The 72,089-nt window shown below is 34.9% G+C and overlaps 1 pseudogene; it reads left to right on the plus strand.

Annotated features, from left to right (window-relative positions):
* Positions 1-23,520: 23,520 nt before the first annotated feature.
* On the plus strand, positions 23,521-36,034 carry LOC109269842 (elongation factor 1-alpha 1-like; annotated as a pseudogene).
* Positions 36,035-72,089: the final 36,055 nt, after the last annotated feature.

A 72,089-nucleotide genomic window follows, 5' to 3' on the forward strand; every position in this document is an offset into this window, starting at 1 on the left:
CATTGTGGTTTTGATTTGTATTTACCTGATGATGAGTGATGTTGAGCATTTTTTCATGTGTCTGTTAGCCATATGGATGTCTTCTTTGGAGAAGTGTCTATTCATGTCTTTTGCCCATTTCTTCACTGGATTATTTGTTTTTCGGGTGTTGAGTCTAATAAGTTCTTTAGAGGTTTTGGATACTAACCTGTTATCTGTCATCTGCAAATATCTTCTCCCATTCCATTAAGTTGCCTTACAGTTTTGCTGATTGTTTCCTTCACTGAAGCTTTTTATCTTGAGGAGGTCCCAATAGTTCATTTTTGCTTTTGTTTCCCTTGCTTCTGGAGACATATCAAGTACAAGCTTGCTGTGACTGATGTCAAAGAGGTTGTTGCCTGTTTTCTCCTCTAGGATATTTATGGTTTCCTGTCTTACATTTAGGTCTTTCATCCATTTTGAGTTTATTTTTGTGTATCATGTAAGAAAATGGTCCAGGTCATTCTTCTGCATGTTCCCATCCAGTTTTCCAAACACCATATGCTGAATAAACTGTCTCCCCGCCACCCCCCCCCCCCCACTGGATATTCCTTCCAGCTTTGCCAAAGATTAGGCGGACATACATTTGTGGGTCCATTTCTGAGTCCTCTATTCTGTTCTATAGATCTATGTGTCTGTTTTTGTGCAAGTACCATACTGTCTTGATAATTACAGCTTTGTAATATAGCTTAAAGTCCAGAACGCTGATGTTTCCAGCTTTGGTTTTCTTTTTCAACATTGTTTTGGCTATCCAGGGTCTTTTCGGGTTCCATACAAATTTTTTAATTATTCTATCTCTGTGTAGAATGCTGGTATTATTTTGATAGGGATTACAGTGAATATGTAGATTGCTGTGGGTAGTATTGACATTTTAACAATGTTCTTTCAGTCCATGAGCATGGAATGTTTTTTCCATTTCTTTCTTTCTTCTGCAATTTCTTTTATAAGCTTTCTATAGTTTTCAGTACATAGATTTTTCAGCTCCTTGGCTAAGTTTATTCCTAGGTATTTTATGGATTTTGGTGCAATTGTAATTGGGATCAATTACTTGGTTTCTCTTTCTGCTGCTTCATTATTGGCGTAAGGAAATGCAACCAAATTCTGTATGTTGATTTTATACCCTGTGACTTTGATGAATTCATGTATCAGGTCTAGAAGTTTTTTGGTGGAGTCTTTTGGGTTTTCCACTTAGAGTATCATGTTGTTTGCAAACAGTAAAAGTTTGACATCATCCTTGCCAATTTGGATCCTTTTCTTTTTGTTGTCTGATTCCTGAAACTAATACTTCCAGTATTATGTTAAATAGCAATGTGAGAGTGGACATCTCTGTCTTGTTCCTGACCTTAGGGGGAATGCTCTCAGTTTTTCCCCACTAAGGATAATATTAGCTGTGGGTCCTTATATATGGCAGTTATGATCCCGAGCTATGTTCCTTCTCTCCCTACTTTTCTTGAGGGTTTTTATCAAGAAAGGATGATGTATTTTGTCAAATGCTTTTTCTGCATCTATTGACAGGATTTGTCCATTTCTTCCAGATTGCCCAATTTATCGGCATATAATTGCTCATAATATCCTCTTATTATTGTTTGTATTTCTGTGGTGTTGTTTGTGATCTCTCCCCTTTGTGATTTTATTTATTTGGGTCTTTCCTTTTCCTTTTTGACCAATCTGGCCAGGGGTTTCTCAATTTTGTTAAATCTTTCAAGAACCAGCTCCTAGTTTCACTGATCTGTTCTTTTTTTGTTTTTCGTTTTCCCATAGCATTGATTTCTGCTTTAATCTTTATTATTTCTCTTCTTGTATTGGCTTTAGGCTTTATTTGCTGTTCTTTTTCCAGCTCCTTTACGTGTAAGGTTAGGTTGTGTATTTGAGACCTTTCTTCCTTCTTTAGGAAGGTCTGGATTAATAAATAATTCTGTCTTATGACCGCCTTTACTGCCTTACAGAGGTTTTGGACTGTGGTGTTTTCATTTTCATTGGCTTCCATGCACTTTTTAATTTCCTCTTTAATTTCTTGATTAACCCATCCATCCTTTAGTAAGACATTCTTTAATCTCCAAGTATTCATTGTCTTTTCAAATGTTTTCTTGTGGTTGATTTCAAGTTTCATAACATTGTGTTTTGAAAATATGCATGGTGTTTAATCAATCTTTTTGCAGTTGTTGAGGGCTGACTTGTGAACCAGTATGTGATTCATTCTGGACAATGTTCCATGTGTACTCAACAAGAATGCTTATTCTGATGCTTTAGGAAGAAATGTTCTGAATATATCTGGTAAGTCAATCTGGTCCAGGGTGTCATTCAAAGCCATTGTTTCCTTGTTGATTTTCTGCTTACATGATCTGCCCATTGCTATAAGTGGGATGTTAAAGTCCCCTACTATTATGGTATTATCAAAGAGTTTCGTTATATTTGTGATTAAGTGATTTATATATTTGTGTGCTTTCAAGTTGGGGGCATAAATATTTATAATTGATAGATCTTCTTGGTGGATAGACCCCTAATTATGATATAATGCCCTTCTTCATCTCTTATTACAGTCTTTATTTATTTACTTTTATTTATTTTTAACTCTTTATTTTAAAATATAGGGGTGCTTGGGTGCCTCAGTTGGTTAAGTGTCATGATCTCGCAACTTATGAATTTGAGCCCTGCATTGGGATCTCCACCCTCAGCATAGCGCCTGCTTCAGATCCTTGATCCTCCGTCTCCCTCTCTCTCTCTCTGCCCATCCCCTGCTTATGCAAGCACTCTCTCTGTGTCTCAAAAATAAACATTAATAAATAAATAAGACAAATAAATAAAATAAAACATCCAGTTTTTCTGATATAAGTATGGCTACCCCAGCTTTCTCTTGAGGATCATTAATGTGATAGATGGTTCTCCATCCCCTTACTTCCAATCTGCAGGTGTCTTTAGGTCTAAAATGAGTTTCTTATAGGCGGCATATAGATGGGTCATGTTTTCTTATCCATTCTGATACCATATGTAGCATATTTTTTATCTCAAATATTTTTGTTTTCTTATCTAGGAGTTTACTTGGGCCATTTTATTTCTCCCATATCTCTACTTGATATACAATCCTCTCTCAGCCTTTGTGAGTATAGAGAATATATTTATATAACATTTAGTCCCCTTGTTTGCTAGTTCTATTATGAATGCTCTCACAAAGATTATTAATATTGATTTTTCCCCATTATGGGTCAAACTTTCCTGCATCTTTGTATTCCTGATATTTTTCTTATTTGAATGCCTGATATGAAGAATTTTATCTTGTTGGAAGCTAGATATGTTGTATTTTTATAATTACTCTTTAACTTTGCCTTGGAATTAAGTTAAATTGCTTGGAAATCCTTTTCTGGTTTTATTGTTAAAATTTCTTAGATAAGAAATTAGTCTTTGGCTAATTTTAGGTAAAATTCTCCAATTATTCCATCCGATGTCCTATGAATAATGATGTTTTCCACTCTAGTTAGTGGGAAATGAAGTTTTCCCAGCTCTGTTTGAGCTTTGGGATTGTTCTCTGTTTCTTTTGCCCACTTCTTTTCCCAGCCTCAGACAGTTTTCTAACTTACATCCATTGATACCTAAATAAAAACTAAGGGACCTTACAAGTCTCTGGAATTCTCTTTCTGAGGTTTCTCCTCTCAGGTATTCTGCTTGCAATCTCTAACTGCCATGGTCACTGTATTCCCAATGATTACCTTAACTCAAGTAGTTCTGGATTCTGACAGATTTTCCTGTCTCTATAATGTAATTTAGGAACACCTTCCAATCAGGAAGCCTGAACAACCCTAAAGATGCAAAAAAAAAAAAAAAAAAACAAAAAAAAAAAAACAAAACTTTTTTCTGGTGAAGGTACAACTAATTCAATTTCATACATTTCACCACCCTGGAAGAAGTCAAATTTGTATCTAATACAAATTTATTTCAGTAATTGCCACTGTCCATGCATGTGTCTGTTCCCTGGATTCTCCCCTGAATTATTTTTTAACACCTTACTGTATCCTTTACTTATAGGTCAAATAATTAGCACTTGTTCATTTTATATTTGAGAAGTAACAATTCTACCTATTTTAAAATTATCTTTTTAAAAAGTATAGGTGTAATATTCCATGAGGTGGAATTTTCTTAACTCCCAACTGATGGATATTTGGATATTTTTCATTTTTGCTATTATAAATTTATCAATTCATTCCATATATATGGCTTATTTTTTTTTTTCTATTTAAAACTCTTATTCAGGGAAAATCCAAAGTATACACAGATATGCCAAGAAGACTATCATTTTTAAAGACCATGGCACAGATTGCTTAATTGGGACATTAGTTCTGACTACTCACCTACAGGTATGCCTGCCCATATCTAATTAAATTGTTAGTTGCAGAAATTTTGGCTGTAAAGATATTGTGCTTCAGCATTCAATAACTTTGTTATTGGCTTTGAGATAAAACTTGAAGATGCACAGTGGGATTTTAATTATATTTTTGTTAATAAAAGCTGATAGTAAGTACAAGAATGAAGTTCAAGTTTCCTAGTTTAATATGTTTACAGTTGGGGCTTCTGTAGACCCTACTAGCACTAATTTATAGTTTCCTGCTGCAGCCACTTTCTTTCTTTATGGCCTCATTTAAGATGATGTAAAGTCACCAAGGGCATGTATGGCATAAAGACTCATTTCTGAGGTTAAAAATAAATAGTAAGTACTGCCAAGAGAGTCCCTGTGCATATATGTTTGAGTGTGTGTGCATTTTTCATTTAGTAATGTTTCTTTAAATAAGAAACAATTCTTTAACTTTTATTCCTAATAGTAGGTCAGAGAAGTTCATGAGAAAAAATTATCTTCAGTGACTTTCATTTCACACCAATCGCCTACTGATGTGAAATAATAGAATTCAGAACCTAATTCCTTCTCACAATATTTTAACTGTACCTTAACTGATATTCCTACCAATGTGTCTAGGTCTAATTGAAGCCTCATGATTGCAGTACTGTTATTTCTTATTAGACTGAAATCCAAATCAAGTCAAGCAGAATTGACAATCCAGGATCTTAATACAAACTTTAAAAACTGGTCCTTGAACTTTACCAAAATTTACAATTGGGAAGCATAACACTGGATTGTCCTCTAATGCTCAAAAATAAATTACTGTACTTATAACCTTGTGAAGGGACAGTTAAATTATACATCTATTTGTTTATTCTTATATTTATATACTCTTATCTAAACAATTATTGGGTATCTGTTTTGTGTCAGGCTAAATATTGGTATGTGGAAATAAAAATAAAAGTGCTATTTTGTCCCTGCATTGAAGACATGTTAGAAATGCTGTGTAAAAAGGTCCCACAAAATCAGAAAATTGCGGGGGGATGGGGCAATCCAACACTCTGGAAGCATCAGAGGAAGAACTGTATGTAAGCACATATTTTAGTCTAAACCATGGGTAGATTAGTATTTCTGAAGTGACAGAATAAATGCCAGGCACAAGAAACATGCACAAGTGGAAAAATTTACCCTATGGTTAGAGAAGAATTCCAGGCACAGTTTATATGAGTTTTGTGGAGACATAAAGCTAAAGGTGATAGAATTTATGTAGGGGAATCAGGTTATACTTAAATAATGCAAGATTCGTGTAGATAATATAGTGTTTTGACCTTTTCAAATTGGGGAATTTTAGAATGTTCAAGGAAATAATTATATTTGCAGGACTGAGTACAAGGAGAAACTGAAGCACGTAGATCACAATTAGGAGGCTCTTATAATAATCTTGATAAAAATTGCAGTAGTTAGAATTAAGATGACCAGATGGCTCAAAGAACCTTCACAGATGGAATTTTTAGAGTGAAATGGGGAGAATAATTTTCCAAAGGTTGGGTCCTGATTTTAATATTATTTTATTAAGTATACCATTAAAATATTTTAATTCCAACACTAATAATAATAATAATAATAATAATAATAATTATAATTTAGTATTGTGATAGACAAGACTATTTTAAGAATAATTTCAACCTTTCTATTTTGAAAGTTCAAAATGTCTTTAATTTTTTTTAATGTTTGTTTATTTTTGAGAGAGAGAGAGACAGAGAGAGAGAGAGAGAGAGAGACAAGACAGAGCGTGAGCAGGGAAGGGGTCAAGAGAGAGGGAGACACAGAATCTGAAGCAGGCTCCAGGATCTGAGCTGTCAGCACAGAGCCCAACACAGGGCTCGAACTCAGGAACCATGAGATCATGACCTGAGCCAAAGTCAGACGCTTAACTGACTGAGTCATCCAGGTGCCCCAAAGGTTCAAAATACTTTTAGTAGCTAATTTTAGACATTTAAATGATCTCTTTCAAATTCTAGTATAGCATCCAGTTGGGATTTTAGAAAATTAAAAACCACATTTCCCAGATTCCCTTGCAACTACAAATCTGAATATTTCCTAATAGAAGAACTCTTTTGAGACTTACAAAGAAATAAGAAAAAAAAACAGCCTTGGATCTATTCCCCAGAGTTAGTAGCGTCCTTAAATCTCAGAATCTGTTTGTTATGGGAATCATATGGAAAGCCTAGAGTATAATTTGATTCTATAATCATTCCAATGATTTTAAAATATCTAGAATGGTGTTTCTGCTGTTTATGCTCAACTCTAACAATCAGGTTTATGTTAGAGAACATACAAATAGTTTCAAATTCACATTCTTGAAAAATTACAATGTATACACCCCCTAAACTAGTACTATGTGTAGATTTTAAACATTATAATTGAGATACAATTAGTATATCATCAAATCATGTAAACATGTTAATGCATGTTAGTAAGTACAGTTTTTTGTTTTGTTTTGTTTTGTTTTTTAGTATATTTACACTGTTGCATAACCATCACCACTCATTCCAAAACACTTTCATCACCCCAAAGAGGAACCCTGGGGTTCCTCTATGATGAAACGTTAAAGAATATTTTTTTGCTACAATATTAAATATGTAATACATTTTGAGATAAGTATAAATAAAACCTTTCTAGATAAATGGGTAGTTGGTAAAAGTAGCCATGATGCATGATGACTGGATGTTTGCTACAAGCTTTTGTTCTAAAGCTCATGTTATATCCAATATTTCTTTTTTTTCTTCAAGTAGTCATTTGGATGTAAAGTGTAATACTCCCTATTTACAAACTGGGCCGCTATTTAGAAACTGGATATTAAATAAAAATACATTAACATCCAAATCATAGCTTTTAAGTGCCAAAGCTAGGATTTAGTGTTCTTTGATTCCAATGTCCATGTTCTTAAAAGTATTAAATAAAACAATTATATCTACCTCTAGGTCGTGCTATTAAGAGAAATGTTAACATTTTGAAAGAAGATACTGTGAAATTTCTATAGTGAAGTGATAGTTAATAGAGATAAAGGGATCATAAAAAAATGTATAACTGATTTTCATTTCTTCTATGTGTATGGTTATTTCTGAAATCCTTGAAGTGTCATGAAAATATATCATAAATGTTTTGATAGTGCTTAGACTATAATTTTTACTCATTGAAAAAATAGATTTTTCTCAAATTATCTTTGGTTTTGGAAAATATGCTCATCAAATTGACAGGCAATCTTAAACTTCCTTAAACACAATTTAGTTTGTCTGTATAACATTCTCTATTTGGAAAATAATTTACTTAAATATATAAATGATGGTATGCTCTTAACTTATAGCCCTCAAAATTATTACATAACAAATATTTCTTAATTTTTCTTCATATTTTTGAGTATTTTCTAAAAAAGAGGAATTCATTAAAAATCTATTTGTCTTGAAGTATATGGATACATTCAATGCTCTTCACATATATCACCAAATTTAAACATACATATTTTAAACAATCATTTTCAAATTAATTAATAGACTTTATATTTAGAACCATTTTAAACTTACAGAAAAGTTCAGCAGATAATACAGAGATTGCCGTATACTGTCCTTCCTTCATACACCTTTCACCTAGTAATAACATCTTGCACTCGATTAGCCCACCTTGTATTAACATCTTACATATTTGATACAATTAATGAACGACTATTATTTTAATCTTACTAACTACAGCTCACTTCTATTATTGATATATTGATTATAATGTTTGAAAATAAGCAAAAAAAATCTACAGATACAGCTTTGGTTGTATATCTACCTATGCAGGGATGTATTTTAGGCTCACTCTGACATGGAACAATAATCTCATTCTTAAGATATTCATAATACAATCAGTGGCCATTCATTAAAGCATAGATACAAACCACAGCATTTGTAATAATGGTAATTTAAAAAATAACAATAGAGCTAATAATAACTATGCTTAACTTTTTCGAGAACTTACTTATCAAATGCTCGTGCTTTATATGCATTGCTTCATTTGAATCTCTTAATATCATAAAGATCTAGTATTTGTTACTGTATTTTATAAAGAAAGTGATACTTACAGGGATTAAATAAATAGCTTGAGCATCACGTAGCTAGTATACTGCAGAAGTGGGATTTGAAACAAAACCCAATCTGAAGACCATTATACCATAGCTACAAATTTACAGTCGCTATTTCCCTGGTGCCAACTCCCTAAAAACTTTCCAAATTAGACTTCTAAAAAGAAACAAAGTTAACCAAAAGTTTACTTTTTATGACCTGTAAAAGTAATAGGATATTGAGTAATAAAGGCTTTAAAAGAGCAAAATGAATTCTGAATATGATCCAGTGACTACTAAATACTGCATGATAATTCTATATTAATGGAATTTAAGAGACAGAGTAGTTCAAGCAGGTAATCCCTAGTCCCAGTTTACTGTGAATTTATCTTTTTTATTTTTTTAATGCACTTAAAACTGTTTATAAAATTATAGTGGATGTGTACCTGTGCTAGAAAGGATGAAATCTTCCACAACTGAAAACAACATTTATTTACATACAGGTCATTTTTTCCAGGTGCCCAGACATTACTGCTTGTACTGTTTCTCTGTAAACAACTGGAAATAATTCATCAATCTGAGAAAAAGTGGATAATCTTTACTAATCAGTGATGGGTTTCTGCAACGTGATAAATCGCCTTTTCTTACCATGTGTCTATAAATAATTAAAACCATCCTTTAACAACATAAGGAGAAAAATAATTTTTTTTTTAATTTGTAGGTTAGCAAACGAGTCTGGAGAGCATTAAAAAATACTTTAGGGAAAACTTTTTCAGTCACAAAAATAAGAATATGTAAGATTTTCAAATCTTTATCTAATAAAAACAATTCCTGTAATTGATAAAATAAAAAAAAAAACAGCTTCATTAGGAGATAATATGAATGTAATTGTCAAAAGAAACATCTCAGGTATATAAATGAAATGTTGATTCTTCAATAAGGTACAGGGGCGCCTGGGTGGCTCAGTCGGTTAAGAGTCTGACTCTTGATTTTGGCTCAGGTCGCGATCTCATGTTTCTTAGGTTTGAACTCTGCACTATCAGTGCGGAACCTGACTGGATATTCTCTCTCTCTTTCTGCCCCTCCCGTGTGCTCACTCTCTCTCTCAAAACAAAGAAATAAATCTTTTAAAAAATGATGTACACAAACATATGGAACACATGGTAGAGGGCAACTGCATTCATAAAAGCATCTCAGTTTCAGTTCTACATTGTTTGGTATTTAATTTAAAAAAAAGTCCTTGAAATAATTCCAAACATATTTTAAAACTAGATTTTTTTATTTTATTTTTTTTTTTTAACGTTTTTTTTTTTTTTTTTTTTTTTTGTTTTTTTTTTATTTTTGGGACAGAGAGAGACAGAGCATGAACGGGGGAGGGGCAGAGAGAGAGGGAGACACAGAATCGGAAACAGGCTCCAGGCTCCGAGCCATCAGCCCAGAGCCTGACGCCGGGCTCGAACTCACGGACCGCGAGATCGTGACCTGGCTGAAGTCGGACGCTTAACCGACTGCGCCACCCAGGCGCCCCTAAAACTAGATTTTAATAGATAAGTAAATAATTTGTAGATTACACCAATCTATATCTTAAAGGCTCTGAGACATAACAGTGGCTATTATTTATTAAGAAGATATTTCAGTGTTTATACCACTAAGGACTTTGGCTACTTAAGAATGAATAATGTAAATCCTCACTCTTTAGAAAGAGAACCAGAGAAAATAAAATATAAGATATAACGACATGTTATTGCCTACATAAACAATGCAGAGTCACTGAAGGATTCATAGCAGAGTTCATGTCTGGGAGAAGTCTTGATGGATAAGAATTTGGGAATATGGCAAGAACATTCTGTGGATAAGAAAAAAAGAAGCATTGTGTATATATGCAGGAGCATAGGAGTACTTGAACATTACTGAAGAAATGGTTAGAAAGAAGACAACTAAGAAGTTATTTTCAAAACATGAAAGGCTGGTATTCTTTGGCAAAAAAATAACACAAAATTATAATCATTCATTCCTTCATTGAAAAAAAATAGATGTTTCAGTAAGTGCCAGCCATTGAAGTTATCAAGCAAATTACAGTCTATTGGGAAATGTATACTAATAAACAGACCATTAAATTACACTCTGGTAAATCCTATATTAAGGGTAAGTTATTTGAGAGGACACAGGAACACAAAGGAGAGTCACCACTGTAAGGTACCCAGAAGTTAAGTAAGTTAAGACTAAGGTCATAAATCACTGGGGAAACAGTATTCAAAAGAGCAGAAAGAGCAGTTGCAAACCATAGAAACTAACCACCATCATGCTGCAGTCAAGTCCTTCTATATGCCCAGACAACTGAAAATAAGGACTATAGAACTTTTTTTTTTTTCAAAGAAAATTAAGTTCATGGACTTTGAGATTTAATAGATCATGGTTCCAGTCCAAAGACTTCATAATTAATTGTTAAGCCTTAGTTAATAGACTTCTCTTAAGTAAAGTTTTTTTCCTCTGTAAAATGTAGAAAATAATAGTGGCTTTCTCGTGGGGCACTGCAGGAATTATAGGGAATTACATAATTTATGCTCAGCTTCTTTCTCAGCGTAAGTGCTAGATGAGTAAAAATGGTGGTGGTTGTTATGACATACCTAGTTAGTTCTTAGAACAGTACCTGACACATAATAAGGTACTAATTTATGTTCCTGAATGCATCAACATTGAATTATCACAGAATCCAAAGGAAAAGCTTTTGGTACAGAGGTAGGCTAAGACTTAATTGCACCCACATAAGAACAACCATGAAATATTATTTTCTTCAGTTATGAAACAAAGAAGTCACTAGTAATTTCTATTATCAATTCAGCAATAGGTGAGTAGGAATTAATGATAAATTAAGAAATATAGAGACGAGTATAAAAACATTTTTCAAGCAATTACCATAAATAAGGAGGATGGAAATAGGACTGTGGTTGAAGGAAGGGATAGAGAATTTTCTTTTTTTTTTTTTTTTTCCAAATTGGGTTTGGGAAGAGGTAGCAAAGAAAGTTAAATTTTAGTTAATATACAGTGTAAAAATGTAAATAATAAAAAAAGGACACCCTGCCATATGTAACATGGACGCATCTGGAGGACATTATGAATAAACCAGCCACAGAAGGACAAATACTGCATGATTACACTTGAATGGAGTATCTAAAATAATCAGACTGCATAGAAACAGAGCAGAATGTTGGTTTCCAAGGACTGGGGGGGAAGGGGTAGTATGATGTTATTGTTCAACAGGTATCAACTTTTGGTTATACCAGATGAGTGAGTTCTACACATGTGCTGTGCAACATTGTGTCCACAGTTAGTAACACTGTATCGTACACTGAAGACTTTGTTAAGGGTACAGATGCCATATAAAGTGTTCTTTATATGGCAATAATAATAGCAATAACAATAACAATAAAAAAGACATTTTAAAAATCTAAAAAAAAGGGAAAGTTAAAGAAACAGAGATATCATGGATGAATGAAGTCTGTGATGAGATAAAAAGAAGAGAGAATACAGATGGGGAATTAGGTTACAACTCCAGCATCACTTCCACTATACCATAAGGAAGACGACTCAGATGAACAGGAGAGTGGACTCAGGAGGCCTGGATTACTCAATATTTGAACATTCAAAACCTAGACTATCCTTTGGCCAGTCATAGGAGATGATCTTTGAGGTCTTGAATTATTCTGCTTGATAATTGTTTCTATATGCTTGAGGGCTTGAGACACACTGTTACTGTTTGATCAAATAAGTTTATTCACTAATATAATTTATGAAACCTCCCATATCCTCCATATAACACTTCCATTTTGTCATGACCACAACCAAGAAAGCTGGGGAATAAAGTCTTTACTCAAGGTAAGTATATGTCTAGTTACAGAATTACACAAATTCATAATGGAATTCAAATTATGAATTTGTGTAATTCTGTAACTAGAGAAGAAGAATTGAAATGGGATAACTGGCCAACAAGGAAGTTGCTATACATGGGTTTTACATAGACTCTGTCATCTAATTTACACCACAGTCTTATGAAAAAGAGTCCTAGGTAGATTAAATAGATTTCCTAAACTCACACAGGTAGTAAATGCCAGGTCCAGGAAACAAATCTAGCTACATATGATCTCCAAGTCCATATAATTTTCACTAGAAAAATGATTTTTAAATATGTAGGCATTTTCAAGATGACTTGAGAATCTCAAAAAGTCCATAGAAAAACATACTGATAAGACTTCTTTAAACTTCTGAGGGCAGAGCCTGTGAAGCCAAAAAGAGTACATCACAGCAGTAATTCTTAACAACACTATGAAGGGTTATTTCTTAGAACCTGATCAGAATTTGTATTAGCAGCAGAAAGATGGATATAAATATGCACAATAAATATATGACCTGCATCTTTAGTTATTCCTAGGCTACTGGTTTACAGTAGCAAGGCCCCAGAAGACACAGGGCCTATTAAGAACTATCAAGACACCCTGAAACACACCTTGTTCCTCAAAATTTTCTCAGATGCAAAGAATTTAAGAATAGAACTGCAAGGGCTCTGGATGGTTCAGCAGTTTAAGCACTTGACTCTTGATTTTAGCTCAGGTCTAGAGCTCATGGTTGTGAGATCAAGTTCCATGTCAGGCTCTGCGTGGTGCCTGCTTAAGATTCTCTTTCCCTCACCCTCTGCCCCTGCCTCTTTCTCTCTCTTTCTCTTTCTCTCTCTCTCTCTCTCTCTCTCTTCCTTCCTTCCTCACTCCCTCCCTCCCTCCTTCCTTCCTTCCTTCCTTTCCTCTCTCAAAAAACAAAAACACAAAAAAACAAGCAAACAGAATTTCAGATTTTAATGTACCTGTTTTTGTTTTTAGGCAATTTTTAAAATTGTACAAAAAAAAACCCTCTATTTTGGGTGTGTGTGTGCCTGGCTATATGGAGTATAAAAGAACACCTACCTCTCTAACCTTCAAACATTTCTAAGAATTTTAAAGATTCCAATTATGATTCTTCTTGTTTTTTTTAAAGATTCATAAACTGAAGAAGGTATGGGTGGGAAGAAACAGCTTTCCTCAGATCTCAGAAGCAAATGAACCAATACCACTACGACAAATACTTTTTATATTAAAAGCAGGTCAAATCCTCAATTGTTGCACTTTCCCCAAGTAAGAAATTACTTATGTAGATGGCATTCAAAAAAGTGTGTAAATAGTTAACATTAGTGAACTATCTTAGAAAAAAGAACTGTAAAATGCAAATAAGATATTTAGAAAGAACATTGATTATAAATACTGTAATTATCTTCATAGCATTCTATTATATCCATTTTAAAACTGGGTCATAGTTTTTCATGAAGGCGTAAAAGCATTACTTCCTTTCCCTTCCTTTAAGATACCTATTAGTTCAGTCATCATTTTATGACATTGCACTTACCCAGAGAAAATTATGGGGAATTAAATGTAAAAGCTTTCCTGTCCACCCACTGGCTGCCCCATCCCCTGGAGTTCCTCCTTTTCAGAGAAAATCATATAGAATTAAATAACGCTGGAGTTGTAAGGAGCCTTAGAGGTTACCCACTTAAACCACCTTTCTGAAGCATGAATTGGATACTTGATTGTAAGGTGTGACAATCACAGTGAATGTAATTTCATGGAGAAATAGTTAAAGCTCTAGGATATGTCCTGTATACAACAATAAAAGTAGAGAAACTTTCTCAAAAACTTTTAATCTGTGGAGGCCAGGACAGGACTACAGCATTCCTCTCACACTTAAAACTACAGACAGATGTTGGTACACAGATATGGAAATGATAAAAAGAGAAAGCCAAAAATCCTTGAGAAGCAGCCGCCACCCAAGTAAGAGGGAATGATTTGAAAACCTCAGAGAATATCTATGTTACACAGGTTGCTCCCATGGGTGACTTCTATATATTGTTCATTTACTTATTTTTGGAGTGGTGGTGCTGACAGTAGGGGAGAAACTACAAGGGAATGAAAATCAGGGCACTGACAAAAGAGAAACCAGGGAAGGTAGATAAGGACGTTTGTGCTGAAATAGGAGGTCAGTTTTCTCATTCTTGCAGAGAATTAAATCCTGTAATTAAATCTTGTAATAGCATAGCCCCCCATCAATGTCCCAGAGATATTTAAATGAGAAGTAAGTATGTTTAGAGGGTGTGAAAATATACTTATTAAAAGCAGAGGGCATGCAAGTTTGTTATTATTCCCTGTCCACATAGTACCTGCCTTCTGTATAAAGTACAGCTGTACATCTTGAACAGAGTAAATATCACATTACTCTGAAAGAATTATCTGACAATCCTTATAGTTTCAAGGATAAAATTCATAATTTTTAAAATTCTTATGGTGCACTATCCAAATTTATGGTGCTTCTGTGTTTGTATACTAGTCAGTTGTGTCTGAGTTTGTATCCTTCAATGCATCAGTGAATATAGGGACCTCATTTCATACGATGAGGCACCATCCTCTCAGCATAATGCATAAAGAGCACAGCAGTATATTGAATGAAACAAGCACTAAAAAACTTCTGAAGAAATACATGAAATTTGATAAGACACTTTGACAGACATAGAGGAGTGATAGTTACAGAAGTAGCAAGGATTTTATTGCACTAATTTTCTGACACCAAACTTTTATTTGATCCATCCCTCCCATTAGATATCCCATCTTAACAAGTCAAGGCATCCCAAAGTTTTAGACATACGTTTGTTAATATTGAGTGTATTAATTATTTAGTCTATTTCCTATCAGTTCCATGCTTATATGAGTAACACAGTCAAGTTATCTAAGTTTGAACAAACAAAGTGTTTGGTATTACATTCTTCTATCTTTCCTTCACTGTCCAATTATCTCCTAACTGGTGACTCATGCAGGTGTCTACAACCTGAATGTATACTCATTCTCAGTTAATCCTGTCTGGAATTGATTGTGTTGCATTCTTCCTGCTACTTGGGCAAAAAATTTGATATCTTTTAATACCATCTATATAATATAATACCATCTATATAGCAAGGTTGTCATGAAGGTTAAATTACATTTTCTTATACAAATACATAGCCAAGTTCTTGGAATATATATATAAAAAAACACCTCCAATGAAAGTAAGCTATTATTTTTCTATCAGTGTTGCTGCTATTGCTGCTGCTACTACAACTACTGCTAGTAGTAGTAATTTCTTTTTTCTGGGTTTTTTCTGCTTTCTGGGCTTTTTACACCATACACAAAATAAATTCAAAATGATTTAAAGACCCAAGTATGAGACCTGAAACCATAAAACTCCAAGAACAGAACACAGGTAATAATCTGTTTGACATCAGTCTTAGTAACACTTTTCTAGATACGTCTTCTAGGACAAAGAAAAGAAAAAGCAAAAATTAACTATTGGGAGTACAACAACATAAAAAGCATTTGCACAGTGAAAGAAGCCATCAACAAAGTGAAAAAAAAAAAACAACCTAATGAATAGGAGGAGACATTTGCAAATGATATACCCAACAAGTGGTCCAAAAATATAAAGAACTTCTACAACTCAATATATATATTAAAAAAAAAAAAACACACAAATAATCCAACTTAAAAAAATGGACCTGAAAAGACCTTTTTTGCAAAGAAGACATACAGATGGCCAACAGACACATGAAGATGCTCAATATTACTTATCATCAGGGAAATGAATATCAAAATCACAGTGAGATATCATCTTACACTTGTCAGAATGGCTAGGACAAAAAGACAAGAAATAACAAGTGTCAACAAAGGATGTAGAGAAAAAGGAACCTTTGTGCACTGTTGGTGGGAATGCAAACTGGTGCAGCCACTGTGGAAAACATTATGAAGGCTCTTAATTTTTTTTTAATACCATACAATCCAATAATTCCATTACTGGGTATTTACCCAAAGCACATGAAAACACTAATTTGAAGAGATACATGCACCTCTATGTTTAATGCAGCATTAATCACCATAGCAAAGATATCATAGCAATCTAATGTCCATCCACAGATGAATGGATAAAGAAGATATGGTACACACACACACACACACACACACACACACACACACACACACAAATACTGTACAGCCATAAGAAAGGATGAGCTCTTCCCATTTGTGACATAAATGCCTGGAGGGCATTATACAACATAAAACAAGTCAGAGAAAGACAAATACCGTATAATTTCACTTATATGTATAATCTCAAAAACAAAACAAACAAAAGCAGAAACAGACGCATAAATAGAGGGACAAACTGCTGGTTACCAGAGAGAGGGGAAATAGGGGGATGGGAAAAAAGTGTGAAGGAGAGTGAGAATTATAGACTTCCAGTTATAAAATGAATAAGTCACAATGTTGAAAGGCACAGCATAAGAAATGTAGTCAATGGTCCCGTAATAACATTGTACGGTAACAGATGGTAGCTACAGTTGTGGTGAGCATAGTGTAACTACAGAGTTGTCAAATCGGTATGTTTTACACCTGAAATTAATCTAACAGTGTGTGTCACGTATACTTCAATTAAAAGGGAAAAAAATAGCAGTGATGTCCTACCTGAGTTACTTTTCAACCTTGAATCTTTCCCTTCAAGAAACAAAACAAAACAAAACAGAACAAAAACAGTACTGTTTGGTCTTCTCAAAAGATTTTCAGATTCCAGCCAGAAGACCTCTCTCAGAAATGTCTCTTTCACTAGTGCACAGACATGAGTCTGGAATCCCACCTTCAAGTACAGCCAAGAAAAGTGAGATGATGTATGGCTATAATGACCACCACATAAAACTTTCAGTGCATTCATTTGCACAAATCTCTATTGCATGTTCTAATTACTGCAAAAGGTGATTTCAAAATTATTGACTCAGCAGATAAGCTCTAAAGATTAATATGTGGGAATCGAAAGCAAATTATTACTACAATGAGCCCAAATTGTCTGACGTGATTGATGCTCTACTCAAATAACTACATAATGCACAAAACAAGTTCTGGAAGCATACAATAATTCCTAAAAACTCATAAATTAGAGAGTAAGATTTTTAATAATTTTCTATCCTCAAGAAGTTTTGCTCCAAAAGTCTGACTGAATATATACTTTTAAAACCATCCTCAATGTTCACTGGCATGTTTCAGATCTCAGACATTCTTGAGAATCTTAGGTGACTTTTGAAATGAAATTCATGGCTTTATTCAGGCATACAAAATTCCCTATACAGCACCCAACATCTGAACATCCTGTGAATTAAGTGGAAGAATATTTCTAACGGTAGCTATTGATCTTAAGGGAATACAATCAGAATTTTAGAATATATATATAAAATGTCAACTGTGAGTTATCGTTGAAGAGCATGAATCACAAAGCCAGCCCTTGCTTTAAACCACAACTTTGGGTCATAAATATTTGTTTACTCATTCAACAAATATGTCCTACCTATGAGCACTTTGCTGCAAAACTACAGGCAGATGGCTTCACTTCTGTAAGCTTTGTTTCATTAATTAATATGGTTAACATTATGTATCTTCACAATAACTGTGAAGCCTATATTAATACTTAGTAAAAGGGCAAACAAAGTGAATATATGATCCCTGCTTCTCTTTAAACATGTGATCAAATGTCTAAATTTCAGATAAGAAACAGCATACTCCTCTCTAAAAATCATGGCAGTGAAGAATTTAAAATTATTTCACATTAGCAGATTTCTTCTATAAACTGAAGAGCAACAGAACTCCAGCAAAATGAATAGCCTTATAGGAAAATGGTTAGATCACTCCCGATCTTTTCACACTTGTTGCAGAAGTACCTCATATTTGTGCTTCTTTTTGTTTTATTTTGAGCTCTATCATTTTACCCTAATAAACTGGTGAGTTTTCCAGACATATGAGCACACACAAAAATGATTTTGTGGAGCAACTTTGAGCCTTAGTCACAGGCTGGTCAGAACACTCCACTCCAACAGTTCTCAGTCTCTAATGTGGAGTAAACAGATCAGTCTGGACTCCCAAACCCCACATTGTAATTACTACTGATGAACAAAGGGACCTTCCCGTCTCCTTCTCCTTCTTTTTTAAACCAGTGGAAATTCTTTCAAAAAGAGCATAAACCACTTGAGAAATGGAAAAAGTAACTGCTTGTATCTTTTCCTTTTAAGTTTCTGGACCCCAAAATAATTTTGACTACATGTTCCCTAAGCAACTTCTCTGTACACTACTGGCCTATCTTTATGAAATAAGCACTTATTCATATACACTTAAGAAGTGAGAATGCCTATCTCTCCTACATTTCATAACTAAGCAGAGGCACTTAACTCTTCCTGGAACAAAAATGTTTCCTTGAAAGGTAATTTTTAAACTGAATATACAGAGTTAGAGACAATATAGTGGAATTTAAGAAAGAGAAGAAAAGAGAGGTGTCTGGGTGGCTCAGTCGGATAAGCATCTGACTGGATTTCAGCTCAGGTCACAATCTCGCAGTCTGTTAGTTCGAGCCTCACGTAGGCTCGGCTCTGTGCTGACAGCTCAGAGCCTGGAGCCTGCTTCCGATTATGTGTCTCCCTCACTCTCTGCCCCTCCCCATCTCGTGCTCACTTGCGCTCTCTCTCTCTCAAAAATGAATATTAAAAAAATTTTTTAAAGAAACAGAATAAGCAGAGGGAAAAAGAGAGAGAGAGAGAGAGAGAGAGAGAGAGAGAGAGAGAGGCAAAGCAAGAAATAAACTCTTAACTATAGAGAACTGATAGTTACCAGAAGGGAGGCAGGTGGGAGAATGGGGTAAATAGGTGATGGAGATTATAGAGGGCATTTGTGATGAGTACCAGAGTTGTATAAAAGTGTTGAATCACTAAATTATATACCTGAAACTAATGTGCAGTATGTAATCTAACTGGAATTTAAAGAAAAGCTTTTAAAAAATCAAAAAAATAAAGTGGATAGAAATCCCAAATCACCTAAGTTTTGGCCACTCATAATTAACAAATGTTGGGGTGTTATCACACGTGCTTCATACCACACCCTTCCCCACCCCCACAGATATAATTAAAACCTCCTGCGTTCTACTTTACTTTATTTCCATCTCTTTGAGTAATTTTCTTGTTTATATTTCTATTTTTCCATGAAATATGTATTAAGGAAAATGTATACATATACTGTAACATTTTAAGGATATTGATATATCATTTTCCAACATGCTTTAGTCACTTGCTACATATTATGTAATACATTCTAACTTCATGCAATGTTCCATTTGTAAAAATTCCACAATATCTTTATTCAATTACCTATTGATGGCATATATAGGCGAATTCAGTTCTGGAATGAATCCTGCTGCATGTGCATAGCACTTTCTTTAGGGTATCTAACTAGAAGTCAGTTTATTGAGTCTTAAGTAATTTACACCTTCACCTTCATAACACATTGTTAAATGCTCTTCAGCATGATTTTTCCAACGTAGACACTCAAAGGAATTGTTTTTTTCCTTCTTTGATATTTGCCAAACTTTCTGATTGTTGCCCTCTGATAAATTTGAAAGAGTAGCTTATTGTAGAGTTTTTCTTCTACTTATTTCATGCAAAGTTGAGTATTTTTGAAATGTTTATTTACTTTTCTGGTCTCCTGTTTCTCAGTAATTCTTGTAAGTTTCCCTTTTCTGTTAGTTTATTATTTATCATGTAGTTTCAAAAAACTATTTTGAATATATATCCTCTCCAGTCATACATATGATAATGTAGATATATTATCATTTCTCCACTCTATGACTTGTCCTTTAACATTGTTATAATATTACAATATTATAATATATACGATATATATAAAATATATTACAATATATACACAATATATATGTATATATATACATATAAATATGTACATATTGTATATATATACATATATTGTATATATGTATATATATATATAAATATGTACATATTGTATATATATACATATATTGTATATATGTACAATATATACAATATGTTACAATATATACAATATATATTATACACAATATATAATATATTGAACATATTACAATATTACATATTGTATCTTTCACCCAACAGAAATTGTTTCGACACAGTAAAATATATCAATATTTTATTTTTTAAATCATGCTTTTTCATAAAATATCTCTAAAATTAAGTTTTCCACTTTAAGGTATTTATATTCTCTTACAGTTTTACAATGAAGTATTATTTTACATTTAGGTCTTTAACCAGCTGGAAAATTAGGGTGAATTTCAATATCCACCTGGTTAAAGAAGAAACTGGAAGCTTTCTCACTAAATAAAATTCTGCCATGTACTAGGTGCCCGGATAAAGAAAATACTGGGACATCTTATTACTGGGTTAGTTAAAAGTAAATCTTACATTAAGACTATATTCTAAAATAAACACACAAAGCAATAACCACTTACTGTCAAATCTGTTATTAAAAATTCCTTAAGAATGCACAAAGGACTTCAAAATACTACCTTTCTATCATGTAATTAAGACATTTCCCCTTCCACTGTTGGGCCAAATTATGTTTATTTACTGAGTCCAACTATGGGGGTGACATGCTGTTTTACTTGCTGGAATTCTGGTCACTACATTGAGACACACTTTTGGGATATAATGAAGGACTAAGACATACTGTAGAAAATTCTTCCATCTCTGTAGCATCTGTGTCATATGATTATTGAATACAATTTCTACTACTTTGATATTAAAGGGCAAAAGATTTTTGGAGACACCTACATAGATCTTGGCCCTAGTAGAAGTCATTGCTTATTAAATGAATGATTATCACATATGGTAAACAATAGTTCACTCAACTGAACATACGCAATTATTTCTTATACAGCTTCTTATGTAAAACTTTTCAATAACAGACATCCACTGAAGAAATCAGTGTAAAGAAGGGGACACTGACTTTAGACCACATCAGCAGAGTGGACCAAGGGTGACTGAATGATGATCAATGACCTAATATGCAGCCTAGAATAAAACGCAATGCCCAGCTAATACTTACAAATGAAATACATTCTCTGGTATTTGAATTGGAGTATAGCTAGGACTTGATTGTTGACAGCATGCCAGATAGAAGCAAACAAAGTCTGGCTGAATGATGTCAATAGCAGAACACAAGAATGAAGATCGTCAAACTACAGTTGAAATCTCTAGAGCCACTTCTGACTTCAGAATCATCAATACTGAGAGCATGGAATAAAATAACAAAACACTACCAATTACACCATAAAAGAGAGGACGTTAGCAATAAAAAGCATATGTAACATACTTTCATATGTTGTTCATAGTGTGTTTCTATAAAACCATCCATGATGGGCTGAATGTAACTCACAGTTATCAGGGATAAACAAAATACACCCTAAGGGAGGACTTCTGGATTATGCTGACTGCCCTTTTGAAAGGTAGTGCAAAATTTATTCACCAAAAAGGCTAAAAGAAACTTGGCTTTATAATTCATGAAAGATCTTAGAAACTACCAGGAATTCCCAGATGGAAACAGTAGTTTCCCCAAGATTCTAAAGATACAATTTTTATCGTAACATCAGGTTGGTTAATCTGAAACTTTTCTAGATTGGTATAGTGAGGCAGATTTCACTATTAGAATGCTCTTCTTCCCTTTAACTTGAAATCTGTCTCCTTCTTACTATTTCTCCATACGTGGCTCAGTCAGTTAAGTGTCTGACTCTTGATTTCACAGTTTGTGAGATCAAGCCCTGCATAGGGTTCAGCGGTGACAGTGTTAAGCCGGCTTGGAATTCTCTCTCCCTATCTCTCTGCCCCTCCAATGCTCACATTTATTCATTCTCCCTCTTTCTCTCTCTCTCTCTCAAAATAAAAAAAGAAACATTAAAAAAAGAGAAGGAATTTTTTAAAAGGAAGGTAACTTTGTTCTACCTGAAAAGACAAGATTTATTGTTTATATTTGAACTTTTCAGTATTAAATGGTGATAAAAATAGAAAACAGAATGTGATGTCATTTTGGCACAGTATAATAAATGAAAAATTACCCAATGAAATAAAGATATAATATTAGGTTGGAAACTTTTTCTGACTTTCCAGTTATATATATGTATAGGTCTCATAATACATAGTATAGTTTTACATATATATGCATATACATATATGCATAATATACATATACTATACATACATGCAACTATATTTCACATACTAGTTTTTAGTAGCCAGAAGCAAAACTTATAATTTAGATTGCTTTGAATCCACCCATACTAACACAGAAATAAAATATGCTAATTGCAGATAAGAAATCTGAGGTTCTGAGAGATAAGACATTTTGTACAAAGACACACAACGGGTAGACCCAAAGCTAGACTTTAAAAAAAAAATTTTTTTTAATGTTTAATCTTTAGTTTTGAGACAGAACATGAGCAGGAGAAGGGCAGAGAGAGAGGGAGACACAGAATCCTTAGCAGGCTCCAAGCTCTGAGCTGTCAGCACAGAGCTCGACTGCGGCTCGAACTCACAAACTATGAGATCATGACCTAAGCTGAAGTCAGACACTTAACTGACTGAGCCACTCAGGCAGCCCCCCAAAGCTAGACTTTGAATTCAGATTCTTTTGTCCCTAATGCCACAGAAGTTTCTATTTTCAATTGTATTTATTAAATTGAGTTTTATAAAATTTGAATGGAAAACTGTTTGACATTCATGAAATTTAGAGCAGTACTTTTCATCATGATGATAGTATGTTAACAAATATTGGACCTTTGGTCATAGTAAAGTTTTACAAATATTTGCCAAAGAAATCAAGATTTTATGTCTTGACTGAGAATGAAATATTGAGTAAGTAAGAATTCACTTACCTATTATGGAAAACACACACTATAGTGGTACCCATGATTCTTACACCCTAGTACCCATGCCAAACTCTCCTTGAGTTTGGGTAGGACATCTAACTTTAAGTTATTTAAAATGGAGATTGACCTTTGTAAGCCTGACCTAATTAGAGAAACCCTTCAAAACATCTTGTAGAGATCAGACACTCAAATAAGCAGAGATAAACACTCTTTTTATTTGTTGCTGGCTTAGAATACATAAGTGTCAATGCATCAGACAATTGAAAAGAAATGGGTTCTGCCTGTAATCTTAGGATGCCTAGAAGTAGATCATTTCCTGCGCAAGATTCCAGATGAGTACGTAGCCTGGTTTCAGCCTCATGATATCCTTAGCAGAGAACCCGTGTAAGTCTGTACCCAGACTTCTAACCCACACAAATTGTGAAATAATAAATGGTATCATTTCAAGCTCCTAAATTTGTGATAATTTTTTTACATAGTCATAGATAATGAATGCACCTAGTGAATAAATAATAATGAAGAAAAAGGCAAGACAGAAAGAAGATTTTAGTAATTTTAAGGATTTTAAATTATAAGTTTTATGTTTATAAAATGTATAGATGAATATGCTAGGTTAAACAATGAAAGCTTTATTTTGTTAACATCCCCAAATCCTCTCATTTAAAAGTCAGACGTAAAAAAAAAAACAAAACAAAACAAAACAAAAAGAGAGGAAAGTTTAACTTCTGATTTCCAAGTCACATAAGAAGTGAAGAAAGTGAGACAGTAGCACCTTTACTGAACCTTAGTGCAGTAAAACAACCATTTGTTATACTTATGAATACTACGGGTCTACAGTTTCAGCTGGGTGCAGGGGAAATGACTTGATTCTGCTTCAGAATGTTTGGAGAGTCAAACAAAAGACCCAAAGAGTAGGAGCTAGAATAATGTGAGGAGAATTCCCTTAAATGACTGGAGGATGATGTTAGATATGAGATGGGTACCTCGGTTCTTCTAAATATGGGTTTTTCCATGTTGTCTTTCCACATGATACAGCATGGGCTTCTTAAGGATCTGATGGCCAAGTGAGTTCCAAGTGTATCACGAAACTATGAGTGCAGAGGGCAAGCAAGAATACAACCTTGCCAGGAAGAAGCCATATGTGGTTTTCTTTATAAAACGTAGCCTCATAAATCATGTAACATAATGTCCACCATACTCCATTGTGGGGAAGAATCACAAGCCTACCCAATACATAGGGAAGGAAAAGTAGACCCAATCTATTGATGGAGGACTGGCATTGCTCCGTAAGGGTAAGTAGGAACATAAATATTTCTACAGCGATTTTTGAAAAATATAATCTCTCACCTGTGTATTTCCTATTCCCTCTAATTTATACTTGGATCTAGATTTATTTGACAAATAAGAAGGGGTTACAGTCTTATATGTTACACAATTCATTAAAATGTTAATTTTAGCTGTTCTGCATATTTTCAATTTAGAAAATAATCTGCAAAAATATATGTATCTTTAAACCAGGTACCTTCAAATCCTTATGAATTACAGGGACTCTCTTGTCTGCTCTTTCCTTTATAAATTCATTATGGCTTCCCAGAAATTTATGCTCCTAAGCTACAGTTATCTTTAGCTCTCAAGAATTGATATACCTTCTTTAAAAGCTGTTTCCCAAAGGATAATTTGCATGTTTAAAATCTGAAACCGGGACGCCTGGGTGGCTCAGTCGGTTAAGCGTCCGACTTTGGCTCAGGTCATGATTACGCGGTCCATGGGTTCGAGCCCCATGTCGGGCTCTGTGCTGAAAGCTTGAAGCCTGGAGCCTGCTTCGCATTCTGTGTCTCCCTCTCTCTCTGCCCCTCCCCCGTTCATGATCTGTCTCTCTCTGTCTCAAAAATAAATAAACGTTAAAAAAAAATTAAAAAAAAATTTTAAATCTGAAACCTAATCAAAGATTTCCTTTCTTTTCTTTCTTTTTTTTTTTTTTTTTGAGAAAGTTCTCCATACTTCACTGGATTATTCTTTCAAACTTGGCCTTGTCTGACTTCCTTATGTTTGCAAATGCATTTAAGTAGTGTTCTCTAAACATAAGGCAAACTTGTCTCCTTAACTTCCCTTGTTCTAATCTCCCTTTATGAAAAAACTTTCATTTTAGTATCCACAATACTATTCACCATATTTTAGTTCCCATGTCATTTACACTTTCCCACATAGTATTCATTTTTCCCATATTTAGAGCAGAGATGAGATCTCACTTATATCTCCAGCACTTATTATGGTATAATATATTATAACATAGCAATTAAAATTCTAGGTAGTTATCTGTTTAATTATCTGGCCACAGCCTGACTCTCCCTAAAGACCTGAGATCTTCTATAGCAGATGTACCCAGGGATTAGAATTAACTTTTTTTCTTAATCAGATTTGGTGGTAATTGAAATAACTCCGTATCAAGTGTTCGTGTGCAGACAGACATGTGCACATGTACATACACACTGCATTGGAAGTAGTTATAATGCATAAATCTTTTGCTCAATCCTTTCAACATTTTAAACAATTAACAGCAGTAAATGTTGTCTAATTGAGGCTTGCAAAATATAAGCAGAATCTGTGCAGTCACTGAGTTTCAGTGGCTTAACATCCCATACATGTACACAGAAATTCATTATTTCTAACAAAACCTTACTGGGAAAATAACCAGGTTTTGGACTACCCACATCCATGCTTTAATTCAGGCATCTATGTTGACAGACTGCCATCTTCAATGCACAGATTTCAAGATTAACCTACAGGGTACACTGAAGTTGGCCAGAAAGAGAAAAACCATTGCAGAATGAAAAGGATTTTATTTTTCCAGAACCATAACTGATGCACATTACCACTGTTTCTATTCCATTCACTATAACTCAGGCACATGAAAATTTCTAAGTACAAGAGAGATAGAACATGAACAGCTATCCAGTAACAGCACTGTATGATGGCAGGGTGGACAGACTTCTGGTGGACAGTCAGCCCTATCATATGATCAATCACGTATTCCTGGGTAAAAGTTGGAGCTAAGTAAGGTCCAAATTCTGCTAAATTATTTTATTTGAAGCACTACTATGCATTAAGTCAAAGTGTCTTATGCATTCTATACGTTTAAATGCATATGATGATGTAGAAATGATGAAAAAATACAAATAACTCCATATTATATTTTTCCACAGTGCCTAGTTCCATACTACTCTAAATTGACTTAAAAATGGTTAAATAACCCCACTAAATTCATTTATACACTGTCGGTTTCTACAGACACTAGTATATTCTGAATTGTAAAATAAACTGACACCTCAAAAATATGTTAAATTTTTTTTTCTAACGTTTACTTATTTTTGAGGGGGGGGGGAGGGTAGAGAAAACGGGAGACACAGAATGTGAAGCAGGCTCCAGACTCAGAGCTGTCAACACAGATCAGGGCTTGAACTTGTGAATCATGAGATCATGACCTGGGCCAAAGTCAGAGACTTAACCGACTGAGCCACCCAGGCATCTCGTTTATTTTATACATTTTTACCACAAATTAGAGACTTTACCACAAGTTAAATATCCACAAGTTGTATTTTCTAAGGTAGCCTTAGCTTTAGTAGTAAGCCAAAGATTTCATTGTTGTAAATGAAAAATGCTTTAAATGTTAAAAAATGTATCTACAGTAAGTATTAGTTTTTTTGAATTTTTCACACTTGCCTACCACAACAGATGATTCTGTGTACACCTATATGTATGGCTGTACATTCAAGAACAATTCATTTAGATAATTATGTAAGAACACATCAACAAACTTTATATTGAGTATTTGTTTCTCCCAAATTTATATGTTGAAAACCTAATTCCCAAGATGATGGCACTGGGGGATGGAGCCTTTAGGAGGTGATTAAATCATGAAGGTAGAAACCTCATAAATGAGAACCATGGCCTTATAAAAGAGGTCTGAGAATTCTCTCACCAACTTCCACCATGTAAAGATACAAAGAAGTCAGCAATCTGCAACCTGTAAGAAAGTCCTCCCTAGAATCTGACCATGCCAGCACCTTGATCTTAGACTTTCCACCTCCAGAATGGTAAGCAATAAATTTCTGCTATGTATAAGCCACCCAGTCTATAGTATTTTGGTATAGCAGCCCTAATCTCCCTAAAACACTACTGTTAATACATTAATACTAATTGCTCATTTGCCTCTAAAATAAGCAATTATGCTAATAAACAGTGTTAAACTTGTTCATATAAACTAACCCTGCATAACGGAAGCTGTATTGTTAATAAATTATTTCAGTGTGTACTTCTTTATTGAAACAATGTAAGAAAAAATGGTAGAAAAACCTCACCCACTATGTAATAAGAATAACAGATTGCCTTATGAATCTGATTTATGACCACTAACTAAATATGGTAACCTTGAGAACAGGGTAAAAAACAAATTGAAATGCCAGATAATCTAAATTCAGCAGACTTTAGGTGATGTTTTCCTATAAATCATGGCTTGTTTCCTTCAAAATCTAACACTTCACAACACTGTTAGGTAATTTTCCTAAGTGAAACATATACACTAATTAATAGGATTCAAGATCTAAGGTTTTAAAAATATTTTAGTCCATGCTATGCCTATGGAAAATATGTACATTACATACCAAGAGCACAGCTTTTCCTTTTCTCTTACAGCCTTGTCAGTCTCTAACAACAACCTGGACCAAGTCTTATACCATCAGTTTTCCTGGTTCTCAGCCCTTCAGACCCAGACTGGTATCAATATCATTGGTTCTTCAGCTTGCTGACTTCAGATCTTAGGACTTTTGGGCCTCCATAATCATGTGAGTCAATTCCTTACAATAATTCAACAAATATAACAGGTATATATAGCTCCTGTTGGTTTTGTTTCTCTGGAGAACCCAGACTAATATATCACTACGTTACAAACATTTACTAGAGTTTCTTCTAGTTATGACTTCAACTTTTTTTGTCTAGTACATGTAAAGAATTTTTGGTATATGAATATTTTTGTAGCATTTCAAAGTGATCTGAATCAAGTTGAAATTTTTGAGCCTTTTTAAACCACTATTAATTTTTAGAAGATTTCCATATTGAAATCATATTATATATGCTATATTATATCATGCTTTAACTGCACTTCATATAAAGGATTATTCTGTTTCTTTAGAAATATGTCATGATTTAAGTACAGAGGGCTGTTTATTACTTCAGAGTGTAAGAACTTTGATTTCTTCTTTTCTTGCTACTCATTTAGAATGTTGCCAATAATTTATCACTTATTATATGTTAGACACTGTGCTTTTTTCATATTCATTATCATATTTAATTCCACAATTATTTCTTCTTTACAGATGAGAAAATGGAAGCATATAGAGGTTAAGAAATCTATACAAGATAAACAGAAAATAAATGGCCAATCGAAGATTTGAATCCAGGCTATCATCCTATACAAACCATGTTCATATACATACCATATTCGGTCTTGTTCTCTGTCTAAATAATTATTTTTTATTTGCTGGTATAAGGTAACAAATTTCCTTTCAGGAAAATAATGTTGTTTGTATTTACTATGATTATATTGTTCAGTACAATACACTTCCTGTCCTTATCAGCATTAGTTATGTTATTTTTTATATTTGGTAATTTAAAACACCAAATAAAATTTCTATTTAATTTTAACTTCTTACATTACTAGTTTAAAAAATACTAAATTATCAATATAGACTGATTTTGATACACAAGAATGGCAATTTAATACGGTTCAAGTAATTATAAATGAGGTTGAAATATTTTTTCCATTTTTAATATTTTAAAATCTCTTGTGAATTTTCTATCACACTTGCTTTTTCTTACATTGCCAAAGTATTTTTCTTATCAATCTGTATGAGCTTTGCACACACAACATCAACTTTTTGATCTAGTAACTTGATGAATAAACAAGGGTATTAAAACATAACCAGATAATGCTCAATGTTCCAATATAAAAGATTAATGTTGTAGGGTAATTTTGATATTATCTAGAGACAAAAACCCAAAACTCACAGATATTTAAATATTATTAAGGTAAACAGAGATAACTGATAATTTTGCTTTTTAAACAAAAATACCACTTAAATAAAACAGGTGCATATAGAAAGCAAAAGTACCTACATTTATTATTCTTTTTTTAATTTTTTTAACGTTTATTCATTTTTTTTTAAATTTTTTTTAATGTTTATTTATTTCTAAGACTGAGAGAGACAGAGCATGAATGGGGGAGGGGCAGAGAGAGAGGGAGACACAGAATCGGAAGCAGGCTCCAGGCTCTGAGCCACCAGCCCAGAGCCCGACGTGGGGCTCGAACTCACGGACCGTGAGATCGTGACCTGAGCTGAAGTCGGACGCCCAACCGACTGAGCCACCCAGGCGCCCCTAACGTTTATTCATTTTTGAGAGACAGGGAGAAACAGAGTATGAGCGGGGAAAGGGCAGAGAGAGGAAGACACAGAATCAGAAGCAGACTCCAGGCTCTGAGCAGTCAGCACAGACCCCAATATGGGGCTAGAATTCACAAACTGCAAGATCGTGACCTGAGCCAAAGTCGGTTACTCAACCGACTGGGCCACACAGGCACCCCCATACACTTATTATTCTTTAGCATTATCTTAACTTAAAATAACTCTGGTGCAAAATTGAAGTAACTGAACTAGTAACTTCATTTACTATATCCAGTCACATCCAGAAGTACATCAAGATTCTGTGGGATAAGGAAGAAAGGTGGTGGAGGGGGGAAATGGAGTTACCTGATTGCCAACTAGTATTCAGGATAGACATTACATATTTTTAACATTTAATCTCACAAGTACAGAACCTAAAGAATTAAATATTTGCAAATGTATATTTATACATTCACAAAGAATTGTTTTAGAAATTATGTACTTATGTATACAAAACTGAAGTATCAACTTTTTCTTAATAATTTCCACAGAGGTCTTTCTTGACTTCATCTTTAAAATATACTCATTGTGTACATTTATTTTTGGTAGTAATTCAAAGCTTTTGATTGCTGTAGTTTTTCTTGACTCTTTCAAAAGGCAGTGAATGAAATCATTGATACTAATTACATATATGAAGAAAAGATTTATTTTTACTAAATCAAATATGTGAAATACTTAAATATATGCTTTGCATATTTTTATAAGTTTAATCCTCATAACAGCATTATAATTTTATTAGCTTTAAACTAAAAAAACTAAACTAAAAAAAAAAATCTCAAAGGTTGCTAAAGAACAATTAGGCACTGTATGGTGGCTTTGTAAAGCGTCAGCTTTACTAGGCTGAACTGTATTTCCCAAAATGCCTTTTCTTGTATGTTTCCATCTATGGGAGGTTTTTGTGGAAGACAGAAGTGAAGTGGCAGCTATTTAGTAGCTCACACACATTGTCACTTACCTGCTGGCTCATCATTTTGGCTGGAGGTATTCGCAAAGTCTTCCTCTGGATTCTCCTTCTGTTCTCTGACCCCAGCTATAGATTCAGCTCCAAGAGGAAGGTCCTGGTTCCTACAAGACAGCCATACCATCAAGGTCAGAGGCAACAAGAATCCGTATGGATTTTCACTCATAGTCGTGGACTCTGGCTTGTGTTTGGAGGTCCAGATTCTTCTAGTTCTACTTCTCTGATAGAATCCTGACTAATACAAGTACAAAATGATCAAAGAGTAGATGACAATCCCTGTGCCACAATGGTGCTTACTTGGTGAATATAAGCTCAGGATTTGGCCAATGTTTGAACCTGGTGTTTTGTAACACAACTATTCCGTCTCTTTTCGCTGCCAACATAGTGATTTAATATATTAAAGTACTTTGAGAATTTGTGGGGTATTATACAAATTTAGGTGTTTATTGCTATTACTAGTATCAACATTATTATTAAATTTTGCCTGCTGAATAGGCAAAGCATGCTTTCAAATACAAACTTTATTAGAGGTATACTAATACTAAATGTTAAAATTTGGTTACAGATGATACAGGTTTCCATTTTTATTGGACCTTGAAATCCTCTCAAAGGCATTAGGTTGTTTAATTACTGAGCTAAGAAACGGCTGAAAAAGTCAAGAAGTCAAACAATCTTTTAATTGAACCCACTGGTTCAACACAGAATCTCAATGTACTTAGTCCCTTTTACTGTTGACATCTGTTATACAGCTACCAGCTACCAGCTATTGCCCTCATTTCTGCCATAATTGAACTCAATGAATATATAGAGATACACAGTTGACCCTTGGACAACATGGGTTTGAACTGTGTGGGTCCACTTATACACAGATTTTTTTCACTAAAGTAAAGCGCTCTAAATATATTTACCTTATGAATTTCTTAACATCTTCCTTTCTCTAGCTTACTTTATTGTAAGAACACACTATATAATACGTGTAACATACAAAATATGTATCGATCAACTGTTATTGGTAAGCTGGCCGAAAGTAGGCTACCAGCAGTTAAATTCTGTGGGGGAAGTGGGTTAAAAGTTACACACAAATTTTAGACTTAGAGTGATGTCAGTGCCCATAACCTCTGTATTTTTCATGGTCAACTGTACATTACATGTATAACAAATACATATACTTTAGAAAATGAAAGACAGGTTTCCCACTGATGGAAGAAGCCAGAAGTCACCAAATAGAGAATGATATAATAAATCCCAAAGTGTTGGATTAGATTTGGAGTTACCAGTTATTTGGAGTTATTAGTTATTTTGAGTTTGGTATGATTTCACACATTTTAGAAATATGTGTGTATATAAAAGAAATATAGGAGTGTGAAGCATTTCCTGTCTGTATCCAACGAGAGAACCTAGAGCAGTGATATTGAGGTAGCAGCTAGTACAACTAGTGAACCAGTGCACAGACCTTAGTTTCTAAATACCATCCCCCAATAAAAGGGACTGGGGACTCTTGGAAGTAGTTGATTCTAAGGCAAAGATAAAGAAAATAAACATAAACCAGGAGTATCTTAATATTGCCAAGAGATAAAGAACTGATAAAAGAAGAGGACAATGATGACAGCATGTCAAAGGGACACAGAAGCCAATATGAAAGAGCTCTCAGTGGCCAAATCTAGAACAATTTGAGAAACAAGTATTGATAGTTTTGTATAATAACCCAGAGATTAAAGCAAATATCCACGGGTCCATGGCAGTATAAATAGAACTCTTCATTAAATTTTCAATTTTATAAATGTAATGAAGGAAGACCAGAACCCCACAGTAATAATAGTTGTAGCTCAACATTAGTGAATAAAATTACAAAGAGAAATAGAATTTTGGATAACCTCAAATGATTCTCCCTCTGATACTGCTTAATTACCTGAGGTAAAATTGTAACTATACAGATGGAGAAACTAGGTAGACATCACCTTAACCAAAAGATCAAAGTTAATATCAGCATAATAAGCATACTGACATCATGCAACTGTTGATGTGATCCATTCATATTAGCAGGGCCCATCTCTTCTATTTTTTTTACCAAAATTCAAAACTTCAACATAATCATGAGAAAACATCAGCCAGACATCAGACTCAAACTGAATGACATTCTATAAAATACTTTCAAAAGTGTCAAATGCTCTTCAGAAATGTCAATGTCATGGAAGACAAAAGACTGAGGAACTGTCACAAACCAGAGGCAACTAAGAAGAGAGGACAACTAACTGCAAGGTAGGGTTCTGGATTAGATCTTGGAATAAAAAAAAAATAGAGGAAAGATAGCAAAATCCAAATAAATTTTGTATTTTAGTTAATAGTATTTTACCAGTGTTTATAGTATCATCCCACTTATCTTAATTTTGAGAACAGTACCATGACTATAACTGATGTTAACTCTGAAGGTGGGTAACGGGTATCCAAGAACTTTATTTTAGGGCAGAATTGATATGAGGTTAAGAAAACACTGGCACTGATGCTGGCATTGATATTTGGTAAAATGAGGTGTTGAATTTTGAAGCTGTCTTCAGTCTTGATTAGAAATCAGAACAACAAGGGGAGCCTGGGCAGCTCAGTCGGTTAAGAGTCTGACTTCAGCTGAGGTCATGATATCATGGTTTGGGAGTTCAAGCCTCATGTCGGGCTCTGTGCTGACAGCTCAGAGCCTGGAGCCTGCTTCAGATTCTGTGTCTCCCTCTCTCTCTGTCTCTCCCATGACCATGCTGTCTCTCTCTCAAAAATAAATAAATATTAAAAAAAATCAGAATAACAAAAGTGCTTCTAAAAATTATGTGGAATCTGATCCTCACACTGTGCTGTACTTAGTCATGCAGCTATCATTGAGCATATAAATGATTCAGTCAGAAAGAGTTAACACTATTAGAATATACAATTTTTTTCAAATATTAAAGCAGTTTTAAGCTATTAACATTACACAAATTACATGTGGTCTTCAGAAGCATTTATTTATAAATATTACCCAAAAACTATGTATTAAAATATAAGTATGAATCTAATGTTATGCTTTCATTTATGATCTACCTTGTTCTATCAGGATTTAAAGTAGATATGCCCTAATAAACCTATTAGTAATAATGGGCCAGAAAAATTTTTCATAATTTTCCCATAGATCTGGGAAAACTTCTTAGATAAGGGAGAGGTAAAATTGAACTATCTACAGAGGTATTAATAACTGACAAATCAGCTAATTTGGGTCATAAGCTAACAATTGTAAGGAATAGTACAGGAAATCATTTAGTAGATACAAGTAGCCATTTAAATTTTGCAAAAGAATGAATTTATCATTTTAGATCAGATGGTTTTGATTCCAATTATACTGATATATTAGTACTATATAAAACCTGAGAAGACCATAGCCAGACCAATCATTTCACTTTTTAAAAAATTTTTTTTAATGTTTTATTTTTGACAGAAAGAGCGAGCGAGCACACACGCATGAGTGGGGGAGGGGCAGAGAGAGGGAGACAGAATCCAAAGCAGGTTCCAGGCTCCGAGCTGTCAGCACAGAGCCCCACACAGGGCTCGAACTCACTGACCACGAGATCATGACCTGAGCCAAAGTTGGATGCTCAACTGAGCCACCCGGGTGCCCCCCCATCATTTCACTCTTTGAGTGAAGAAACTAAAGCCATTTATGGGTTCTCTATTAGAATACTGAACTTCACTTTTGCACAACAGATTTGCTGCCAGAATTCAGGTGTTGTGAAAACCATCACTAAACCTAAACCTAAACCAAAATGGGAAAAGACTCGTGTCAACATCATCGTCATTGGACACATTGATTCTCCAACTCTAGTACCACAGGTCACCTGACCTACAAATGTGGTAGAATCAACAAACTATCAAAAAATTTGAGAAGGAGTCTGCTGAGATGGGGAAGGGCTCCTTTAGGTATGCCTGGGTCTTGGATAAACTGAAAGCTGAACATGACCGTGGTATCACCATTGCTATTTTCCTGTGGAAATTTGAGATCAGCAAATATCACTGATGCCCCAGAACACAGAGACTTTATAAAAAACATGATTATAGACACATCTCAGGCTGGCTCTGCTATTCTGATTGTTGCTGATCGTGTTGGCGAATCTAAAGCAGGTCAGATCTGTGAACATGCCCTTTTGCCTTATGCACTGGGTCGGAAACAACTAATTGTTGGTGTTAACAAAATGGCTTCTACTGGGCTATTCTATAGCCAGAAGAGATACAAGGAAATCATTAAGGAAGCCAGCACCTACATTAAAATAACTGGTGGGGTGCCTGGTGGGTCAGTCAGTTAAGCGTCTGACTCTGGATTTCTGCTCAGGTCATGCTATCGTGGTTCATGGAATCGAGTCCCATGTCAGTCTCTGCACTGGCAACAAGGAGTCTGCTTGGGACTCTCTATTTCCCTCTCTCTCTGCCCCTCCTCTTCTAGTATAAATAAACTTTTTAAAAAAGAAAGAAACTTGGCTACAACCACGACGCAGCAGCATTTTTGTCAATGTCTGGTTGGAATGGAGACAACATGCTCGAGCCAAGTGCTAATATACCTTGGTTAAAGGTATATTTATCCATCCATAAAGATGGTAATACCAGTGGAACCACACTGCTTGAAGCTCTGAATTGCATTCTACCTCCAACTCATCCCACTGAAAAGCCCTTGTGTCTGCCCCTCCAGGATGTCTACAAAATTGTTGGTATGGATACTGTCTCTGTGGGCAGAGTGGAGACTGTTGTTCTTAAACCCAGCATGGTGGTCATCTTTGTTCCAATGTTACAACTGAAGTAAAGTCTCTTGAAATGCACATGAATCTCTGAGGGAGGCTCTTCCCAGGAACAATGTGGGCTTCAACATCAAGGACATAACTATCAAGGATGTTTGTCATGGCAATGTGGCTGGTGACAGCAAAAATGAGCCACCACCAATGCAAGGAGCTGGCATTACAGCTCAGGTGATTATCCTGAACCATCCAGGCCAACTCAGTACTGGATACCCACCTATGCTGAACTGTTGCACAGCTCACATTGGATTGATCATTGTTCTAGAAAAATGCTGGAAAATGGCCCCCCAACTTCTTGAAATCTGTTGATACTGCCATAATTGATATGGTTCCTGGCAAGCCTATGTGTGTTGAGAGCTTCTCTATCCTCCTCTGGGGTATTTTGCTGTTTGTGACATGAGACAGATGGTTGCTGAGGGTGTCATAAAAGCACTGAAAGAGAAGGCAACTGGAGCTGGCGAGGTCACCAAGTCTTCCCAAAAAGCTCGGAAGGTTAAATGAATACTATCCCCAATATCTGTCACTCATCATTTTTTTTTTATTTCTCTTTTTGAGAAAGAGCAAGCAGGGAAGAGGGGCAGAGAGACAGAGAAAGAATCCCAAGTAGGCTCCCTGCTCACTGCAGAGCCAGACGAGGGGTTTGATTCCACAACCTTGGGATCACTACCCAAGCCAAAATCAAGAGTCAGACACTCAACTGAGTAAGCCACCCAGGCTCCCCACCAGTCTTCATCACTGGTGGAAGAATGGTCTCAGAACTGTTTGTGTTACTTGACCATTTAAGTTTAATAGTAAAAGACTGGGTAAAGATAACAATAAAACATTCAGAAGTAAAGGAGATAAAATAAGTACTTTTTTTGTAGTTTCAAGTTTTTATTTAAATTCCAGTTAACATATATATTGTAACTTAGTTTCAGAAGTAGAATTTGTTAATTCATCGCTTACATACAACACCTCACAACAAATGCCCTCCTTAATACACATCACTCCTTTAAACCATCCCCCACCCACCACCCCTCCAGCAATCTTCAGTTTGCTCTCTATAGATAAAAGTCCATCATACGGTTTGCCTTTCTTTTTTTCCCCCTATATTCATCTGTTTCATTTCTTAAATTCTACATATGAATGAAATTTTGGTCCAGTTGTTTCCATTTAAAAGTACTGATTTTAGTCAAAACTTGACCAAAAATCCATCACAGAATTTTGAGATCCATTAAAACAAAAGTTTAATGAGAAGAAAAAGAATACTAAGCACCATGTTGGTCTTCAGCTGATTAATTTTTCATCATGTATGGAAAAAAAATATCTAATTCTTGTGAAAACATTCAAGAATAAGCAAACAGATGTCCCAATCATAATTTTATGAACATATCTGCCAGTCTTCCTTTTATGTTTTCTCTGTCTTTACCAACTAGGCTCTATGCTATCTATCCCCCAAAATACATGTGTTCTACTTTAAGTCTGTTTGCTCTGTTTCCCCTACCTAGAAAAATTTCTCATTTTTCTTTTCCTAATGTATGCATTTCCATTCCTTCTTTAAGAACCAGTTAAAGTAACACCTATTCTAAAAGAATTCCCCAGCAAGAATTAATTGCTCTCTTTCCTGTACTCTCTATAACACTCTTTTTCTCTACACTCATTCATTAGCCCATCTATCCATTTTTCAACAAATATATATGTTGAACTATGTATATGTAGAACTAACTATGTGTTAGTTCTAAGAATTGGATGTACATTGATAAAAAGAAAAAGCACACATGGTTCCCAGATCGAAAACACAGTAATAGCAGAACATTTAAATGTAAGTGTGTGGGTTTTTTTCTAGGTATATAGATTAACAGATGATGGATAGGCATAAGCATTTATGATATGTAAGTGTAATATGTAATTTTTACCTACGGTCTCTGAGTTACTATATTTCCTATATTGGAATCATTACTATCATTCTATGAGCATCATGCGAAACAATAAAGCAGATTGTATTTTTTTTTTCTAAAACCACTATGTCATCCTAGGAGTTAAAAAACATCATACCACAGAAGTAATAAAGAAATTAAAGACAAACTTGTATGAGATGTTTACAATTATCACAAAACAAAATACAAAAAGGCAAATATTTCCAATTGGTCTACCTAGAATGAGTCAGTCATGTTTCCTACACATTTAAAACTTTGCTAATAAACTGCTGTATAGAATCATAGTGGTATGTTTTATGCACAAAGTACCCATTTTAATCTTGAATATTCACACATTTTTCAAGATAAGATAGTAAAATTAAAGTGAACTTCAGTGGTAATCATATCCAATTTCTTAAATGACATGCTGAAAAACAAATGTTTTAACCACTGAAAAATGTGTTAGCCCCTACAGGAAAATGTAATTAACTTTTACAGATGGTTAATTAAAAATATGAGGCAATTATGGTGCGAAGCTTTCTGTATGTGTCCTTTCTTTCAATTCAATATAGCAACACTAAAACAAAAATAGCAAAGAGACTGTCCCAGCCCATGTCTCTAATTCCAGTGCTCACAATAATGCCATAATAATGTACATAATACCCCAATAGGAGTTTGGTGAATTGACTTATATTTTACAAAGAATAATGCAACCCAGATAACCTAGACATTAAGCAATAGAAGTGGAATTCTGGAGCACCTGGGTGGCTAGGTCGGTTAAGCATCAGACTTCAGCTCAGGTCGTGATCTCATGGTTTGTGGGTTCAAGCCCTGCATTGGGCTCTGTGCTGACAGCTCAGAGACTGGAGCCTATTTCAGATTCTGTGTCTCCTGCTCTGCACCCCACCCCCCACTCACGCTTTGTCTCCCTCTGTCTCAAAAATAAATAAACATTAAAAAAAATTTTTTTAAAAGAAGTGGAATTCTAACTTCAGCTCTGATTGAGTTCAAGATATTTCCAAAGTGAGTTTATTTATTGGACTACCCCCCCCCCCCCCCCGCCAAAAGAGAGAGAGAGAGAAGTGCAATTAAAGTAATATTTTTTTAAAGTAACATTTTTAGCAAGAAGCCCCCCCACACTGTGAGCATACGATGTGACAAATCAAATGTTTAGTGATTTGATCCCTAACAGTGGAAATATCAGGTGTCAACAATGTTCTCATTTTCTTGGAGAGTTATAGCCACTTCAAAATTTCAGAGAAAACAGAAATTTTTTCTCTAAATGGACAATTGAATGAAATTTTCTCTCCTGACAGAAACCCTTGGCAATTACGTAACTCTAACTCAAAAAAAAACAAAAAAAAAAAAAAACAAAAAAAAAAAAACTAAAGGACAAAATAGCTTTCCTCTTCTTTTTACCAAAGATGATCCTTTTAAAAAGGTAAACTTCATATTTCATCATAGAATAAGAAAATGAAAATAAAAAACTGGACAGCTCGTTTCATTTTATTCATGGAGAGATCATTCTATACAACACAAATTCAAAAATTAGCCATTGGAAATTTTAGGGCATTAGTCACAATTTTCAAAGACAAATAAAAAAAAAATGCCCACGATGCTACAGTGAGTTGGTAACAAAAATAATCTACATTCCAAGTTAACATATAATATTTTCAAATTAATATTAATTCCTTGAAAACTATAATCCAGTATACATTGAACCTTAACTGTAGATGTCACCTATTCCTTCTGGAATGTTAAAGGATGATATAGTAAAAACAGCAACACCTCTGTTTGAATGAATTAGGGAGACTAACTTTGAAATCCACCAATACTATCACTACAGATGAATTATTTGCTTCTCTGAGTTTCAATTGCTTTATCTACAAAATAAGTATAAATATTAAACAAGAAGCACGTATTACAAAATTGAAACAAGTATACTTAGACATGTATCAATGCTTAAATAAAATATTTGAGCTGTTGTAAAATCTTGGAAATATGAGAACTTGTATTTACAGATGCCTACAAAACATTTCTCAAAATGTTGTCTATAGACTGTTGGGAGTCTCTAAAACAAGTGAGTTCATGAAATTAAAACTTTTCATACTAGGGCATGGTTTGCCTTTTCTTTTTCTCTAATGCTTGTGCAAAAGAGATTTCCAGAGGTTACAAGACATGTGATAATATGACTCTGGAAACTAACGGAATGTTTATTTCCATATTATATTTTGACTATCAGATTAACTAACATGATAAATACTGATAGATATATACCACACATACAAAAGTTCATGTGTTCTTCAATAATTTATAAGTGTCCTGAGATCAAAATTTGAGAACTGTTGGCCTAGAGATATATTGACTGCCACAGTATTTAGGAGCATAATGATCATAGAAAAAAAATGCTAGATAATTTCAATCTTCCTACCCTTACAGCTTGAAAATATTTAGACAAGACAAAACTGTCTAAAAAACTTCCAGGAATGTGTTATCAGGTTGAACTAACACAGTCAAAATCCAGTCCTCAGTCTTATTTTTATAGAAACTGACTGCTTCTACTACTGATCCAGAGCTGAACAGTATTTACTACACAAATGTACCTATGTATAAATGTGCATCAAAAATAAATCTAAATGTCAATTTTTATGTAAACTATGACAGCTATCCCTGTGCCATTTATCTACGGAGTTTCTTTTTCCACTTTCAGGAACCTGGAAGTATGATCTTAGCCATATCACTCATCCAAAATGTACAGGGTTAGAGCAAAGTGATCTGAGATATATTATGACATGGTTTGCTCAATCCATGTAAAACTTTGGAAATATCTTGACCCAGGCCAAAATATAACCTAATATTTGTCATGATATTTAAGTTAAACTTATCTCCCTCCAAATAAAAGTCAACCCCAATATTTAAAAAAAGACAAAAAGGATTATATTAAAAGAATACCAGATAATTCACAGAATCTATGGGAAGACTGGAGAAACAATAGTGCCATAAGTGTAAAATCCAAAAGAGAAGGTATGGTGCCAAAAAATAGAGTCAATATCATGAACACAAATATTGTGGTTAAGATACTATTGCCACAAAAGACTGGATACTGCCTCTAGTAGTGTTGTCTTTCTTTTCTAACATGAATGAGTCCCAAAATATCATTTCTCATTCACTCCAAATTAAAAATTTCAAATGGGAGCTTCAGATTGGTCAAGTTTATATGTCCTTGCCCCATTTTGGTGTTTGTCTCCATTGATTTAATCAGAATAATGCAACCATTTTTCAAACTACAGAAATTGGAATCATCCACATTCCCAGAGACCTCACCAAAATCTCATTAGTTAACTACATTAACCAGTTCCAAGCCAAGATCTCTAGGGGAAATAAAAACCTCCTCTAGTTCAGGCACCCTTCTGCTTCCATATCCCATATACCTACACACACCTACACACACCTACACACACCCACACACACACACACTTCACCACCACAAAAGTCCCTTATTTAAAAAAAAAACAAAAATAGGAAACCAGACACAAAATCAGGTAAAATAAATACATGTATGATTCAGCCAAGAATAAAAACTAAATAGAGGTTGCAGTATTCATTTCTACAACTACCCATGTGGTTGTAATCAGTATTTTAATTTTTCCCCACCTTTTTGAATGGTCTTTTTTAAAACATAAAAAGCTTTGGGGCGCCTGGGTGGCGCAGTCGGTTAAGCGTCCGACTTCAGCCAGGTCATGATCTCGCGGTCCGTGAGTTCGAGCCCCGCGTCAGGCTCTGGGCTGATGGCTCGGAGCCTGGAGCCTGTTTCCAATTCTGTGTCTCCCTCTCTCTCTGCCCCTCCCCCATTCATGCTCTGTCTCTCTCTGTCCCAAAATAAATAAAAAAACGTTGAAAAAAAAAAAAATTAAAAAAAAAGCTGTACGTATTTAATGTATACAACTTGTTGAGTTTGGAGATAAATATACACCCGTGAAACTAACACCACAATCTATGCCATAACAAATCCATCACCTCCAAAAGCTTGTTTTCTGGTGTTAGCATTCCATGTGTCCTTTCCCCTCAAGCAACACCGGTTTTAAAATTTTTGACCAAGTAGTGTACTTTAATTTCCTATTGTTGCTATAACTTTGTGGCTTAAAACAACACAAACGTGTATTATTTTAGAGTTCTGAAACATGTCTTACTGAATAAAATCAAGATTCTGGCAGGGCTGCATTTCTTCTGTAGGCTTTAGGGAAGAACCTAGCTCTGTTTTTCTGTCTTCTAGAGGACTCTTGTGTTCCCTTAAAACCAGGTGTATAACACTTTTAAAATCTCTTATTCCCCTGCCTCCCTCTTAAAGGCCACCTGTGATCATCTTAGGACCAACTGGGCATTCCTTACCTTAACAGCACCTACAATGTACTTTTTAGAGATAAAACAATTACAGAGTTTGGGAATTAAGATGTTGACATCTTTGGGGAACCATTATTCTGCCTACCATGTGGTTAAACCAAATCTTCATTCCTGTGTCACCTAAGAATTTTTCTTATCCCTGTATTGTAAATAGTTGTAGTAGTTTCTATTAATATTTACCCTGGCCATGGTAGTACTAGTTCCATCTATACACCTCCCTTAACCCATTATAAAGCCTTGTCACAGTTTGATATACAGAGGTAATACCTTCCATTTATTGGAAACTTGTTTTGTGTCCTTTTGTAGAATCATTTCTCCTTTTAAGTTAAATCAATAGACTCCAGAAACTATGGGTTAGAAACTTACATATAAGTAATTAGATATGACGGTAACAGAAGTCATCAAGTCTTCCACCTCATGGTTCCCAGATCTGAGGACTTTGGTTAAGGAAGAAATAAATCATATATTAACAGATGAATGAGTATGTATCTTATTACTGATATTACCCAAATCACCTTATTCTTGCAAAGTGCAAGACGCAGCTATGATGTAGAATAAGCAAGTCTTTGCACTAGATATATCTATGTTGTTGATTATATATGTGTATATGTGTATATGTATATGTCTATGTATCTGTCTCTACCTAAATAGCTTTTGTTTTATCAAGACATTGATCAAGCTAAGGGGTGGCAAATAAAACAAGTTCACATGATTGTTTCCCACTATTCTTTGCTTTTTCATCCTTAAAATAAGAGTGTAAATTTTATGTAGAGCTGCAATGTGTCTACCTAAAAGACTTTTGTTTGTCCCCCATCCAGGTGAAAGCACATGGTTAAGTTCTGATCAGTGATAAAAAAACTATTGTGAAAGATTTCCGAAACACAGCTTAGCTGATATTTGGGTCATTTTGTAGTCCAGCCCTCCCTCATTCCTGTCCCTTAGCATGCAAAATTGAGGGCTGGAGTCTCCAGTAACAATTCTTTGCCATGAGCTGAACTTGAAAGTGGAAGGAATGTTAGTAAGAGTGAGGCAGAAAATAGAAAGAAAATAGTTCACTCATGAAAATGAAACTCCCATAACAGCCATGGACTGCATAGCTCAAGGTGTTTTCTATTAGAGAAAAATATACTTCTAAGTTTTTAAAATTGCTGGACTTTTATTTTTCCTGTTATACATAGTAATGCCTGATTTTAAATTATTTAGAGATCACTGATATTTATACAAGTAGATGTTCTTAACTAACATGAAGAACCACCTCCTTGGGGGTGCCTGGGTAACTCAGTTGAGCGACCAACTCTTGATCTTGGCTCAGGTAACAATCTCACAGTTTGTGAGACTGAGCCCCATATTGGGCTCTGTGCTGACAGTACCTAGCCTGCTTGGGCTCTCGCTCTCCCTTTCTCTTTCCCTGCTTGTGTGCGCTCTCGCTCGCTCGCTCTCTCTCAAAATAAGTAAAAATAAAATTTAAAAAAAAACTTAAAAAAAGGAACCACCTCCAGAGTGGGACATTTAATATGTATTTAAAGCAACTATTTTACAAGTTTCGTGAGGTCCAGTCATATACTTCTTGAAACACCGTTATCACTAATTCTCCAATTTTATTCCTCCCAAATCTCTGATCATCAGCCAAAAAAACTGGTCACTTCCCATGAATCCCTGAAGATTATTATCTCAAACCAACTCATCTTCCTGGCAGAGGCAATGATGTTTCCTGCTTAGAGTTTTTTGGTTTTTTTTGTTGTTGTTGTTGTTTGTTTTTTTGTTTTTTTGTTTTTTTTGGTTGTTTTTTTTTTTTTTTTTTTTTTTTTTCCACAATAAAAGAACTTCCCTGTAGATGTTGAGGGCACTTCTGTATGAGGTTCTAACGGCACAGCAGTAAACATTTGGCTGTTACAATCAATAAAGTCATTTATAAATCAAGCTCATGTTTTCCAACTCATTCAGTTATTTATAAGGCATTCCACATGAATCCTTGAGTGTGCATTAAGGACAGAGGAGAAGTGAAACCAAAGTGTTGGGGATAGAAGAAGCTTTTACCCACAACTAACATACGCCTTCAGAATATCCTTGGGTCTGGTGTCATAAAAAGTACATTCACAAGAAGAAAAGAGTGTTTCAGGGCACAACTGCCTTAATGCTAAGCAGATAGACACCATCTAGTTGATAAAAGACAACTTTCTAGGAGGCATGTTCACTTGTCCCATGCATGGTCAGACGTTCAAACTTCATAAGGGTTTAGTAGCAGATGAAAGGCCTTTTATTTTAAAGGAGAATCACTACTTATTAAAGAGAGAATGACTTCAATGAAAGAAGGAAAGGAAAGGAAAGGAAAGGAAAGGAAAGGAAAGGAAAGGAAAGGAAAGGAAAGGAAAGGAAAGGAAAGGAAAGGAAAGGAAAGGAAAGGAAAAGAAGGAAGGAAGAAAGAAAGAAACAAATCAGGGCCTTGTGTTTCTCACAAGATTGGAAGATGAGTTGGTTTGAGATAGGTTTTGCCTTGGTTTAAATAAAGCACCCTTTTCTACTACAAGAACTGTGAGCATCAGTGGACTTGCTGAGTTATAAAGGTGAATACGAAATTGCTCCAACTGAAATCTAACAGGTAAATGGTTTAAATGTAAAAGCCTTTCAATGACAACTACATCAATTGGAGTAGTATCCTCAAAAGTAATTTGAATCGCATCTAAATGTTTCTCACTTTTCATTTTTTAATTGAGGCATAATGGACAGTGCAAGGTTACATTAGTTTTGGGTGAATAGCACAATTTGACATTTGTATGTATTGTAAGATGAGCAAACCAATAAGTCTAGTTAACATCCCTCACCATACGTAGTCACCAATTTTTTTTGAGAACTTTTAAGATTCACTAACAACTTTCAAATGTACAATATAGTATTATTAATAGAGTATTATTAACTATAGCGGCCATGCTGTACCTTGCATCCCCATTACAACTCAATTTTTATTGAACTCACTAGGTGTTTTAACTCTTTCCTGGTGAAACTGGTTCTATGATGGATTTATCTGTTCCTTTGAAGGAGATTTTGCAGTATGCTGCAAGTCACTGTACATGTAGAAAGTTTAGTGAGGATGAAAATCTGTTTTTTCATCGCCTTTGTTACACATTTTTGAGTAAGATGGTTTTTCTTACCTAGACATTTAATGAAGAAAACTCTACTTCCTGTTTTCCAAGATTTTTAAAGAAAACTAGATGATGGCTTAAGATTTTTAAGTACCCTACTAAGCTGCTGCCCCTGCCAGGTGAAAGCAGAAAGCTTTTTATGTTTGCTGTTTACTGGTTTAGAGTGGGAAAAAAGTTATCTCTGGATCAATAACAGCATACCAGATGCCAGGGGCTGTATTGATTTGCTTTAGTAAGGAAAGCACATTTGGGATAGTAGTTGCAATTGGAAACCACCTAATTAAATTCATGATAAAGCTCTGTAACTCTTAAGGATAAATTTATCTTTTGTCCCAGCCAAACTGAAGAGTTAAATGGTAATGTAATAGGGATTATCACTTCTGAAATTTGCTAGTTTTATGATGTGAGATTCACACAGAAGTGCACTATTGCTTTTGACTATTGACACACAGAACTATTCCAGGAACTTCCATTTCATCTTTCTTAAAGTCATGAATTTCCCAAAGGTAAGAAAAACAAGTATGAGAGGATGTTAGTTGAGATGTATCCTTACTATTCACTTATAAATGGGAGACATTTCAATGCATGGATTCCATTGGACTTAACACACAACTGACTAGTTTAAAAAGTATATTACTTTACCTATCATAAGCCTCTTCCACATTTTCTTGTAGGTGTCAGTGACAAATTTGTACCAAAGGAACATTATCTCAGAACAAATTTATTAGAGTTAATTTAAAACAACACACACACATATCACTAGAAGGATTGTAAGAATAAGGTCTTCAACATGGAATTTAAAATATACATATGCATAGTAAGTGGTCGGATGCGCAGGTTACAATCTACCATAGCAACTGTCGAGTATTCCCTGAAATAAACTCTGTATTCTCCTTTACACTGTTTACTGTTACTTGAATAAATAGGTGCAGATCACCCTAGGGTATAGTAAGAAGGAGAGTGAGAATATCTATGATTTGACTACCATATGCTTCCTTAGGTGAACCTAGTCTCCCTTTATTTACAAATAAATAACTAGTTTATAATTTATAAATTTACAAATTAATAACTAGTGAACATTTAAAACTTGCAGTTTTTATGGCTAAATAACCAGATTCACTGAAACCTAAAATTTTTTGTATGTTTTGATTATGAATTCCAAGTAGCACCTTATCTGTATGAACAGATGAGTCATTTATTCCTAAGGCCATCATGAACAATTATAATGAAGAAAGATCCTTTAGGGTTAGATTGTTTTGTTTGCCATGTTGATTCTCTTGTTTATTGAGGTAAACCATATCCATTTGGCCCCTGAACAAGTAGAAACTAAGTGCCTCTACTTACCATCTGGCACCCTGCTATCCTCTCACCCTCTTTCAAATCAAGGGTCCTTTTTCAACTATACAATCTCACATCAGAAAGCAAGACTACAGAACAGAGACATTCAGGCATTTTTCAAAAATTCTGCTCCCTCATCAATTGGGCAGCTGAGAGCTAACACAGCTTAGAAAGGCCTACATGTAAAGTTGGAACTTGGCTAGATTCTGGAAACTTGGGTTTTTACAAGGGCTCTCACAATTCCTAGAACTGATAAAAATGGCTCACCATGCCTAGATGGTTTGTATAAACAACATGGTTTATGCTGAACACCTGCTTTACTTCTGAAGTCTGAAATTTTGGCATGTGCTAAGAAGAAGGTGCCTATGTGACCAGGTCTCAATAAAAACATTGAGTAGTGAATCTCTAATGAGCTTCCCTGGTAGACGACATTTCTCACTCGCTGTCCTAACTCCTTGCTAGAGGAATTAAACATGTCATATAGGCCTCCACCAAGAGAAGATTGTTCAAAGCTTGAGCTTGGTTTCCTCTGGACTTTCCCCTCATGCACATTTTGCCTTCGCTGATTTTGTTTTGTACCCCTTCACTGTAATAAATCATAGCCATGAATACAACTACATCATGAATCCTGTGAGTCCTCATAGTGAATCACTGAATCTGGGAATTTTGGAAACTCCCTACACACCAATATATTTTTTCAGACTTTGGTAGAGGATATGTTTATGGAGTCCTCTAGGATGAGAGGGGTAATAGGTGAGTTTACATATTTAAAGTCCAGTACATCATTTTTATTTCCCTAAATCATTGGATTCATTTCCCAACATAAAATAAAGGAAATTCTGGTACCTCAACTTTATTTGCCACTGCATCCAATTGTCAACAGGTGCACAAAAATTTGAACAATGCCCCACTGCTAGAATTAACAAAACTAATCGAGAAATTCTGGTAAATGTACTTCTATTAATAAATCCAGATTGATTCAACATGTTATTCTTCTCTTCTTAGTCAAGCATCATCAAAACGTCTTCACACATATCCTCAATATATTTTATATACATAAATTAGAAAAATATTCCAGCTACTTTTGTATTTTGGAATTGTTCCTCCACTCCCAATAACACATCTGAACTTAATTCTAGATATGGTGGTAGACACAGAGAAGAGCAAATGTAATGCCACAACAAGAGAACTTGCCGAATTTCCCACATAATTCCCTACATTCATGACATAACAATGATTTAACAGAGAGGAAAAATCTGTTTCATTGCCAAGGGGAAAGGGCACTTTAGTAAGTTCTTTCAGTAACATGTTTTTCTATTTTTCTTTTTTTAAAAATTTCACTATCATTCTTGAGATTTCGAGAGAGATAAAAGTCTCTAAACTCTAACATTTCCAATTCTTGGTCTCCCACATTTAAAACAATAAATGCCCCAAATTTTACAAAAGAGGCCAAGCAAGGTTACAAAACAAGTAACATTTTAATTTAGTAACCTTAAAGGTAAAACTTCACATTAGGTTTTCAGTTACTTCAGCTTGCAACATCAGAGTATAAGAGATCAATTCTGGATAGAAATAGAAAGCCTGAAACATTCATTTGGTGCCTCAGGTTATTAGTTGTCCGAACAGTTTTTCTTTAAGCTATCCAAGTGCAATATTTGTGGCTTTTTCACTCTGATATTCCTTATGCCTGTCATACTGTTGTATGGAATTGGTAATTCTGTCCCCAACCACTTATTTTTATCTGGAAATTATTTTCAAATAAATATACATGATTATGTGGCTATTTCTCTACTATGCATTGTGTGCTTTTACCCAAACTCTGATTATTAAATTTGTGCTGCCTCTAATTTCAAATGTGCAAGACACCAACCCACTCAAATTCCCTCTATCTAGGTGTCGTTATCTGTAACAAACTTTTTAGATCCCAGTAATAACAGACTCTGAAATAGAATTTATTGGAAAGCTATGGAGTAGCCCATATAAACAAGAAGATGCTAGAAAATTTATCTGAGAAAACTAGCCAAGAATCAAGAATATGTAGGCAACTGAATTCATGACCAAGGGCATAACTCAGGAACAACTTGGTTCCATGGTCCCACCACTGGCACACTATGGCACACTTACTAAAATATCACTGTTACCAGCAAAAGAATGAATTTTAACGTGTTTCTGTCTTACACCAATTTATTAAAATAATTTGGGGGGATTAGATTTGTCAAGCTTAGGTTACCTGCTCACATGCATGCTCTATCTGGCCTTTTTAGCTTTAGCAAGAGAGTGTTCTAGGATTGTGGAAGATCCCTGCCTTATGGAAGAGCTCATTCTATGATGGGATTCCCAAAACATACTATTGTCATCTGAATTCCATTATTACATGCAGTTTATAAGATTTCCTTCCTTCAACCTTAGAAATTTAAATAACTAACTTCCTATGGTTTCAGGTTATATCACACTTTAGAAACAGAATACTAAAGATTACAAATGATACCTATACTTAGTTAATACAGTATAGAAGTGAATCAGATTTGCATTATTGGTTTTGGCTTAATGGCAAAAAGTTTCCCATAATGCACAGATTATTTGAGATTACTTTTTTGGATACAAATGAAGAGACCCAAATATAAAGATACTTCAGCAACCTGTTGAAGTAAGGATAATATATTATCAGAAATGGTATACAAAGCATATATTTAGTGATGGTGTATTTGCCAACACTTCTTTTCTATAAGAAAACTATTTCTATTAATTAGGCTTTCTTTTTTCTCTAATAGTTATTTTTATATATCCCTGGTTTTTTCCTGCTTTTTTCATTGGAGAGTCTTAGATTTATGATATAAATTGCATAAATTTTTAGCTAGGCCTAAGCTTTAAAATTACTACCACCTCTACTACTACCTAATATGTCCTCAGGCTTAGTATGCCATACCTGGTTCTAAAGGCTTTGCACGCAGTATCTCATGTTTTCCCTGCCCTCTCTAAAATCCTACGTGTTCCTGATAATGATTTCCCACATTGATTAGTGAACAAGACAATGACTTTTCTTTATCTAAAAATACAAATTAAAAGGCCTTGGATCCACAGTAGCTGGGTTTTGATCAGTATTTTTGAAGACATATGATCAATTAGGTATTCATTCTCAAATCTCTATTTTCTTGCTTACTGAGTTCATTGTAAAGATCACTCTGTTTATGTATACCCATTGAATCATTCTCAGTCTCTACAGAAGTTTCTCTGACCACATTCATTGCATTTGCATAAAACTCTTAGCTTCCTGCAAGATAAACGTAATATTCCTAAATTCTGCTACTTAGGCTATATTACTCAAGAGAATTAAGCTAGATTTTAGGCAGTTTGGGGGGTCACGTTTTTAGCCTTCTTTTGAAAAAATTCTTTGTAACTCCTTGCAATTCCTGGATATTACACTTATTTGTGTAATGTACTCCAATCTGTAACAGCTGTTCCTCATGTACTCCTGCAAAAATCAGTCAGGCTTCAAGCTTATGTGGTATTTCTGGAGAGGTACTGTTTTTCCATGTGATCACCACCACACTGATATGTCAAGACATCTGTTTGAAGTTACTGTTTTTGGTTAGCCTTACACTACTGGAAAAACATTGGTTTCTTCTGCAGGAGACAGAAAATAAACTCTGACAAAACTTCCAACTTTCCTGATACCCACGTTACCCAAATTCACTTGAAATCCAGTTTGTCAGTTTCCACTTTAAAACCTAAAGTGGGTGCTTAATATTAAGCCTACTATGTATTCATTTATTCTTTTGCTCATTCTATAGGTTTTAAAAATATTATTTATGGTTTTCCAGACACTATATTTTCCTTTGATCACTTCTGACAATTTTCTTCTAAGATTATATTTTATTTCCTTTTTCTCCCCCCATTTAATCAGAATTGGGTTCATGTAGATCTGACAAATATTTGAGGGCCTTCTTTGAACTATGGATTGGGATAAGCGCTAGGGAGTCACATTGGTCAGCAATATACAAAGAGATGCAATCAGTATTCACACTGCCCAGTCACCTAGCAACTGAAAAAAGATGAATAAATCCTAGAAGCACTAAGAAGTAGTGGTGGAAGTGAATAGTTTCTAGACAATGCATACCAGAGCCAGCAAGACAAATCGTAGGAACTGAAGAACTGAACTTTTGCTATCAGGGAAAAAACAAAACAAAATAAAACAAAAATGATAATTCTTCAGAACCAAGGACTTTACTCCCTGGTTGGCTTCAAATATTCAGCAGTGCTTTGCACTTTCAAAGGACAAATGTGAGAAATAATTAACACTTAAGGCAAGATTTTGAGTTGTTTTGATTTCCTGCATGACTCACAGTCCAAAAACTTCTGAAAAATATAAAATAAAATGGACTCATAATTTTGTTGAATTGCATTTCACATTATCTATAATAAATGGAAAATCTCAAAAATTCCTGAAAAATATAAATGCTTAAAATACACTTACATGCCATGGTTCAGGTAATCTTTGGAAACCCTCCCAATTACTACTGAGAGACCATAAATATAATTATAAAAACCTAAGAACTGCTACATGGTAGCAGAAATAAGAGATGAAAGACTGAAAGAACAGTTAGCTCCTTTAATAAAAAGCTAAACAGTTGACTTTGAAATTTTTATAGCAAAGCAAATAAAAGAATATGGGCATTGTAAATCATTTTTTAAACAGAATAAAAATACATTCTGAATATGCATAATCTTCCTGATGAGGACTATAATAACAACAACTATATTAGTCAACTATGTCTACTCGTGATTTTCAGGCTTGGTTGTATAACATTTTGATATGAATTAAATATGTTAAGGGAGATATGGTTTATTTTATAATATATTCCAATTCATATTACAACAAAACATATAAAATTAGATTCCACTACAATATTTTAGGGCTTACCAAATTCTTTCACCAAATGTATTCTCACTAGATTTTAACAACAGACCTATGTTATTGGTAGAGCAGATTATTGTTTCCATTTACCTGACGCTCAAAGATGTTATGTAACTAGGTTAATATGAAAAAAGTAAATAAATAAAGCCACATATCTCATCCTCCAGTTCAGAACCTATCATTCATGTGTCCTTATAATTTCCACAGCTTTTAATAGAACAAAAAATAATAATGAATTTGGGAAAAAATAGGTGGAAAAGTTTTTTACATTACGTATCTATCTTCATTATGTTTAAGTAGCGTGCCTTTTCTTACAGTTCTACCTTTTGTATTAGTACTATATACTCCCAAATAAGCTTTTGCATCAAAGAAGACCTAATCTGGTTGAATAAAAATTCTTTACCTTGGCAATGGCAGGATGAAGTTGGCAGGATTGACAAACAGTAATGTGCTTTTTAGACAAATCTATTTAGCCATCTAAGAATGAAACCAGGACCCAATGTCTCAAATATAGCATTAAGGGAATATTTTTCAGCAAGTAAGTATCCTGACCATACCTTCAATCCACAACATGCAATGTCATTTGTGTAAACAGGGTTACTTACCATTTGTATTCCCAAAGACAATGTTTGTCTAATGTCTTCAATCAAGCTCTTAAATACAATATGACAATCTCTTTTAGAGGACAGAGGAAAGTTTTGTGTTTGGGATTAAAAAGGATAATTGTGAATTGGACTTTCATGATGCAAATAATGATTTAATACAAAGAAACATGGTAAAGCACTTAACATCTGAGAGTCACTGCACACTTTTCCACATGGTCACCATGGGCTCCTTAGTTTCACATATATGGCTACCTACCTGGAGAGAATGGACTATTTTCCCAATTCCTGGTTTAAACATCTTGAGAAAGAATTCTAACAGACCTGGGTTGGTCCAAGGGACCAAACAGAAGCTAGTCACTATTGACAGACGGAAGGAGTAGTATTCCTAGTGGGCCTTCTATGGTTAATTCTCTGGGACAATTAGCTAGAGACAAAATGACAGGATCTTATAATATAGACTTACAGACTTATAATATAGATAAGACTTCTTTATATTTTCAGAGAGAAGAAAATGTTTTAGAGGAGAAGAGTAAATTCGGGATTTTCTAAATTACAAATAATATCTAATTTTGTTTGTGAAAATAATGTAAACTTAAACTTCATTACAAAATTGAAAATTTACAAAGAAAACAAAACTAAGCATATTTATGATGAAGTGATAATAAATGTTTGTAACTAAAAATAACCATTAATTTCACATTAGTAAAATTCATATGAGAAGACATTTTTAATATTGAAATAATAATTATACATGTTATTTCATATTAATATGGGAATTTATTGCATTATTTACAATGTAGTCAGTAGTGTGAAATATTTCTGGATGTCATATTCCCACTCATCAGAGCTCTTGAGAATGTCTGAAATATTGGATCAGTATTCAGTTCAAGTTACGTCGAGTTTAATCAACATCAAATGTTATCCATAAAGCCAAGAAATGTGTAGAATGAACGAACATACTAGAAATTCCTGAGACACCTTAGTACTCAGAATTTATTCACTAACAGGTAAAGGTGTTGTCTAGAATAAATAGTGCAATTTTGTGATTTTTTTTCAATTCGAAGATGCCTAAAATTTCATTTGATTGTGCTGATCCACAGCCCTACTAATAAAAAGAAGTTTCCATTTTCATGGGATTAACCTGGAACACAATATTCATGATTTAAGGTTACTTCAAAACCTGTTTCTGATCTTCTTCAACACATTATCTCCTTGCCATTTTTTTGGAAATCATACAACCTTGCCGTTGTGCCTAGTTGTCTATCATGCTCTTTCTCTACATGATTTCAGACCATCATTTGCTGATTCTACTAATAGGGAGGAAACTGCATTTTACTTATTGGAGGTCACCACAGTTTTTCTTTCCTTAAATCCTATTTCAGAATTTCTTCATTCACTTTATAGATGTTCTTGTAACATTGCCAAGATTTCTCTTCTAACAGTAATTTAAACAATAATGACATAAAAACACAGACAATAAATCTCAACACCTATCTAAAAATCAATGGCAACTGGGGCGCCTGGGTGGCTCAGTCGGTTAAGTGTCCAACTTCAGCTCAGGTCAGATCTCACGGTTTGAGTTTGAGCCCCACATCAGGCTCTGTGCTGACAGCTTGGAGCCTGGAGCCTGCTTCAGATTCTGTGCCTCCCTCTCTCTCGCACGCTCCCTCTCTCTCAAAAATAAATAAACATTAAAAATCAAAGGCAATAAAAAATAGAATATATCAGAAAGTATGGAGTTGAGGTTACGTAAATAGCAATATTTTTCATCCCTTCCTTCCTAATTCCTTCCTTGCTACTTCTTTCCTTCTTTGTGAAAAATTATTCAAAATATTACTCTGCTACTTTTATTTTGTAAGCTAGAATGAAGCATGTGGGTAAAATCAAAACTTGATTTCCATTAGGAATGTATGTTGTCCAAGTACTTCATTATTTTAAATTAATATGTTGCTACATATTTCTACAATTCTTTAACAGATTAAAAGTGATCCCAGTACAGAGTTGGTCCATCTGAAGAACTTATTAAAACAACCGATAAAATAATCTGGCTGTTAGAAATAGGGCAGGTGACACATTTTGATGAAAAAGAAAAGGAATGCTTTTGTGACTTTTCACAGGATCTTCAATTTGAAATGAAATAATATTCAAGTAAGGTCAATTGGAAGATGGAAAGATGAACATAAAATGTACCCATTATTCCAAGGAGCTATCCTGTGTTGCAAATGCAATCAATATTTTAAATTTTAAGAAGAAATAATAAACTCTGATACTTAAAATTTTACTATTGACAGTAAAAGAACAGAGGAGTTTGGTGCGTGATATTTTTAACACCCATCAATGAAGGAGGGTTTAATGAGAAATATCCTGATGTTCAGTGAGTAGTTTCAGATGTAAAGTATAGAAAATACCAGGTTAAAAATTACAAGATGGAGTAATAGAAAGTATAGAATATCCAGAACTGACCTAGAGTTAATCCAGGCAATGCTGCAGTGCTTATCTGGAGTAGCTGTGGGCAGGGTCTGCGCCGCCCTGGTGGATACGCAGTTACCCAGTGCAAGAAGTGCACTTTGGTGTAATCTGGACCCACCTCCACTATGGGCCCCAGGAGTGATCCCTGAGGCCCCGCCTTGGTGGTGGTGGAGTGGGGGGAGGTGAAATGGTGATTCCCTAGTCTCTTCTCCACAGAGCCTGATCCGGCGGACTCTGTTTGAATCGTCCTCACTGTGCCACGGGTGCAGCCGGCGGGGGGTTCCTTCCTGCTCCCACAATTCCCCTGATCCTGTGCTTGGCTAGGATTCAAAGTCCTGCTCCATGCGCTCTGGCACTGGGGAAGCGCCTCTCTGTGCGCGGGATCTGTGGTCCTGGCTGGCTTTATGTTTGCCTCCGCACTTCAGGGAGGACAACCTTCTCCTACTGCGGACTGAGCCGCAGCCTCAGGCAGACACAGGCATTGTCCATTCCCACGGCACTCCAGGAAGACAGCCACCTTTTCCTACTGCAGACTACACCCTCAGCCCAGCCACAGAGCCCAGGGGTGGCGGACACAGGCAGGCTACGTACTATCGCGCAGCCCTCCAGGGAGGTAACCACTTTCTCCAACTGCGGACTGATCTCCAGAATTACCACTGCACCCAGGCCTGGCTCCCCTCCTCCCCAGGTGCACAAACAGGGAGCTGGCCTCAGTCCGAAGAAAGCCCCGCAGTTGGAGATCGGATCCCTCTCAGTCTCGGTCCAAGGTCTTTCTCCTGTCCAAATAGGGTCCTACACTTTCCTAGCTGCTCTTTCTCTTCCCTTTGTCTCTCCGCAGAAGGGGGTCCCTCTCCTCCGTGCCCATGTGGCCTTTTTTCATCTCCCCCAGTTCTCAGTCACCCACCTATCTTTTCTCCAGCTTTCCCATTTTCTTCCTGGTACATTCAGTCTCTTTTCCTCCCAGGCTCTGGTGTTCAAAGTCCTTTGGCTTCTGCACTTCTTTGTTTGAGAGACGTGGGAAGTATGGATCCCCCTACTTCTCCGCCATGGTGGCCCCTCCTATTATGAATTCTCAATATAAATACATTACAAAGGTTTAGGGGTTTTGTTGTCATTTCTTAATCAGCAGCTTTTATTTTTCAATATGAATATATTCAGCTAAGTTCCTCACCATGTTCTTTGTTCAAGGAATTAAATTGAATGTAACTTTTGTATTTTACACAGACTTCTTATACCACTCTTCTATTCAATGTTGTGATGTCATATTAATGTCCAGGTAATTTTTGCTATATGCCTGGAATATGCAGGATGTAACAAACGTGTATACAGGATGAATGCAAGCATTAATTCTTGGTTTCCTTGGAAATCTCTCTTGCCCCTCTGAGAAGACAAAATGAGTTTCCTTTACCAAGGATCTTGGCTATAATGCAATCTGCATAGCATCTGCCTGATAAAGTTAGGCTTAACATACTGTCTATATGATTACAATCCTTCAGGTATTTCACATTTCTGCAGATTCGGCTTTGGTTAAGTCTTTCAAATTAATCATTTTTCCTGTGTTCCATTTTTGCTGGAAAAGACTTCTGTATGTCAGAATAATATCTTCCATTATATTTGAAGCATGAGAAAAGGAAAAACAAATATTGGGTAGAATTGAGAACAAAGACATGCCAAGTACTAAGTCACTTCTCTGCCTACAGTTTGTAAATGGCACAGTAGTAAGTTATGTTCTTTGGCATTTTCGTAACTAAAGGACAGAACAGATGGTAAAGGCTTATTTAAAATTAAAAGAGAGAAAATATTTATTTAAAAGAATTGAACTGCCAAGATGCAATTTATTCTGTGTAGGGGGTGGGCATGTGTTCAATGAAGCTTGGTCTTAACTAGAGTGCGATAATACACTACAAATTGATAGCCCCTTCACTTAAGTGAATTTACATTAAGAAATCCACAGTGACAGAAAAATATTCTCCACTGCATTTGCTGTGTATCACCCTGAAATGTTAGGCACAGCATTTTAAACTCAATTATTGTCTTTGGTTTCCAAGAAACAATCCATATACGAGACTGATGACTAGATACTAATTACTGGATTTATGTTTGAAAGAAAAGACAATCTGATTTCATTTGAAGTCTGCACGAATAAGATATTGAACTTGATATTCCTCAGTGGAAAAAAGGAAAAAAGGAAAAAAGAAAAAAAAAAAAACCTAGACAGTAAGTCAAGTGGTTTGGAAAACAGATTATGTTTCTTAGGCTATTAGGTACTGTATGGCTACTTCTTAATTTTCTATTGCAGATGCATTCCTCTGATATTCCTAACTTGAAAATTGGGTTAAACTAATAAACCCCACTTCTGTTGGTAAATAGCATACAACTGATTGAAATACAGAAATCAAGATTCATAAGTATTTCTATTGTTGGGTATCTCAAACCAGGGTTCACAAACTCCACTACCTACCTATAGAAGTAAAGGTGGGTATAAGGCAAAAGATACATATTTAATGCTAAATATTTTGCTTTCATAGTCCATTCTCAGAAAAATGTTTATTTCCTAAGGAAATAGTCTCTCCCACTTTTTACAATCATTACCTCGTCCAGATTTACTTTTCACTTACACATTTTTGTTAGAGACCTAGAAACAGGGAAATATTTGCTTATTCTAAGAGAAACAACAAATGTGATGATGAATTATAGTTGACATTCAGCTTTTCTGTCAAAGAAACAATAAATTGATGGTATTTTGTTGAACTGGAAAGTGTTATCTTGTCTAAACTGTGTAAGAGCAATTTAGCTCCAGTAGAATGCTGGTCAATGTTTCCAAATCTTTTGGTCATTTTCCCCAAGAAATAAAGAAGATCAGATTTTCAATGGGAAGATACTGATTTTTAAAATGTTGGCCTACTTTAATAAAAGTACTTAAAAACTATGTAAAAGAGAACATTTTAGGGTAAACAATACTGGTATTCAGACTAGGCTTGGCAGTAGGCAAAGAATTCCTAGGTATTAGAATATTTAAGCAGATATTGACAGAAACATACCACCTGAAAACAAAGGAAACTAAGAGTTTGATTCTATGGTAGTAAAAAGCTAGAAAATGCAAAGCTCAATTCAGTTCAGTAAGGACTATATACCAGTATCCAAACTATGAATATGTGCTGTTTTAAGTGCCTCCAGATGTTACCTATATTCCCTAGTTTATCTAAAATGAACTAAATAAAAATGATTAGAATGCCAAGTATTTCTTATTTTTGTATATAACTCTTCATCAACTTGCATTAGCTGCCTATAGACTTTTTTCCTAATTTTCCCATAAACCATGTGCATGAAATTCTTTTAGGTTTTTGTTATTTACATTTTGAGGTGTTTTTTTATATATTGTGCTCAGCTATTAAGTAACTAGGAATTAACTACATTTTGAGTAAAAACTATTCAGAAAAATAAAACTTGTCACTAACATGGTGGCTAGCAATCTAATGGCATGAGCCACTTTTAAAAGAGTTGCCTTTACAGTCAATGTAGCTGTCCACAGAGGAAAAATGAATAATAGTAAAGTTACTACTATCTTTTAGATAGGAAGCTAAGTTACTAGTCAAATAAAAACAGAAGACAGGAAATTACATAATTTGTCAAAGTTACAAAGCTACAAAAATGTAATAGGAGGAATTCAAATGTGAACCTCTCACACTCAAAATCATGCTCTTCTATTGCTGCCTTTCCATTTAGGGAGTAAGATATTTTTCACTTAATAATCACTAAGAAACAATTGTTTGAACAAACAAATGCATGGGTGGAGAACAAGAATTTTCACACAAGCACACTATACTAATTTACCAACTGGTAAGGGACATTAGCCACTTGTTCATAGGCATTATCCAGTTGCTGGGATAATTTGTAACATATTTAAGGTCCGACATGGATTTAGGAATAAAATAATGATTTCTATCCAATCATAAGCTGGAATCTTAAGACTCATTGAGAGGTGTTTTGTTTTTAAATACCACAAGTATATCAAAACTATATCATCAGTTGCATTTTCTTTGACAATAAAAATGAAATTGCTTTCATTAGCTTGGTTATATTCAGACTCATAATGACAGCCACAGAAGGAACATGCAAGTCTATCTCGTTCACTGCCTACACTGAGAGAACAAAGATATGTGTAAATAAAAAGACAAGCCTAATAAATGGATTAGGGATTTTCTTCCTGGGTGACTAAAATATAACAGTTTCACAAACTCTGCAAATTACTTAGTGAGAAATGTTTGAGTCCATTTAAATGTTATATTTCCTGTGCTTGTCACAGATAGACTTTCAAAGCCTTTCCTACTGATTGAATATAAATGTCTATTATTAAAACATTCTTCATTCCAAATAGGCCTTCATAATGCACTTTTAGGTGCTATAAGAACAACTCAATGAGTGATGTGGTTAGAGTCCTTCTAGCTCAATGTTCTGTCCATCTGAATTTTATTTATGCTGACTATTCAAAAATCATGCCCTAATACTTCAGTTTTTCCCCAACAAGACTCTTCCAAATAAGTGCATACTATTAACAGCCAATAACTAACGTTTAAAGTGTAACCAATAATCTGCTGAAAATGTTACTTCCAATTTATTTTTTTTCAATATATAAAATTTATTGTCAAATTGGTTTCCATACAACACCCAGTGCTCATCCCAAAAGGTGCCCTCCTCAATACCCATCACCCACCCTCCCCCCATCGACCCCCCCATCAACCCTCAGTTTGTTCTCAGTTTTTAAGAGTCTCTTATGCTTTGGCTCTCTCCCACTCTAACCTCTTTTTTTTTTTTTTTCCTTCCCCTCCTCCATGGGTTTCTGTTAAGTTTCTCAGGATCCACATAAGAGTGAAACCATATGGTATCTGTCTTTCTCTGTATGGCTTATTTCACTTAGCATCACACTCTCCGGTTCCATCCATGTTGCTACAAAGGGCCATATTTCGTTCTTTCTCATTGCCATGTAGTACTCCATCGTGTATATAAACCACAATTTCTTTATCCATTCATCAGTTGATGGACATTTCGGCTCTTTCCATAATTTGGCTATTGTTGAGAGTGCTGGTATAAACATTGGGGTACAAGTGCCCCTATGCATCAGTACTCCTGTATCCCTTGGGTAAATTCCTAGCAGTGCTATTGCTGGGTCATAGGGTAGGTCTATTTTTAATTTTCTGAGGAACCTCCACACTGCTTTCCAGAGCGGCTGCACCAATTTGCATTCCCACCAACAGTGCAAGAGGGTTCCCGTTTCTCCACATCCTCGCCAGCATCTGTAGTCTCCTGATTTGTTCATTTTGGCCACTCTGACTGGCGTGAGGTGATATCTGAGTGTGGTTTTATTTGTATTTCCCTGATAAGGAGCAACGTTGAGCATCTTTTCATGTGCCTGTTGGCCATCCGGATGTCTTCTTTAGAGAAGTGTCTATTCATGTTTTCTGCCCATTTCTTCACTGGGAGTTCTACCAGACGTTTAAAGCAGAGATAATACCTATCCTTCTCAAGCTATTCCAAGAAATAGAAAGGGAAGGAAAACTTCCAGACTCATTCTATGACGCCAGTATTACTTTGATTCCTAAACCAGACAGAGACCCAGTAAAAAAAGAGAACTACAGGCCAATATCCCTGATGAATATGGATGCAAAAATTCTCAATAAGATACTAGCAAATCGAATTCAACAGCATATAAAAAGAGTTATTCACCATGATCGAGTGGGACTCATTCCTGGGATGCAGGGCTGGTTCAACATTTGCAAATCAATCAACGTGATACATCTCATTAATAAAACAAAAGATAAGAACCATATGATCCTGTCAATCGATGCAGAAAAGGCCTTTGACAAAATCCAGCACCCTTTCTTAATAAAAACCCTTGAGAAAGTCAGGATAGAAGGAACATACTTAAAGATCATAAAAGCCATTTATGAAAAGCCCACAGCTAACATCATCCTCAATGGGGAAAAACTGAGAGCTTTTTCCCTGAGATCAGGAACACGACAGGGATGCCCACTCTCAGCGCTGTTGTTTAACATAGTGTTGGAAGTTCTAGCATCAGCAATCAGACAACAAAAGGAAATCAAAGGCATCCAAATTGGCAAAGATGAAGTCAAGCTTTCGCTTTTTGCAGATGACATGATATTATACATGGAAAATCCGATAGACTCCACCAAAAGTCTGCTAGAACTGATACATGAATTCAGCAAAGTTGCAGGATACAAAATCAATGTACAGAAATCAGTTGCATGTTACTTCCAATTTAGTACATAACCACTACTTGAAAATAGAAAAAGACATAGAAGAGAACATATATGTTCTGATTTTCAGGAACTTGATAAAATAATCTTATGGAAGTTATACTCAGTGATCCTCAATTTAAGTTAACAAGTCATTGTTAAATTAACAAATAAGTCAACAAATATTGTGTAATATGTAGTATTAACCATGAAGGAGATCTGGCCCTCCCCTTTAACACTCCTTAAATTCAAAGAAAAAAAATTCAATGCAATAAATGTCAAAATAGATTCTCTCTTGAGTAAGGCAGGAGACCTAAAAATATTATGGCATACATTTATTTGGTTGTTCAAAATCCAATGATCTTTTTATAAATTTATGTATTTAAATTCAAGTTAGTTGACATACAGTATAGCATTTGTTTCAGGAGTAGAACCCAGTGATACATCACTTACATACAACACCTAGCACTCACCCCAACAACTGCCCCCCTTAATGCCCATTACCCATTTAGCCCATCCCCCCACCCACCTCCCCTCCAGCAACCCTCAGTTTTTTCTCTGTATTTAAGAGTCTCATGGTTTGCCTTAGTCTCTGTTTTTATCTTATTTTTGCTTCCCTTCCCCTATGTTCATCTGTTTTGTTTCTTAAATTCCACTTATTAGTGAAATCATGTAATTGTCTTTCTCTGACTTATGATTTTTATTTAGGTAAGAATATTTCACATTTGTACGTATCCTTTTGGACACAAAGGAACGTCTCCTTTGTATGTGTCCCTTTGTTGGCAGCATATAAGAGGTCTTATTCCTAACAACAAAAAACAATTAAAATATGGGCAAAAGACTTGAATAGACATTTCTCCAAAGAAGATATAGAAATAAATGGTCAACAAGCACATGATAAAATTCTTAACTTCATTAGCCATTAGGAATGTGCAAATTAAAATCATTAGACACTATTTCACAGCTTTAACAACAACTATAACAACAATAGTAACAAACAGAAAATAACAAGACTTGGCAAGTACAAGGATAAATTGGAATCACTGAATACTGCTGATGGGAATGCATAATGGTACAGTCACTGTGGAAACCAGTTTGGTGATTCCTCAAAAAATTAAGCATAGGATCACTATATAACACAGAAATCCCACTCCTAGATATGTTACCCTAAGATTTGAAAATTTAAACAATTGTACATGGATATTCACAACAGCACTATTTAAACTAACCAAAGGTGGGAAAAATCCTAATGTTCATCAATGTATGAATGAACAAATTATAGTATATACATTCAATGAGATATTATTCCATATTGAAATATTATTCCATAAAAAGGAATGGAGTACTGATACATGTTATAACAAGGATATCTCTATAGATTTATAGGCAAAAAGCAAATTGGTGGTTTTGAGGGTCCAGGGGAAAGGAAGAATGAGGAGTAATAGCTTAGTAAGTATGAGGTATTAATCTGGGGGCAATGAAAATGTTTTATAAACAGACAAAAATGGTGGTTCCCCAATATTGTGAATGTACTAAATGTCACTGAATTGTTGGGTTAATTTTACATCATGTGAATTTCACCACAATTAAAAAACAAAAAGATTACACAAAAAGATGTCCTCTTTTCCTCTGCCCAAGGGGATAACCACATGACAACGCTTGGACAAATAGTCTTTTGAGACTTTGTTACATGAGATGAATTTATACAGAAATCTTAACCATTTTCCATTACAATGAAAGTCATGATGGTGATAATTTTTATTGGCATTATAATTATTTATATGATTCTTATTTATTTATTTTGAGAGAGAGAGAAAACATGAGTGGGTTAGGGGCAGAGAGAGAGGGAGAGGATGAATCCCAAGCAGGCTCCTCGGTCAGCATGGAGCCCAACACGGGGCTTAATCCCATAACCATGAGATCATGACCTGAGCTGAAATCAAGAATCAGTCACCCAAATGACTGAACCATGCAGGTACCCTTATGATTCTTATTAATAGATAATTGTGTTTTATACTGCATGACACCAAATATATTTCTGTGCACAGAATATACAATAAATCTATGAAGGAGGGTTTCCTAAGATTCTAAATCTATAGATTAGATTTATACAGCTTTGTGCTTTAAAATGCGGGTGGAGGGGCGCCTGGGTGGCGCAGTCGGTTAAGCGTCCGACTTCAGCCAGGTCACGATCTCCCGGTCTGTGAGTCCGAGCCCCGCGTCAGGCTCTGGGCTGATGGCTCGGAGCCTGGAGCCTGTTTCCGATTCTGTGTCTCCCTCTCTCTCTGCCCCTCCCCCGTTCATGCTCTGTCTCTCTCTGTCCCAAAAATAAATAAAAAACGTTGAAAAAAATAAATAAATAAATAAATAAATAAAATAAAATGTGGGTGGAGCTGCTAGCTTCATCATCATTCCACCACAAGATTCCCCTTGTTGTTTACTTGAATTCAACTTTATGAAAACAGTCTACTTGAAAACTTGGAGCCAGTTACTTAATCATCACATATTCTTAACGCTATGTTACACCGCTCTTTCTTTAGTATAAGTAACACACCTTAAACCCCAAACTGTTCCTAAAAAAAAAAAAAAACAAAAAACTAATTTGTCATAAGAAAGCTAGTGTCCTCTCCTGAAAGCTCTACTTCTACAGTCCTCTCAAAAAGAAATTTCTCAGAGCCCACATGTCTGTTGACTGATGTATGGATAAAGAAGATGTGGTGTGTGTGTGTAATGGAATACTACTCAGTAATCAAAAAGAATGAAATGTTGCCATTTGCAACAAAGTGGATTGAACTAGAGTGTATCAAGCTAAGCAAAATAAATCAGAGAAAGACACGTATCATAAGACACGTATCATATGACTTCACTCATTTGTGGAATTTAAGATACAAAACAGATGAACATAAGGGAAGAGAAACAAAAATATAAAAACAGAAATGGAAATAAACCATAAGAAATTCTTAAATACAGAGAACATACTGAGGGTTGCTGGAGGGGTGTTGGGTTGGAGGATGGGCTAAATGGGCAAGGAGCAGTAAGGAACACACTTGTTGAGATGAGTACTGGGTGTTCTATATGATTCTTACATACACAACATATATATAATACTACATTCTATTCCTGACATCACTATTACACTATATGTTAACTAAGTTGGATTTGAATTAAAAAAAATAATAAATTTCTCATTAATTTGACCCTGTATTATTTCAAGTTTTTAAATTAGAGGTAAAATGCTTAAGACAGAGTTTATTTCAGACTATTAATCTTCAAATTATTTCTAACAACACTGATTTTTCTTTGAAAATTATCCAATCTATTCTATAACATTCTCATCTGTGTCATCTATTGATTTAGGACTCGCAGCTATTCCTAATTAATCAAAGAGTTTGTCAAATTACCCACAGTTTTCCCATCCAATTCAGCTTCTATCATCATCTTTGGGGACTTAAAAGTTCAACATCAAGGGGCACCTGGGTGGCTCAGTCAGTTAAGCATGTGACTCGTGATTTGGGGTCATCATCTCACAGTCATGAGATCGATCCTTGCGTCAGGCTCTGCACAGGTCATGGAGCCTGCTTAAGATTCTCTCTCTCCCTGTGCCCCTCCCCTGTTCATGCTCATGTTCATGCTCTCTCTTTTTCTGTCTCTCTCTCTCTCCCTCTCCTCTCTCTGCCCCCCCCCTCAAAAGAACTCAACATCAGATTTTCAAACTGGTTATTTACCACACAGAAGACAAACACACTTCCTTTGATTATCTAATACAAGTTACCTAAGGCTTCAAAATAACCGTTAACAATGACTCCCAAATCTCTACCTCCAACAGATATCCCTCACCTGGTACACATCTCAATCTGGAAATCTCCCAGACATTTCAAAATTAACTTATGTTTCAACTATACTACAATTTTAAATAATTTAACCTGATCAAACTTAAATTTTAAACATGTTCCCCTTCTCAAAGTGAATCTTTCTACCTTTCAATCAAAAACCAGTAAGTCATCCTTGACCTCTCCCTCACTCTTGCAGCCTATCACTCACCTCATTTAAAAATTTCTATTGTTAGAATTCTATCTTGAATCTATCCATAGCCACGTTCACACCTTAGATGGTGTCTTCATAATTTTAGATTACTGAAACACTCTTTAATTGTAGACCTATCTATGAGCTTCTGTATGCCTCATATATTTTCAAATGGTAAATGTGATCAGATATAATGCGTACTTAAACATTCCATAATTTATTATATTTGTCATTTTAAGTTCAATAGTCTTAAAACAGATTTTCTGCCATAGCTTTCCATCATCATATTAACTCCTTTCATATTTATAGATCCACATCCCTTTATTCAGCCCTAAGTCTTTGATTATTGTGTTCCTTTTACCTTGATTGCTACTAACCAATCCTTGTTTTGATGCTTAATCTAAAGAAATTAGTTCTGGCTAAGTACCTCCTAGAAGCTTTATTCTCTCTGCAACACTACTACCATTATATATGTACGTACCGTTGTCATATCATCTGTGTATCTTTATCGTTGCACTTACGAAGTTATTTTCTACATAAAATGCTTATATCATATAAACATTATGTAAAATAGTTTATCTATTAAACAGTACATGATCATTACAAATATGTGAATGCATAATTTACTAAATCAAATTTTAAAAAACAAGTATTTAAATATCCAGAGAAAATATTTGTGGGAGATGAAAAAAAGCTTTACAGTATGAATGAATTTTATGCGTTTGTAGTTGGAAATGTTTACAACTAGAAATGCAGTTGTAGGTAAGAGAGCTATGGTCTTTTCTCTGAAGATCTAACACTGACTTACAGGGAAAGAAAACAATAAAATGGACCCTCAAAATACACAAAATTTATTGTAAGTGTGGTAGGTTTTAAGAAAGATAAATTAGAGCTACATGATAGGGAGTAATTACTTTTTGGGAAGGTGTTTTGTTTCAGATAATCAGAGACCTTTTAGAAATGGTGTCATTTTAATTCCGACTTGAATAATAAATGGGGGTCAGCTTAATGGTACTCCAGGACAGAAAGGCACAGGATGATAGAAAGGCAAGTGAAAGGCCCTTAAATAGGAAATTTTTGGCATTTTTATGGAAATGAAAAGGAGACAATGTGATTAGAAAGTATAAAATGAGGCTGAGGAGATGTCTGTTCATGTGTTTAGTCATAGAAGGCATTCTTAACTTCGATTTTATTATGCTTTCACACAACAATGGAAAAACCTCAAGAGATTTTGAACAGATAAGTGATATAATCTGAGCTATTTTTAAAAGCCATTCTGGATAATGTAACTCAATTCTAAGAGGACAGGTGGATTGTACCAAGAGTGGAGGCAGGGAGACCAATAAAGCTATTGTAGTCATCTAGTGAAGCAATGGAAGGGGGTAGTGTGAAGGTACTAGAGATGAAGTGGAGAGATTCCATTACATCGTTTTAAGATAGTCTGAATAAGAACTGCTGACAGATTACATAGGGGGTAGGTTACAGGAAGGGAGAATACAGACTGTATCTGAAGTCATTTGCTTCTCAATTAGATAAATGGACATGTAAACATTTATTGATACAAGGAAGAAAGAGGAAGTGCAAATTACCTGTTTTGATATTAACTTGGATATGCCTAACATCACCCAAATGCAGACATTAGGTAGATCTATGGTATCACAATAGAATGTTAAAATTTGAAAATTTGAAATTTGAAACAAATATTCAGCAGATATCAAATTCCAAAGCAATTACTGAGATAGACCTTCCTGGTGGCTACAAAAAGAAAGTATTGGAGGATTTATTTACATTTACTTTCATAAGCATTGACACTGTTGTGTGGCTAGAAAATGAGAAAGTTGTTGAAGGAAAGCTATTTGGAAAAAAAAGCCTTGTACAGTAAGTCCCACCCTTCCTCAAAGGAGATTTAATGGGATTCTTTGGAGAGCTTCATAAATTGCCTGGCAGTTAGGAAATACACACCAAACAGGTATTTTTTAAGTCTTCTTGGGAAATCTACAGGATGAGAGATGGGCCCCCTGCTTTGGGGGCAGAACAAAAGGGAGTGGCTCCTGCCTTGGGATTCATCTCTACCCCCAGGGATGCTTCAGGAGAATGCTTGAGTGGATCTTGTGGAACATCTGTGGGGCATATAGGACAGAGAGCTACCTACTCATGCCATGCAAGCTACCTAAAGGCTGATATGGAAATTAGAAGGAAAAGATGTCTATTGAGTATATGACTATGAGAAAGGATGAAGCAATTGCAGGACTGGACAGGATTTGCCAACAACAAAACTGCCAACAAAATTCTCTATTTAGGAAGCAGTGAGATTTAAACAACTTATAAACCCAGACATGGTAACAGCATTGTTTGACAATATTGATAAGGAAATCCCCTGCCTTCCTAACCTCTACTTGCTTCTTATTTTCCCATAAACAATAATGAAGGAGAGAATTATATTATATACTTACTACTCTATAACTATATACTTAACTAGTAAGGGTACAAATTATACCCTTACTAATTGACAGCATATATTGTCAATTAGGATCTAGCCCACAGTAGGACTTTGCTAAGAAGAATTTCAGAGATTTTATTACATAAGTAAAACATGTTTATTACTAAAAGTTCATGTTGGCAATTTATAATGATCATACAACTTTCTGGTACTCATGAATGACAAGGAAAAGTATGTGGCCTCACAAGCACTCATCCATTTGAAAGGGAAGTGTGAAGTGAGATACAAACTGGAAGCCAAAAGATATATTTGGCGTTTAAAGGCATAAAAGTGAATGAGTTAACTCATAGGGGCCGAGACTCAGAGGTAAATGCATGCTGTTCTTACCTCTGTGGTCCTGAAGAGCCATGTGTGTATCTCAGTAAAGGATGAAACAGTAAAGAATGATGTCATTTAGGACTATATTTTCTAATTGCAAAAATGTCAGGTATCCAGCAAACTTCTAGATCTGCAGTATTTTTCTTTAAATTTTGTTAAACTTCTATTTAGAGGAAATAACTATTTCAGTGGAAATAGAATTATTTAGCAATAATCAAAAAGATCATTAAATATATTTGAAAACATTAAATCTCACTTAAATTCCCTCTAATAGCAAATATGTACAGTATCATAAGGAAGGAGAAAGCTGGAAGCTTGAGGTGCCTGGGTGGCTCAGTTGGTTAAGCATCTGACTTGGGCTCAGGTCAGGATCTGACAGTTCATGGGTTCGAGTCCTGCATCAGTCTCTGTGCTGACAGCTCAGAGCTTGGAGCCTGCTTCAGATTCTGTGTCTCCCTCTCTCTCTGCTCTTCCACCATTCATGTTCTCTGTCTCTCAAAAATAAATAAAAGTTTAAAAAAAAATTTTAAAAACCTGGAAGCTAAAGCTATGGGACATAATGGGGAAAAAACAAAATACTGGATACACACAAATACAGTATTGAATCTATTGAATCTAGGCTTCAGCACTTCTAAAGTATGGAACCTAGAAATTATCCTAAATGACAAAATATATCAACTTCATGTAATCTGTTCTGTAGATTACAGAACAGGGAAAGTATCTTGCATAGTACTCAAAACATGTTAGTTTTCTTTCTTTTCATAATATTTTGTAAAGAACTTATTTTTCCAAGTCATACTTCCTAAATACTGCATTGATAAATATATATACAAGCATACAAATTTTCAAAACCTACCCTTCATTTAAATCTCAAATACAGCTGTGAACTACCTATAAAAAGCTTTCCTAAGTCATGAAGGTATTTTCTGATTCTTGTGCACGGCTATTTCTTCAAATTATTAATAGGCTTTGAGACAGATTTCATTTCATTTAAGAAATTTCACTTTCACAGGCCCTGCTGCTCACCCCCAGGGCATCCTCTACCCATAGCCAAATGATTCATTGCACAGTTGTTACAGCTCATTAAAAGAATGAGGGATGCTGATAATTCAGAAGATGAAATTCGTTGGCCTCTTTATGGGTCAGCTACCACTGTGAGCTTTGCCCAGTGGAATGGGGCAGCATGAGGTGGGAAAGTTTAAAAAAAAAAAAAAAAAAAAAAAAAAAAAAAAAAACCAACTTTGTCTCTAAGCTTTGGTTTAGTACATCCTTTGTAAATCAAATCAATAAATGTCTCCCAATAGTTTCAAGTTTCGGGTTTTTTTTTTTTTTCAAAATTATTTTGACCATCGCTGTTTCACATCAAGAGATGTTCACTACGACTCAGTGTGAGTTGTTTTTATTTTTATTTTTTCTAGCAACACTGATCTCTATATGGGTAACAACAATGGAATTTTAATACCAAGAAAGACCATACATGGATACAAAATAATTAACATAATATGGACATATTGAGAATATTGTCAGTGATAGGTATTTAGTGTGTGCCAGGCCATGTTTTAAGTACTCAAAATATAGTGGTAAAAAAAACAGGCATAGCATATAAGGAAAGAAAGACAGGAGGATTACAAACTGATGCACTATCAGTCCTGCTACCACTAAATGACTACAAGTAATGAGAGATATGGTTGCTCATGAGACTTACACACTTTCTACACAGGATTTGTCTGATTAGAACAGGAGAGTGAGCTAGTCTTTGGTGTAGTCTATGAGAGAGTGAGGAGAGGGGAAATGTATCTCTTAATTCCTACTGGTCAAAACTCAACCCACAGGGTGATGTGTCCCTTTCTATTCTGAATTCCATCTTCTGGGCCATTTGGAGGCCCTCACAATGTCAGATCTAATATTCTGTGGTGTGCTGCTTCATCTAAATCCAGAAAATGTGGGAAAAGCTTCAACCGACTATGAGCTGTTTGGCCAGATAGCAAAAAGGAAGGCCTAGTGTCCTCAAAGCATGTCACTTGGAGCTTCAGGATGCAGTATGAGAGAAAAGCAGCACTTAGACAATGTAGGTGCCAATCACAAGTGAGGAGGTGCCAAAAGATGGTTTCCCAAAAAATGCCATAGACTTAATGCAGACAGCATTGTGAAGTCTGCCAAAGAGTAACTGAACAGTTAACGTTTGATAATTAATAACAGATTGACTGAATAGATGACTGAAAGTCACGTACTAGACAACCGCTTTGTGAGACATAAAAGATGGGAAAGTGAAGATAAAAAAAAGATTAAATACATAAATTATTTTTCCACAAATGATGCTCTTTTTTCAGTTTATGGTAGAGCTGCAATTTATGTCTCCATAATGTGATTTTGAAACATAATTCTTCCTTAAATACTGAGAACTATGGAGAATTATAAAGCAAAGATATATTGTTCATTAAGATGCTGGAAAAGAAAGCGATCAATCGTTGGCTAATTCAGCTAAAACAAAAGACAAATGGAATATTTGCAAAGTGTTCATTTTAATAAAGAAAGTTTACATACTTTACCTCTCCTAATCCTTTTCTGTTCTTAGCTATCAAATTAGTCTTTTCCAAACTATTTACATCAAGATAACAGAGCTTACTGCATACTTTCATAGTTCAAGTCACTGTCACCTTCTCTTCTCTGACAAACATGCAGGAAAACTGTGCAAGTAAAATGGGTGATATTAAATCCTAGTATCTTGGTGTTGTAATGAATGAGCTAAATGAGTTTTGGAAGTGTATGCAACTATTCCCCAAAACAAAGCTTTTTAAAAATGTGTTAAGGCTCTATCCATTGCTGCGCTTTATGGAATCTGTATTTTTCAAAATGTGGTTTTCAAGTCTGGAAGGAATATACACACTGTGGTAGATAGGTTGCACAGTTTGTGCCATGTGACAAAAGCTTTATTCTGGCCTCCTCCATGCCAGAATTATATTCTCCAGAAACATAGTACTCATAGAAACACAAGCATTTATAGTATTTATATACTTAAATATTATACTTATGTATACTTATGTATGTATAGTACATACATACTTATGTATTATAAGGGCCAGAAATTTTCTTTGGTTCACAAATTTATGTGCTTCTCTTGTAGAAATTATATATGTATCACCAAAGCACACACTATACACCCCCCAATTTTATTAAAAAAATTTTCTCATTAAAGGTCAAATAGATAGTAATATATGGTTAATTTTCAATAGTTCCAAGTGTAAACACACAACTGACTGCAGTTTCAGAAATCTGAATTTGTTAGTACTTTCTAATGCATTTAGAATAAAGTTTAACCACCATAGCTACTATTCAGAATCATCCTAATATAAATAGTATATAAATACTACTTATATATATATATATATATATAATATATATGTAATATAAATACTATAAATACTAAATAAATACAGATTACACAAAGTAGAGCTTAGTACTTCCTGATTAGTGTGTTATGTGGACATAGGGATGCAATGGCAGTTACAATAGGAAGAAGGTTTCATTCAAAATTTGAAAAGGCTTTTGTTACCATGATGAAGATTTGTGTTATTCAGACATTGAGGAGTCTGAACAGCTATAAACCTGAAATTTGCCCTCCATTTGTATACCTTTCTCCTACACATGGTATTGTCACCTACAGTTCTCTATGTAGACATTTTCAAGCCAGACTTTCCTGATTGTACTTGGGAACATGTACAATCTCTCAGATCTCTAGACCTTCAAATGCCACTGAGGTACAATGTTAGATTTGCCACCTTCAGAGCTTCATAATCAGATTTTGTCTTGTGCTTGAATGTCAAACATGATGTGTTATCAAGTATATAGTAGGAAGGAATGGCTTGTGGAGCTTATCACAATGTTTACTTTTCTCCCCATTAGAAAATATAAAAATATATTTTATCATCTTGATGAAACAAGTATCACATAGACCAATCAGGTAACAAGACCACCTATACTGTCCGTTTCTTTTGAGCATATACTTTCAACAGCAGAACCATTTGAACATCAATTACAACTTACAAAATTTGGTTTTAATATACATCATTCCCCAGAACCAAATTTTAATTTAAGTGTTCTAGTCAGTTACCTATTTGAGGCCTTTGCAGACTACATTGTGTACTTACAGCATAAGAATTCATGAGACAACTTCAGCATTTTCATTAGAAACAGCATGTCCAAAATCATGACTCTCCCTTCAGGCTCCTTAGCTGACACAGAAATCTAATGCAGACCTAGTAATATATTTTAGATTTCCTTGCTGCTACACATATCTTCTCAAGAAAAAAGGCCCATATATTTTGATGAGGGCAAATTATAACTCTGTTTCCCAAGTTACGTTTGTCTCCACTGAACGTGAACCTACAAGGGTATTACGCAATCAGCACATCAAAACTAATGATGGCCTATGTTCAGGGCACAGAAAAGTTGAAACTGACTACCTGAGGATTTTCTAACTGCTGCCATAAGTCTACATATTTCTTTTCTACTTTAAAAAAAAACAGTAATAGGAAGAAAAGGGTAATAATTGTGAGAAGGCAGAGGGAAGCTTATGAAATACTGAAAATATGGTATTTCTTTACCTGAGAAAAGATTATACATAGATGTCCACATGCTGGCTTAGGAGCTGTGCATTTTTTTTTTTTTTTTGTATATATGCTATAACCAATTTAAAAA

This window comes from Panthera pardus, unplaced genomic scaffold (assembly GCF_024362965.1).
Source record: "Panthera pardus isolate Hobbes unplaced genomic scaffold, ASM2436296v1 HiC_scaffold_20, whole genome shotgun sequence".
Taxonomy (NCBI): Eukaryota; Metazoa; Chordata; class Mammalia; order Carnivora; family Felidae; genus Panthera; species Panthera pardus.